Source organism: Pinus tabuliformis, chromosome 3_2 (assembly GCF_031772625.1).
Source record: "Pinus tabuliformis cultivar Carrire ecotype Pingquan chromosome 3_2, CPIR1, whole genome shotgun sequence".
Lineage (NCBI taxonomy): Eukaryota > Viridiplantae > Streptophyta > Pinopsida > Pinales > Pinaceae > Pinus > Pinus tabuliformis.
This window is the reverse complement of record NC_142302.1, coordinates 63,321,253-63,393,341: the sequence shown is the minus strand read 5'-3', so window position 1 is coordinate 63,393,341 and position 72,089 is coordinate 63,321,253. Positions and strand designations below refer to the sequence as shown.

At 37.0% G+C, this 72,089-nt stretch overlaps 3 protein-coding genes and 1 long non-coding RNA gene across 4 annotated transcripts; 3 read left to right on the top strand and 1 right to left on the bottom strand.

The window, feature by feature from the left end:
* Nucleotides 1-14,557: 14,557 nt before the first annotated feature.
* On the top strand, nt 14,558-18,753 carry LOC149179852 (uncharacterized). The gene is made up of 3 exons (XM_089415821.1): nt 14,558-15,656; nt 17,125-17,290; nt 18,006-18,753. Exons 1-3 carry the CDS (start codon nt 14,865-14,867, stop codon nt 18,461-18,463), a joined length of 1,416 nt encoding a protein of 471 aa, XP_089271947.1. The 5' UTR covers nt 14,558-14,864; the 3' UTR covers nt 18,464-18,753.
* Nucleotides 18,754-34,495: 15,742 nt separating this feature from the next.
* Nucleotides 34,496-36,343, top strand: LOC149179851 (uncharacterized). Its single transcript, XM_089413668.1, has one exon. The coding sequence runs from the start codon at nt 34,496-34,498 to the stop codon at nt 36,341-36,343; it is 1,848 nt and encodes a 615-aa protein (XP_089269794.1).
* Nucleotides 36,344-36,957: 614 nt separating this feature from the next.
* LOC149179849 (uncharacterized) lies at nt 36,958-58,174 on the bottom strand. The gene is made up of 2 exons (XR_016257411.1): nt 57,644-58,174; nt 36,958-37,357 (listed from the first exon to the last, which is right to left on the bottom strand). It is a non-coding gene; the product is annotated as an uncharacterized LOC149179849 (long non-coding RNA).
* Nucleotides 48,036-49,574, top strand: LOC149179850 (uncharacterized). Its single transcript, XM_089417951.1, has one exon. The coding sequence runs from the start codon at nt 48,513-48,515 to the stop codon at nt 49,572-49,574; it is 1,062 nt and encodes a 353-aa protein (XP_089274077.1). The 5' UTR covers nt 48,036-48,512.
* Nucleotides 58,175-72,089: the final 13,915 nt, after the last annotated feature.

Below are 72,089 nucleotides of genomic sequence, written 5' to 3'. Positions count from 1 at the left end.
TAGGACATTTTATAAAGATATCAGAGGTGACTCTGCAAGGTAAATATACCTCCTTCGCCCGCATATGTGTAGAAATGGACTTATCGGGAGCACTCTTGGATGAAGTCATCCTAGAAGTTTATGATGAGGAATGGGTACAGGCGGTCGACTATGAACACATCCCATTCAGATGTCGAAAATGTCATGAACATGGGCACCTCTTTAGATACTGCCCACTCAACAAAAGGGAGGACAACCTAAAAACCAACACAGGAAAAGACCCAGAAGGTTTTACCAAAGTGGGAAGCAGAGGGAAAGGAGGGGGAAAAAGTATCAAAAGAAACCTAGCGAGAACAAGCTACCAAGTCATGACAGTTTCGAGATTTTAGAAGAAGGGGGGGGAATGGAAAGAACAAGGAACTATAGGACAATCATAAAAAGAAGGAAAAAGAGGATAGCATGGAAATCATACATGAATACAATGAAAAAAAAGAGGACTTACCAAGCACGAGGGAACTTGGCAGGGACCATGAGATGACCCCAAGCGAAGGAGGTACAGAGGACCAAAACCTACAGGAGATTCTTGAGAGGGAGAACCTTGAACTAGAAAAGTTTCTAGAGCAGGGAACCAACAAAGGGATTGACTCTCTACCACAAGAGGAGTTTGACAGAGTACAACATCTATTCCTCCGAAGGTCTCAAACAAAGGTTGTAGGAGTCAAAAGGAACCACGACAGCCAAGAGAACAGAGGAGTTAAATCAATGGAGATAACATCAGGACACTCCACCAAAAACCCAAGCAAGAAAAGAGGAAGAAAGAGACAGAATGAACTTTTGTCAGAGTGTGGGAAACTCATGATTAATTCAGGTAAGATGAAAGATCTCACCAGTTACTCTTTCACAAACCCATCATTATGAAGCTTACAACCTGGAACATTAGAGGACTAGGAAGTAAAAGAAAACAAAGAAATCTCAATAACAGAATAAAAGAAGAAAAACCAGATATGGTGTTTATACAAGAAACAAAATGCTCAGTAGAAAAAATCAGAGAAATACATAGCAAATGGCTTATTAAATATGAGTACCTAGAAGTAAAAGCAAATAATACAACGGGGGGAATTCTAACTCTATGGAATCCTCAAAAATTTGGAATCCTAGATGCTGATGCATCCAGAAACCACCTTTCAATGGTTATACAACCTTTGGGGGACAAGGAATGTTACATGATAACAAATGTCTATGGTCCTCGACTTTTTGAAGACAAACCCAGGCTCCTCACCTCTCTGAAGGAGCTGAGAGAGAGACACCCAGTAATTCCCTGGATTCTGGGAGGGGACTTTAACATGATCAGATCTCTCACAGAGAAAAAAGGAGGGACCAGAACACTTGGACGAGACTCAATTGCCTTCCAGAACTTCCTAAAAAACATGAGACTAGTGGATATGGATACAATAAATGGTACCTTCACGTGGAATAACAAGAGAGGAGGAACTTCCCAAGTTGCCTCGAAACTAGATAGATTCATAATTTCAGAGGATCTCCTTCTCTCTAGTCGTATCATGACATATTTCATCCTTCCTTTCGAAGGCTCGGACCATTGGCCCATCTAGCTGGAAGCTTCATTTATTCGCACCCCGAGGAACAAACCTTTCAGGTTTGAAAATGTCTGGCTCACTCATCCCGACTTCATCACTAATATAGGTAAATGGTGGGCAGAAGACATGGCCACCCAAGGCACAAAAATGTTCCTCTTGCAATAGAGACTCAAACATATCAAGCTAAGGCTCAAAGAATGGAACAAAAATGAGTTTGGTAATATTTTTGAAGCCAAAAGAAAAGTGGAAAAAAAATTACAGGAAACTAATCAAATTCTCATTACAGAAGGCTTCATAGAGGAAAGGAAAATGCAAGCGAACTCTCTTCAACAAGAATGGGACAACAGATGCCAACAAGAAGGAATCTTCTGAAGATAGAAATCAAGAGTACAATGGATTAAAGAAGGGGAGAGAAATACTAGGTTCTTTCACAAGTCTACCATGGAACACAAGGCACATAATCAGATCACAAAACTCATAGATCCTCAAGGGAAAGAGCTAAATACTCACAAGGAAATGGAATCTATTCTAGTACAACATTTTCAAAGCATAGCAGAGGAGACCATTGCAGACAAATCTCAATTCACTAAGAGCTTCACTCATCATTTTCCAAAACTGGTAAGGAGGGAAGATAATCATAATCTCAACATGCCAGTGACAGAAGAAGAGGTCAATGAAGTAATCAAAGAGATGCACAATGGGAAAGCTCCAGGCCCGAATGGTTTTAATGTATACTTCTTCAAAACATGCTGGGAAACAGTCAAACATGACATTCTTGATGTGGTGGAGGACTCGAGAAAATCAAGAACAGTTTTAAGAGTGCTTAATGAATCCTTCATAGCCTTAATCCCTAAACAAGAAAAAGCCATGAAACCAAACAAATTCAGACCCATAGCTTTATGCAATGTGGTGTACAAAATCATTTCCAAAGTTATTGCTAACATACTCAAACCCCTTCTTCCAATGCTCGTGTTAGAGGAGCAGACTGGATATGTGGAAGGAAGACAAATTCTTAATAATATCATTCAAGCTCACGAAGTGGTTCATTCCCTCAGGACCAATAAGCAAGCAGGTATGATAATACAGCTGGACATAGCGAAAGCTTATGATAAGCTAAGTTGGTCTTACATCAGGGAAGTTCTTAAAGCATATGGCTTTGACCACAACTGGATAAAATGGATCATGGCACTGGTTACCACTGCCAGTTGTTCAATCCTTCATAATGGCTCTCCATCCAGAACCTTCAAACCATCGAGACGCCTCAGGCAAGGAGATCCTCTCTCACCATTCCTCTTCATTCTCATGATGGAAGGATTGGGCAAAGCGATCAATTCAGCCAAGGAGGAAGGAAGAATCCAGGGACTCAAACTTACTCAGAATAGGGATACTTTGACTCATCAACAATTTGTGGATGATACCATGCTGCAGGGCACACCCACAGTTAAGGAAGCCAAAGCTTTCAAACAAATCCTGCATGATTTCGTAATGGCGGCTGGCACAGAGGTAAGCCTCACAAAATCGAAAGTTTTCTTTTCCAATACTGATATTTCTATTCAAATAAGTCTCTCCAGAATTCTCAGCTTTCAAAGAGATTATCTTCCCTTCAAATATCTAGGAATGCCTCTCACTGATAAACCTCTGAGCAAGGAAGTCTGAGAGTCAGTAACAAATAAACTGAAGGACAAAGTCAGCAATTGGACTAGCAGATCTTTGAATTTAGAAGGAAGGCTAGTTCTTACAAAGGCTGTACTTCAAACCATTCCAATTTTCATGTTTTCATCCCTTCCTGTCCCAATAGGAGTTCTACAGCAAATCAGGAATATCCAAAGAGATTTTCTTTGGGGTAAAGGAGAAGAGAAAAAGAAATGGGCTCTGGTAGCTTGGGACAAGCTTTGCAAACCCAAAACCCATGGTGGTTTGGGTCTCCATGACCCGGAGACGCTTAGCAAAGTTTTGGGGGCAAAAATTTGGTGGAGATGCCTAAAGGAAATTAGAAACCCTTGGGCTAAGCTTTGGAAAAAGAAATATGGAATGGACTGGCAGGAAAGGGACCACATTCGAATGACAGGACACATCAAGGGTTCCCATATTTGGAACAAATATTGGGAGAACATAGCCTTAGTTCGGAAACATAGTTTTTGGGAGATCAAACATGGGAATCTAGCCTGGTTCTGGGAGGACAACTGGCAGCAAGAACAAAACCTATGTAGAGAAGGACTAGACATCATCAAAAATGATACCATTCATAAAGGATTGAAAAGGGTAAGTGACTTTTGGGATCAGTCAAGGGACACTGGTAAATGGAGAATTTGGAAGGTACCAAATTACAATGAAGAGACCCCTTTGAAGGCCCAAGCTAAAGTTCTTGAAGCGATTCTGGAAAAGAGACAAAGTTTGACTTCATCCTCGAATGATCTACCAAGATGGGGGAGAAATAATGAGGGCATCTTCAACCTCGAAAAAGCCAAAAGAATAGCCACTGGACTTAACTATCCAATCCCTGACAAGACTTGGAAAGACCTTTGGAACAACCCACACTAGATGAAGATCAAACTGTTCATGTGGCTGGTATAGCATAAAAAGATTCTGACTTGGGAAAATCTCAAAAAGAGAGGTTTTGCTGGTCCATCAAGATGCCAATTATGTGGTCTACAGGAGGAAACTATGGATCACCTTCTCAACCTCTGCTCTTGCACCTCCACCTTATGGAGTTGGGTGGCCTCTATCTTCAACCAAACAGTCAGGAACGAAAATGACATTACTGAAACTTTAAAGAATTGGAGGAAAGACTTCTCGAATAATGAGACAGTCAATTTAGCCTGGACTCTGATTCCAGTATTTTTGATCTGGGATGTTTGGAAAGAATGTAACAAAAGGATCTTCAAAGATAAATCTAGCTCAATAGAAAGCAGCATGGCTCACATCCTAAAACAGCTCAAAGAAACTGTTAATGCCCTTCTGACACAACCACCTGAGAAACCCCCTGGTCAACGGGATGCTCACACTCTCGAACTGTTGGGGCTCCAATCACATGTCCCTCAGGGCATAAAAAAGAAAGCAAGGCACATATCAGAAAGAAAGGCTTTTTGGCATCCCCCTCCCCATGGCTTTTTGAAATTCAATATGGATGGAGCCTCAAAAGGAAACCCTGGGGATGTTGGTTACGTAAGAGTCATAAGAGATGAAGAGGGAAATATAAAAGTCATCTTTCACAGTCATTTGGGGAGGGCCACTAACAATATGGTGGAACTCATGGCCATTGAGAAATGCTTAGAAATTTTGATTGATCACAATTTACATAATACAATCATAGAGGCAGACTCGGAATTAATAATTAATTCAGTCAAAAGGATAGGCACTAGCACTGCACCAGACAAAATTTCGAACCACTAGAGACTTTTGCAGGTCTATCACCGAATTCAATCTCACCTAAGAATACTAAGAACTCTTAGTTTTGTTCATGTGCGCAGAGATTCCAACAAAGTGGCGAACATGCTAGCTAATGAAGAGGTGCTATGTACAAGAGACAACAAGTGCTACTCATGGGAGTCGGTTCCTGCAAGACAACTGCATGAGGACTGCTACACTCTAGCTCGCGCAGACAGGGAGCATTATCAGTACATGAAGGGGAAATAGCCAGTTGAGATTTCAGCAGATAGATGATAAGGGTTTGACAAACAGACGACCCGAGAATTGGCATATTTGGGTCTCGCAGATGGATGGAAGACAGAGGAGAAAAAGCGCAAAACCAAATGGTGGCACCAAGAGCTTTGCTACAGTACAAGGTGGTTTTGCTACAGTTACAGTGGTTTTCAGGCGTCTGCATTACCATAAGTGGTTTAACATAAAATCTTCTGATGCCACTAACTATTCAACACGTGGCTCAAGGAGGAGAGAGAATATCACCTTCATCGGGCGGGTATTCCTTGCTCTTCTTTCCAGCCTGATATCCTTTTCAACCGTAGGATCCAGTGGTAGTAGATCTACGGCCGAGGTTTGTGGTGCAAGTTAGCGGGACTGGGATATCCACCTTGCACGTTTCTGTTTAGGAGCGGGATCGGGGAATTTCAGGTGGAACAACTACTCAATGGTTATCTACCTTGCGGACCCGAAATATTTTCACCGCGGTCTCTATTTCCTCATCGGGTCCGCTTAATGACTTCTTAATTTCACTTGTTTTTGTTCATTTTTAGATCCTAGACTATTAAACAAATTGAACGATTTAGGAGGTTGTTTTGTTTTGTGGGCCCTTAGCCAGGAACTCGAGTAGTTGGCTCAGGTCCCAAAGCACAGGGACCCAGTTAACTCTTTGGCATTCTTCTCCTCTGGGGGGGTTGTATTTTATGTAACCAATTTTTTAGCTTCAAATGAATAGAAGGTTTGATTCTTGATGCAGCAAAAAAAAAAAAGACCCCCTTAAGGGATCTTGGAATCCATCTGCATTGTTAAAATATAGTGAAATGTAACATTTTAGTATCAAAATTGCAATTTTCCATCTTCGGAGTGACAATTAAAAATGGCTAGCATAAATGATTAGTTCATAAACTTGGTGCACTTGTTAGTTGGTCATATTTTTATTCTTGGACTATAAAGCCTTTTATATTAATCATTTTTAATTTTGTCACTTATTTTCTAGTCATATATTTTAGTCCTAAACAAAATTAGTTATTTAAGTTAGTCGCTTTTAGTTGAGTCATGTATTATCTAGTCGTATATTTTATTCCTAGACTAAATTAGTCGTTTAAGTTAGTCATTTTTAGTTTGGTCACTTAAAATTGCTCAAATTTAGTAGTAATTCACTTGAAATAATTGTGGTGACTAACTTTTTTAGTTGCTTAGTCACTAATCTCTCATTTTGTACTAGTGTGAGTTCCCTTGTAAAATCATTGTATTCCTTGTGTTTTGATGGTTGCATGTTATTGCATGTGTTTTTATCATGTGTTTTCCTTTCTTCAAAATAGTAGAAGGAATTTATGTCTCTTGATTTCAATTCAATTTCATTAGCAATAACAAATTTCTTGCAATTTCTACACACTCAATTTTCTCTCCTAATTTCCAAGATGGGTATTTTTCTTTTTATTAAGGAAGTTTACTAGTATTCTAAATCATCTTCTATTTTAAAATATTTTTTTCCTATATCCTAATAGTGAAGCTTAATTTTATTTCTTTGATGAAGGAATTCTCCTTCACTTAATCATTTAACCTATTTTTGTTAACATGGTAACAATGGGATTTTTTCATTATAGTGATTGCACCCAAACCTTACAGTTAAGCATAACAAAATGGGAGGTAGACATAAGAGCCTTACCCCTAACATAAGTTCCATTAAAATAATGATAACAATTATTTTTCCAAAACCACCAAATGCAAAGCCACAAGTGTATTGTTTAACATGGTGTCCTAGTAAAAACATAATATTGTACTACATGGTAAAAAGAAGAAATAAATGCTAGAGAATAATTAAACCCAGAACAAGTGTTGACATTGAAATCCACCTGTTTTGTTGAATCTTTATGTTATGTTGAGACGTCAAGAAGGGTAACCAAATGGTCTAGTGAGGCTCCAACAGCTTGCATAAGATGGACAACAACATGGTTTGTAGAGGTATCAAGCAAGCCAACAAAAACAGAATCCACATAAGTTCTTGGTAGGCTAGAGGAGACAAAATGCATGAAGGCGTCCATGGCACTAGGTGGAAGAGATGACATAAGAGTGGGAGGAAGGTTAAGAACATTTTTATCTATGAAATATCGACATTTTTTCAAATGTTAATTTTTGAAGCGTATTTTAAAATTTGTGTATCTTTTCTTTTTTTCTTTTTTTCTAACATTGGTTTTTCAAATGCTTTTCAAATTTGTTTATGTTTTTTTTCTCCAAATTTTGATTTTTTTAAGTGCTTTTCAAGTTTGTTTGCCTCCTCTTTTCCTTTTGTCTTTTTTTGACATTTAAAATCTTCTTATCTATGAAATATCGACATTTTTTTCACACGTTAAATTTTTAAAATTTGTCTCTCTTTTCTTTACATTTTAAATCTTCTATGAAATATCAACATCTTTTCAAATGTTAATTTTTGAAGCATTTTTAAAAAATTCTCTCTTTTTTTTTCTTTTTTTAATATTGGTTTTTTAAACATTTTCCAAATTTGTCTACAATTTTTTCAAATTTTGATTTTTTCAAGCTTGTTTGTCTCCTCTTTTTCTTTTTCATTTTTTTCAAATGTTGGTTTTTTCAACATTTTTCAAATTTGTCTACCATTTTTTTCTCTCAAATGTTGGTTATTTAATTTTTTTTCAAGTTTATATAATTTTCATTTTATTTTCTTTCATTTTATGTGGGGTCAAAATTACAAATTAATTGACAATATTATCTTTGAAAATAAAAAACATAAAATCAACACTAAATCTAAAAATGATACTACATTAACTTTATTCATTAGTTGCTTCTTTTTTAATAATTAGCATTAGGGAAAAAAAGGAGGAAAAAAATGTAGATAGTCAATTAAAAAAAAAAACCACTGTTTTGTTCAAAAAAACACAATTAAAAAAATCCTAATTTTTTTCTTAAAATCTCAAAAAAAAGGAATTTAATAAATAAATTTCAAAATAAATATATAAAAAAAACATTCATTAATTAATTAAAATATGAAAAAATAATTTTAAAAACTAATAAAACTTGAAATTAGAAAAATAAAATTAAAACATTTAAAAAATAAATAAAATTATAATGTATAGACTAAAAAATACATTAATAATAATAATAATAATAATAAATGGGTGGCAGGAATGAGAGGTGTTATCTTTTGCCCCGACAAAAAAATCAAGATCCAATATGCTTGGGGTCTAAGCGTTGCAACCAATAACCAAGCTGAATTTCTAGCTCTCTGAAAAGGCTTAAAACTAGCCATTGCAAAGAAGATCCTGAAAATTATGGTATTTGGAGATTCACTAATTGTAATCTGGAGAGTATGGGAAGCAAAAGAATCACATAATAGTAGTCTCTCCCCCATATTGCAAAAGAATGTTATTCAACTTCAGCAATTTGAAAAAACTGAAATTTTTCTTGTTCTAAGGCACTTGAATCCTATAGCGGACGCATTGCATTGCCTAACAAAGGGACAAAACTGGACCAAGGGTCCTTAAAATTGAACAATAGACCTTTAATAATTTCCCAGTTTCCATGATATGGGCTACAAAGAAATATTAAATAAAGGCACTAAATGTTGTTCAAGTGAGATTAATTATGAGACGACAGATGTGTGGGTGTATCTTTGGAATGTCAAGGCTTCAACGCGTCTATCGACGATGGCACTCATGAACTGGCAATAGACAACTACTTGCCCACTTTTGGAAATCACCAATTTAGTACCCCTATCCAAATTGTAATCACAAATGGCATTCGTCTCCTACTCAACACATGCACAAGTGTCCAAAGCTCCTTTTGATTCACATTGGCAAGTGGAATCTTAAAGCGTCGAGAATAGTGATACGATACTTCATTCAAATTGTCTTATGTTGGCGCTAATCCCTCTCCCTCTCTGTATCAATCCATACCCTCTGCAAGAAAAATGAAGCAAATCTACAATGGACGAACCAGTGCTGCAATTAAATATTATGAGGATGAACAATGGTCAAGGAGGATATGAAAGGGTTGGCACTTAGCTCATCAAGGTTTATATAACGATGAGTAACCAACATTCTGCGTTGCAAAGGGCAACGAGAAAAGGAGGGTGTCAAGCCAACCGTGTCTTGGTTTTAAGCACCTGTATTTGTGTGCTAAGAAGAATGCTCCCACCTAGGTGCTAAGTCTTGTTGTCGTGTAGCCTCTCCATGGAGAATATAGGCTCTTTGTCCCATGAAAATGATCAAGTTGATACAAGCCATATTTTAGATAGGGTCCTAAAAGCTATGGAAGGTCTATTGTGCGCATTTAATCAAAGAAATGAGGCAAAGGAGAGGGTGTAGAAAGTTTTCTAGTTGGTCATAAACACCAAACTTGAGTTGATGCAGAGCAAAATTAAGAGGTTTCAAGGAGAAGTAAGGACAAAGATGGCAATCATGAACTGTAAATTGGTTGAGATGGAAGAAAATAATGCCAGTGGAGCACAGATTGTGCTAGCAAAGGTCAAAGTCAACAAAGGTTCAGCCAGGGAAAAAGGCAATAAAGTTCAAGGTTCAAAGCGGCAAGTCTGATTTCATGAACACATGCCCAAAGGAGAGCTTGGAGTGGCAAGCTAGTTAAGTGTCTATTAAACCTTATTTATTAGATTTTGTTTGATGTTATGTAATTTTATTTTTCTTTTGAGAGTCTTTAACAAAGAATATGATAAGCATCTTTTCATAAGTGTGGTAAAAAATGCCATAAATATAGGCTCTTAATTTTTTGGACACTTAAAAGTAAAATCATTGTGAAATTAAATGAAATATGTAAAAATTTCAACCCAAAAATAAGTCTCAATTTTTAATTAAAAAATCTTAACATCTCCTTTAAAAGCAAAAATAATAATATAAACAAAAAATTTAATAAATAAACCAATAGCTACAACAACCATTTAAAAAATGAAAAATAAAATTAAAATTAAAAATAATAATAATAAATCCAAAAAGAACGACGAGGGCCACGTCGAGCCCCTGTTTTTCTCTATTCGATTTTTTTAACATAATTTTTTTTTAATTTTAATTTTGTTTTTAAGTCGTTTTGGTTTAAAAAAAAAAACATTATTAATATTATTTGTTTTTATTGATTATTTATTTTAATTGTAACATTTTTTTAATAATATTATTTATTTTTATTAATTATTTATTTTGATGGCTATATATGTATATATAATTTTAGGTTTTTTTATTTTATTTTATTTAAGTTTTATTGTAATTACTTTTAAAATTGTGGTTTTGGTATTTTTTTATTTTTTCTATTTGAAAAGTGTGTTTTTTAAATAATTTAATTTTCAAATTTTTTTTTAAATAAAATAATAATAATAATAAGTGTTCCAAAAAAATGGTTTTTTTAAATTGTCTTTTTTGTTATTTTGTTTATATTAGTGATATTTCTTGACTATGGTGAATAAACTATGGAAATTTTAATATTATGTTGAAAAACAGGTAACTTATCTTAGACTAAGATTTCAAATAAGTTATAATTTTAACCTTAAAATAATAATAACAATGATAATAATTGCTCATGGTAAAAAAACTCTCTAATTTAGGTGTCAATTTTAAGGTTTATAGTCATGATATTTGGTTTTTAATGCTATGGTTAAAAATGTTGGAATCTTAAGCTTTTTTGTGCTGATAATATTTGGTTTTTAATGTCATGGTCGCAAATTGTGGAAATTCAATTGTTCTTGTCACCATGATTTTGGTTTTTGTCCCATGGTTGAATTTTTTTGGAAATTTAACCCTAAAAATAGGGTGATGTAGCATCACCACTTTTTGATTTGAGAGTACTTTTTGCACAAAAAATGGGCTTTTTGGGCTAGAGTTGTCGTTTTGAAGTTACAATTCACATTAAGTTGATAACATTTCTTAAAGTGGGACATTGAACATCCCTCCAAACACTACAAAGACACAATATTGTATGTCATTTCCAATTGTTCCCTTGATATACAAATAGAACAAGAATCTACTTCCCATTCTCTTAGACTTTGTATATCTTGCTTAATTCAACAACACAATGACTCCTGATCATATTATTTTCCTTCGACTAGCTCTTGAATTCTTCTTTCTAATGATTCCATTGTAGTGTCAAATAGGTCATTTTTCCAATTGTTTTACACCACATCCTTCTCACACTTCTTCAACACTTTCTATATGTCCTTCAATTCACAAAGGAGTCAATAATAATTGCAATAGTGATAATGTGCTATAGAGAGATGCACACATGACTAAAAAGGCCCTAGATCAATATGTGCAAAGTTGGATGAAATTCCAAACACTTTCATATGGGTAAACCATGCCCTTTAACCTCCATCATGCCTAATTTAATCTTCCAAACCACCAATTCATCCCAAACATGGGGACTATTTCCATCATTGTACCACTCATAATTTCGTTGGGAGGAGTAAACTACATAGTGTAGGAGGTGAGGCAATGTTGTGTGAAAATTTTCCTTCTCACCATCCACATGTTAGGCATGTGTTATATGATTGGTCTATATCTATAATGGCATTCATACTAGGGGATTTGTGATGTGAATTGAAATGCCCCTTGTCGACCCCCTAATGCCTCTCATTTACACATAGAACCCCTTCACCAAGAATGAATCCCTCTTTTGCTCGTTTATTTTCCTCTAAATTGAAGTTGTGTAGGACATGATAGAATGTGACTATGTTAAAATCCTTCTCTACAAAGACCATTATTTACAGAGTCTAGCAAGAGGTAGATTTAAAAGGAGTATCCAATAATATACAAAATTTATGATTATCATTGAATCATCAATCCTTATGACTTTGCTAATTACTTTGTATTTAATTGCAGTGAAGCCTCATAGTATAAAAAATGCCTCCATCTCATTGTTCATGGCAATACCAAGTTTCTAGACATATTCTAAATCTTTATTCCTTCAAGATCATACACAACCCCATATCTCATTCTCTATTTACTTTAAATTATAAAAATTTATAACATATTTAATTCAATTTTACATAATCCACGTCAACTCAAACCTTAAACAACATTGTGTTCTCCTCTATCTCCCTTAATCATTCTTAATTATATCATAAAATCACATTATCCTCGTCATTTTCCACTAAATCCAAATTCCTTTTGTTACCCACCTTAAACAAAAGCCCATGACAAAGTTTTGTTTCTTCCTCTATTTTCTATTCAATTTGCATACTTGAAAAGAATTATTTTATTATAAATCTAATGCATATACCAACACAATTTATAATTAATATTTTTATGTAATGTATACACCAACATGATTTATAATTAATACTTTTAGCAAATTGCATTGTTTATGATAAGTGATGCTGATTATTAACATGGTTAATAATTAATATTTTTAGTAAATTGCAATTTTATATATATGAGAGAGAAATGACTTGTTTTTTAAATTTAAAAATAAATTTAAGAGTCCGTAAAAAATTATTGTTAAAAAATAAATTTTTAATATATATTTTTTATATTATCAAAATATTTTAATCAGTTTCATTAATTTTTATTATTTAAAATATTTTATTATTATTTAAAAAACCTATAATATATATATTATATATTATAAAAGCTAACTATATATATATAATTTGGATGAGAAATGACTTGTTTTTTAAATTTGCAAATAAATTTAAGAGTCCCTAAAAATTTATCATAAAATATTGATAAAAAATAAATAAAATAAAAAATGAATTTTTAATATATATACTTTTTATATTATCAAATTATTTTACTTGGTTTCATTAATTTTTATTATTTAAAATATTTTATTATTATTTAAAATAACCATTGAATATTACACCCATAATTTTATTTTACTTAGTTTCATTAATTTTTATTATTTAAAATATTTTATTATTATTTAAACTAGCCATCGAATATTCCACCCATAATTTTTTTATTCATTTATTATTTATAATATTATTTAAAATTGGACCAATTGTATAATAATATTTAAAAATACGCATATTGTAGTGATTTTTTCCTTTTGTCTCATATACTTAATAATTTTCCTAATTAAATTAATTAAAAATACATCTTATCTCCTATGAAGATTGTCTTTCCCCTTTAAAATACGATGGCTTCTTATCGCTTCAAGCGTTCATAGTGCTAATCATTTTCTAGTGAGGGCAATACTCATCGCTTGCTTCAACGTGGACATGGTGTTAAGCATAACACCATGTGGATGCAAGCATTTTCCATTGGGACAAGTTAAACATTATTCAATAAGTCAATTATTTTATCATTATTTTCACCTTTTATAAAGCAGATGAGAATAAAATGATATTTAATAGATAGAGATAGAAAATTAATAAATCAATAGTGTATTTAAAACATATTGTTTAATATTTAAAATGTTTATGTAAGGGAGGTAGGAGATGAGAATAAAATGATATTTAATAGATAGAGATAGAAAATTAATAAATGAATAATGTATTTACAATATATTGTTTAATATTTACAATGTTTATGTAAGGGAAGTAGGAGTGGGGATGCTTTATTACTTGAAGGATTAATGGAAATACTTTTTTTTATGGGGCTTGGGAAACATTATGGACAATTAATCAGAAGTTTATGTCCTTTCTCTAGCTAATAAGAGAAGATTTAAGATCTCATTGTCATTTGTGATTCTGCCATTATTTTGTGTCACTTCATCAATGACTCTCTTCCATTTGAGATTAAACTCTTAACCTATTGTAAAAGGATCTATCATATACTAGGAAACATTTATTCCAAATCATTTATTCCTGTCCACAAGCACAACAACAACCAGACACACCTCGTTATGAATGAAGAGGTTCATCTAACAAAAAGCAAAGCAACCTTAAAGTGAATGAGGTTATGAGTCTAACCCTAATTCTCTAAACCTACCTACAAAACATGAACCTTAAAGTGGATGGGGTTTTGAGCCTAACCCTAATTCCCTAAGCCTACCTACAAACCTACCTACAAACCATGTTTTGTAGGTAAATGTAATTTTTTAATTGATTTTTTTAAAGCTGTACTAGTTAACATTTCTAGAACAATATAACAATCTATGCCTACTCCAAGACATAGTTTTGAATCACAGTTTAAAATTTTATTACTTATTTTTGAATCACAGTTTAGAATTTTATTGCTTATTACAGTGTTATTTGCTCTGGACCATCAAAAATATACTTGTAAATGTTGTATAGCTGCTCAGCAACATCGATTTTATAAAATGTAAATATATCAATATATCGAAAACAGATAGATAGATAAATATATATAAATAAACCATGACAAAAATAGTATGACATGAGATAAAGGATGCGTTGTCCATTCGCACCAATCGCACCCTGCATTTGATGGCATTATTTGGCCTCTTTCGGCCGCCCATAATCTCACGCCATCGTATATCATTGAAGTTGTGGCAAAATCCATAAATTCCACCATATTTATCAGATCCTCCCTTATATTCATACACATTTCACGGTGCATTCGATGCAGTTATTTGGCTTTTTTGGGCGCCCTTCTTCTCACGCCATCACATATAATTGAAGTTAGTAGCAAAATTCATAAGTTCCACCATGTTTATCAGATCCTCTGTACGATTCATATAGCACTGGACAAGAGTCGCCTTTGTGCAGACGATTGATTGATTCATTGAGTGGAAATGGATAATGGAGTTTCATCAGCTAAATGTCGTCCTCTGGGAACAACAGAAGCTAATTGGTGCAGAGCTCTGGATGGTGGGACAGGCACCTGCATTACAGGTATTCTCTTGGCCAAATCCATAGGAGTTGCGCCCATTCAAACATCTCTTTCACTAATTTTAGCTGCCCAACCACTTCTCAGAGCTCGAATCGTTGACAAACAAGGCCAGCTATGCTTTGATATCGATGATAATGTATTGCTGGATATTGAAATCATAAACCAGGAAACCCTGCAGCCTGTGGAAAACATAGATAGAAGGGCTCAAGAGCCATGGTTGCAAATAGTAGAAGACGAGATGAATACCACTTTTCCTCAGCAGACACCATTCAGAGTTATCGAAGCTCGTCTGTATCGTTTTCCCAATACAGACAATTTAATCATACTGAAACTGCACCCTGCTGCAGCAGACCATCTTTCTGCAGTGGGTATCTCTTCTCAGTTCATGAAACATTTACAGGACTTTGTTGTTGCCGAGGAAAATGGAGAAGATCTGCAGGAATTGATAGACAGAAGGAGTGTTGAGCTGGAAAAACGTTTGGAGATGGATGAGGAGGTTCCTCCATGTGTGGAAGATGCCATTCCTCCTGGAAAAGCCAGAAAACCATTCTGGGCTCATGGCCTCGACATTTTGGGATATGGGCTGTCTGCTTTCCGCCATGCTATTCTTCCGTTGGAGAATGTGGTCGATGACAGGAAGTCTCGTATCATTATTGCCGATTTCGGTGAATCTGCTACAAACAAAATACTTCAAGTAATTCCACAGACTAAATCGGTTTTTACTTTGGTAGTGTATGCCTGTCTGTTCTTCAAACAAACAGGCTAATGGTAGGCTATTCTATTTTAGGGATCTTGGATATGTTGGTCTGTGATTCTGGTTATGAATTTTTGTGATATGTTGAGATTCTTTAGTACTGGTAATGCTTGTTGTTGGAATAAATGTTTCTTTTAATTATTAAAAGAAGCGAAGTGAGGCACACAAATAAAAAAAACCGACAGCATTAGGCAGCCTCTATAAGCTAATAACCTCTGGAAACTTTAGACCGGGTTGGAAATGCTTCTTTTAACCATGTAATCTAAATGATTTATCTTGTGGCTCTTTTACGGGCATATTTTCCATTCAATTTTCAGTATTTTCCATTCAATTTTCCCTGAAAATGGCCAAAATTCATTGAAATTGCATATTTAAGTCGTTGAGTTATACAATCCTAGTGTCTCAAGGGTTTTTTCTTGAAAATGGCCAAAATTCATTGAAATTGCATATTTAAATAGTTGAGTCATACAATCCTAGTGTCTCAAGGGTTTTTCAAGACTCTGAATCCATTTATACATTCATAAATGCAATTTGAATAACAGGAAATTGCGATCTCAACATGAATTATTATTTATATCACTGAATTCCAGTAAATATAGCCAAGAACAGAGAACCTTTAGACTCTGTCTCTTTTAACTTTAAAATGAACAAAATAAAGCAGTTTATACCTTGAAAAAAAATTGCAGCATTAAGCAGCCTCTATAAGCTAATAGCTTCTAGAACCGTTAGACCTAGGTAGCTTATTGGCAAGTGCAAAAAAAACTTGAAAGTTTAAAAGAGAAGTACATCAAAAACAAAAAAAAACAAAGTCTAAGGTCAGCTGGCCTGCACAGTCCATCCATCAACAAAACATAACTTGTGCAGCAGCAGGAATCATGCCTCAGTGGTGGCTTATCTTTGTTCTTGGTGGGTAGTCCCATTCATCCACTGCAGGTTTTGGGCCAGTGCTGATGGTGATGTCTATCCAGTGTGAACACTTTCTGCTTGGAACCTTGCAGTGAACCTTGCGGTGACAGGTATTCTGCCTGGAACCTTGAAAACATCAAGGTTCCTACCTGCCTTATTCTAAAACCTTGAAAACCCTACCTGTTACTTCAAGGTTCCACGGCAGACAGTCTGCATGGTGGACAAACATTGCCAGTGAGGATGAGCTCCCACCTATCATTCCCCTGCTTGGGCTCAGGAGGTTTTTGGGCCTCTGAAATGGTTAGAGCAAGCTGCCAGCATTTGTTCTCCTGGGTTAGGTGTGGGATAGGCCAGCCATAGCATCTGTCTCCACTCTAGAACAGTTCGCTGGGACTAGCGAGAAAGGTATTAGGGGGCAGGAGAATTATCGGGTGGTTCCTATGTTTGCGTTGTTTCAAAGGTGCATTTCAGATACAATGTTTTAATGCTTTTTTCAATGCAGATGTGTGAAAGTAAATCATCAGATTTGAATGGGTTGCTGATTGCTGCATCATTGAGGGCGGTTGCAAAGTTCAAAGGTACAGGAAGCAGAGGAGAGCATTATGCATCAGTTATTCTACTCAACTGCAGATCCATGTTGGAGCCAGTGATACCAGATTCCACTGCAGGTATTCTTCCATCCAAGATTGTCTTGGAAACTGTTTTATATGTTTTTTCAACAACAATGACAAGACTTAACCCTATTTTTGTCTTTTTTTACCTTATATGTTTCTAAACTTTGGGATTTTGAGTTTGTTTTCCTTGGCCCTTTCAATCCATGCTCCTCTATCACAGACTCTGGATGACTATAGTAATATTTGGTTCATTGGCTTGTAACATGGTGCACTAGCCCCTCCTGAAAGTTCTACAGTATGATCCAAAATTTCTCTTATGAGCTTTCGTAGCACATTTTGATTATTGGTTTCAATCGACTGACGGATTATGTCACATTTGGCACACTTTTTAAGTGTCTCGTACATTCTCCAAAGCTGGGCACCTTAGCAGTGCTTTGCATGTCCATTCCACTCTTTTTGTGGTGATCTTGGATATATTAATCTCCCATTTCAATTTTCACCATGCTGGTTATTATTTTGCTAGAAGTCATCTTTTGCTTCCACATGATAACTCTATGCACGTGAGGTTGTGGGCCGTGGCACTAGACCTGGATTTACAAGGACAATTTTGTGTTATTTCTGTTGTTTCTATGGCTTCATGCATATTTTTCTACCCAGACATTATGTGCAAATCCAGGAACTGAAGCCTTCATAGCCTGGACCAACAAAATCAAGGTCTCGATTGATAATATCGATTGCATATTTACCTCGATTGATTGCTTGCCTGCAGGTTTCTACCATTCAGGCATTTTGAAAACATTCCATGCCACTGAAACAGAACCCTTATTGAAGCTTGCAACAAGGGTCACCAGCGATCTAAATGAAGCAGTGAAGAACAGGAAGCATTTCACAGATATGGGTGATTTAAACATGCTGATGGCTCAGGCCATGGGTCGCCCTGCTCTAACTCCTTCGGCATCAATGCGTACAGCACTCATAACTAATCTGCATGATGCTCCTTGTCATGCTGCAGATAAAGAATCAACCTCGCATCTAAATTTGATGGACTGGGTTACCTGTTCTTCTATAAATGGAGTTGGGCCTTGTCTTGCACTGTATCCTGACTTCAGATATGGCTGCCTCAGAGTTTCCTTCGTATACTGCAGTCCCCTTTTCTCTGCAGAAACCATGCATAAATTGGTGGACGACATATCATCCATGCTTAACAATCTGGACGACCAGTTGTAAAAGCAGAGGTTTTAAGTCTTTGGATAGGGATTTGGATTTACGTTTAATTACACAAGCATCGTTTTCTTTCTCGTCTTAAGAACAAAAGAGCTTTTGATATGTGGGAAATTGTATGAGAAGTCAGCGATTATCATTCCCTTTGAAGAGCAAAATTCACTAAGGTCTTCAAAGCAACATTATAGTTACAGGCCAACATGTGACTGGTACACCAAAGTGGAAAGAGTCAAACTTGACAACGGACATGTTTTAAAATATTTGAGAAAAATGAAGTAGAACTTTCAACTGGTTCATTCATTGCTGTTACTAGACAAAAGAAGAAAAACCAACACAGATACAAAAAAAATCACTACTACCTTGTATAAAAATGCTTCAAGCAAACAGAGACATTCTTTCATAACATCATTCCTGTTTCAATTCTACAAATCCATTTAGATAGTTAATCAATTGCCATAAAATGATAAATCCTTGCACACCGTTTAATCACCTAATTGTTTTTCTTACCTAAATGCCACCCTCCCTCTACAATCTCGTAGACCTGTAAAATGGCGGAAGACAAGGCATCAGTTGCTTTCTGGCCACTGACACTAACTCATAGACAAATATCTAAATTTTCAGTGAGTGGAGGCTTTAACAGTTTATGTAGTACTAACTTCTTTACCTGTGCCTCATTGTCCCAAAGTAGCATCCGATTCTTGTAAACTATCACACTATAACATATATTTTATGTACTTATCCCTCTTGGTTCTGAGAACCTATGCTTTAATTATGCTTGCAATCTGCTCTTTGCTTTTCTGTCTCCTGAGCTTTCTGACTTTTCACTGGTTCTAGCTGTGGTTGGATTTGGTCACTGAGATATGCATATAAACTCAACAATATTAAAAGCCTTTCGAAAATCAAGAACATAAGCATTATCTTTTCTTTAGAATTTTGCGATGCTTGTTTTCTGCATCTGGTTGCAGGTACGTGGTGTGTGTCATCACCAACCCAACATTAAAGTATTGTTCTTTCTTTCCACTAAGTTTTATTACCATGCCTCACTGATTGAAGCAATCATTATTTGGATTTCATTTTGAAGATCCTATGACATCATCTTTGCGTTCTCTTTTATATTCTGTACTACTATTCCCAGAGTAACTATATGCAAATATTGATTATGATAACAGCAAAGTCCTAATGCTTGAGATTACCCCTGACCACACTATGAAGCGAGTTATCCAGTATTCCACAAGATTCTGTCCCTTAAGGTGGGGGCACACTCCTAGCTATCCAGTTTTCCACGAGGATGTGTCCCTCAAGGTGGGGGGCACGCTCTGAGTTATCCAATATTCCACGAGGACGTGTCCCTCAAGGTGGGGGGCATGCTCCTGGGTTAGAGAACACTTAGGAAAATGTTTTTCATGTCCCTCTTTTGGGAAAACGCATGGGGAAACGTTTCTCCAATGTGGGAAACATGTTTCTCCAAAAGGGGTGCTTGTGGGCACCCTCCCTCAAAAAGGGGGGTTCTGGGCATCACTTCTCGGTGTCCCCCCTGAATTTTGCCTTGAAAACAATAATTTATGAGTGGGAAAACCTAATATTCAACTCTAGGGCCTACTAATGCTATGTAATTAATGGTAATGTTAAATTCTTAAAGTGAAAGGGGCATCATTTTACTTAAATTTTTAACATTACCATTAATTGTTTCAAGATGTTTGAGAGTGGTTCCAACCTCATTGGATTTCTTATGGAGTAAGTAGAATTTTAGATCCCACTCAAAATCCAACAGACTTAATAGTTTTCAGGATTTCGCATTTTCATTGGATTTCATCAATGTATGAGGGTATGGAACTAGCATTTAATCAAGAGCACCAAGCCCTCTATGTACCTCAATATCGGTATCATTGATTGTTGAACTCGTCTATCACGACCCTAGTAAAAATGTACCTATCACTCAAACAATATCTCAATTTGACATGTTAAGTTTTTTCTATCTTATTTTAATGCTTAGAGGGTGATATTGATGATAGGGTCCCAATATAGGTAATGATTTTGATGATATGTAACTATTTGTTGTAACATGATTTTTTTTTGGACAATAAAGGCCCTCTAGAGCCTCTTTGTTGATGTATTTTTACTTCAAAAATGATTGCACTTGATGCTATTTTGGTCATATGCAACCTTACTAATACTATATATATGAGAAACTTTGCACCTTTGTGTATAATGGTTTGGATTCATATGGATGCACATAAATATTTATGTATATTGTTCAAAATTTGAATGTTCATGTATTTTTGGGTGCACTAGTTTTTTGGTATGATTTTTCCCGATTCCTAGTTTTGGGGTTGACCAATTTGATGATCATTCCAGTTCTGATAACATTGGTTCATTGTCCATTGTTCATTTTCAGTTTTAACTTTTGAGTGTTGACTCTAGATACTGATGATCCCAAACTGAGTCTTTGACTAGTCACTCATTACTATTTTTGAGTTTAAATAATTTCAATTTACTATTCCATTGTTCAGACTTTAGTATCTACCATTTTGCTTAGTGTTGTTGCCGCTTAGCACACACATCTAAGTTAGTGAAAAAAAACCATGAACCCCAAAAGGTGTGGTTTGGTGGCAAAACTAAGAGATGGGGTTGTCACCTATTCCCAACTCTTTTCATTAAAGCCCTCTCCTAGGTAAGCTAACGGGGGTGGTCTCTAATGAGAAGTTATATGATATGAGTTTCTAGGAGATTAAGCTAAGTGGAGTGTTTGTCAAAAATAACTTGTTTTCAAGAATTAAGCAAACATATGAATAAATAAGCAAATTTCAAATAAATAACAATAGCTTGCCCAAAAAATGAAATCAAGATACAATGATAGATAATCCTGCAAATCAAATGTTAGACCAAGATGAGCATATAAACATCAATTGCAACTATAAAGGAAATAGTACTTGAAAGTAAATGCTCAAATGACAAGATAATGACATCAATTACTCATGAACAAAATGACCATCAAAGCAACAACTTGAAATATAGTTACACCAATGAAGGATATTCCAAGTACAAGAAAGCTAATTGTTACAAAAGTAAAAGATCTAAATATTTGCACTATAAAGCAAATGCCTCTTGAGAAACTGATAGTATTTTTAAATATCTAAGTCACCTGAGACGGGGATTTGGGATTCAACGGATAAGGGGATTCAAGTGTCGGATACGGACACGTTGACCCCCCGTAACAGGAAACGTTCGGATACGTTATATATATATATATATAATAAAAATTAGATATTTCTTTCACAAATTCTCATTCATGATACAAATTCATTGATTCAAACATAGATCTTCATCTAGATGTAAGTTTTACAAAGTAACATTATGCATACAAAATTTCAAATACAATTGTGACATAAATGACAAATTATAAATTTATAATACATATTCAATTCATCAATGATCCAATAGGAGAAAGACAAGATAGTAAGATAAAGATATTGTAGTTTTCTCATTAAGTCATCAAAATCAAAATGTGTTACTGTTTACATAGCTAGTGCAATGCCAATGACAAATAGAAATAGAAAATACAAAACAACTACAAGTATACAAGCCTCAAGGGAGTAGGTAGCTCATGACTCATGAGTCATCAATCTTCATAGTCATCATCAAAATCAGCATCATTGTCCTCATCATCATGGTCACCACTACTCTCCTCTGATGCATCCTCCTCCTTTGTATCCAAAGTCATCTCTGCATCTGCTAGTGTGGAGGATGACCCCTCTATAGTATCACCATCATAAAATCTGACAGGCTCTAGCACTTACCTGTTGCTTGAATCTCCTTGAAAATACTCCCACACCCTTTGCTCCTTGCTCACAAACACCCACAGCAAACCCACAACAAACTAGACAAGTGAATGTGCAAATAGAATGGGGAAATACACCTTTATAACGTCACGCGGGTTCTTGATTTCCGGATTCAAAGTGTCCTGATCGGGACACGTTCCGGATTTGAAGTGTCCCAATCAGACACAATGTGTCTCGATTTTCGAACACGAATTCGCCCAAATCATGTCCGATTCACCGAATTCGGGACACGTAGGGCTTGGGGGACGAATCCAGTTTCATAGGTAAATACAACTCAAATAAATTCAAGATAGCATATATAGGAGAGTTGTATTGCAAGTAAAATAAAATTGTGATGTAGAGATGCTCTTGGTTTATTTTATTAGTTGTATTCTAAAACAAAGTTTCAATTGAACTCTAGTCCCTAGACCTCATCCTCGCTTGAAAATCCGAATCTCACAATGAAGAGTCAATAGGGGTGGAGGGTCCATAAAGTCTATACAACCAACTTAAGTTGGAGGTTAATTTTAGAAATGTCAATTAGCAATAACTATGCTCAAGTGAGATGCATGTAAGTTACTTGCTCTCCAAATTTGAAATCTTGATGGCAATCTTCCATAAATGAGGAAATACTCAAAGTAAAATCGCACCAATGGCTTCAAAGTAAAAAAAAATGGTAGTTTGATGTGAGCAAGTGAATTAAAATGATGCAAGTTGCTTGAAAAATAAATTGTTTCAAGTAGACAATGATAATATAATGCTCCAAGGAAATATCAGTTATACTTGAAATTACAATGTAGCAAAAGTTGACAAAAATGAAGCATGTACTCAAGTAGTCATGAAACAATTTACCAAGCTTAATGGGAATGAATTAATAAACTAAATCAAACTTTGTCAAGAATATAAAGTGCTTGCATGTAAAGAAAGATTTGCTCAAAGTAAAACGTTAACTTGTAACTCAAAGCAACAATGAAATGAAAGATGCAAAGCTCAAGTAAAAATGTAGCAAACTTAACTTAGTAAATGAAATGGAGTTTTGAGGTTGTGTTAATTCCCAAATTTTACCATATGTGAATGAGTATTAGCAAATGGAAAGTGCATGAAAGAGAAACTAAATTGTGAAAGTTCATAATGCAAATCAATCCACCCACAAAAGTCCTCTTTCTAAAATGAGGAGGTGGGATACCATGGGATGAATCCCAAGCTTCGTCGAGCCCGAGAAGATTATTTTATTAGAGGTATTACAATGAGGAGAAGGCCTTAAAAGGCTACCCAAAAGATGAAGAAGAAACTTTTACACAATCAAAACTACAGAAGTTAGATTCTCCTTCTTGTACAATGTGAAAATTTGGCAACCAAAGTAGCTAATGAAACCTCCTTGAAATCTGAAAATTACAAGGGGAAAATCAACCTTAAGAGACCCACGGCCTAGCTTTATGTGCAACTCCCAAATGAACTCGGCTTTGCAGAAAACGAGGGACTCCACAAGCTCATGGCTTCCATGGGAAATGATCCAATCATGCACCAATGGGTCTTGAAAATGCTTGTTATGAGTTTGTACAAAATTTCCCTCAAAAATCTGCTCCAAATGAGTTATCAAATCCTCCAAATATGGGCTGCAAAACAAGAAAAATATTAATGGACAAAAATCAGTTAGATGAATTGTATATGTACAATTATAATTTACAAAGGACTAAGCTAAAGAGTGTGAGTAAACTCTCCTCTCTGATTAGCCATTTTAAGCTCTTAGATAGCAAATGAAAGTAACTGGAGCACAATGTTTAATAAAAGTGGTTTAAATTTAAAAGTACTTGGCTTGTGTACAAGTTATGTCCCAAAACCGTTGCAAAACCACTTTGTAAGATAAGACTCTGAAGGCTCAAAAAACAAATGAGAGCTCGTTTGAGAATGTATCAAGAGTGGGTTGGTCTCTCCAAAGGCTTTCCCTCGCACTTGATTCTTTGATCACAACAAGATGCTCCCTCTACAAAACTTCAATCAAGAATTAGTTCCATATAGATTTAGCAATAAACAATTATAAGAAACTCTAGAAATTTATTTGAAACCAACTGAAGCATTCTATACCTAAAGCATACTTCTAAATCAAATGTTAATGCAAAATAGCTCTACATTAACAAATCTACAAGAGCATATGGAAACAAATTAGATCAAAGCATAAATAAAAGGAATTATACCAATGATCAACAATTCATCACACTTAAAAAAGAGAAACACCTCAAGAATGAAACCCCAAAGTCTTTATTGATATTTCTAAAAGTGTACAAGGCAGCAGAGTTTCCACAAATACAATAGCTAGTAACAATAATTCTAAGTTGCACGAAACAGGGAAACGGGTACGAGTTTCCGAAACGGGAAGCGATACGAAACGCGACCTCCCCAAATTTTGGAAACGGGGAAACGCGAATATATATATATATATATATATATATATATATTGAAAATATTTAAATATATATATATGTGCAATCATAAAGCATAAATGATACATTATAATTTATTACACTTAAACATTAAGATTTAATTTACATCACATTTACTCATGAATGATCACATAATGAAAATAAAAATATCGGAATATCCAAAAGCAACCTTTATTATATATCCAAATCTCAAAATCAACCTTTATTTATATTAATATATGAGGTTGCAAGTACAATAAAGACTATAAGGCTACAAGAGAGAGATCCAAATCAGGATTTTCTGCATCCACATCCCATTCTTTAGAAGGACCATTGTTGTATTGGGAGTCTCCTCCTACATAGTCGAACGACCTTAGTGCTCTTGATTAAATACACGTTTCATACCCTAATACCCTACATGATCTTGATTATTGAGAGTTTCCCCTGCATAAAGGGCTTGGTTCTCTTGATTAAATACAAGTTCCATACCCTAGTACATGATAAAATCCAATGGAAACATTGCAATCCCTCCAATCCTGAAATCCTGAAAAACAAATAAGTCTGCTGGATTTTGAGTGAGATTTAAAATTCTACTTTCTCCATATGAAATCCAATGAGGGCGAAACCACTCTCAAACATCCTGAGTCATTTCATGGTAATGTTAAAAATTTAAGTAAAAGGATGAAAATGAAAAATAAAAGAGAATATCACTTTTACTTTAAGAATTTAACATTACCATGAACTGCATATCCCTCAAACTTCCTGATGAACTGCATATCAACACTAGGGCAAAAATTCACTTTTATAACTTTAGACACGCATCTAGAAGCAACAAGAAGTCACTAACATACCCTAAAAGTAAATTAAAAAAAACACAAGTTAATGAGGAAACGTGGGTCATACGGCCCTGAAACGCGTTTCCGGCCGTACTGGCCATGTTTCCGTTTCGGGAAACGTGGCAGTACAGCCGGAAACGCGTTTCACGGCCGTACCAAACGCGTTTCCGCGTTTCGTGTACGAAAATGGGCCTCTATACCACGTTTCCTGCAACATAGCAATAATTACATAGTCAAATCCCCTAACTCTGTTATATAAAAACTTGGGAGCCAATCCCAAGGCAAATGGTGACAATCCCAATGCTCCTTCATACAAATTTGAATTTCCCAAGTGGTAACTTGATTTCTTCCTTAGAGGCCCATGCAATCCTTGATGAGGGAGCTCGAATTAGATGAGAGGACATGTGGGAGAGTGAAGTGGAATGGTAGGAGACCACTCTCCATCTTACTCGAGTAAACTCTAATCCAATCTCAAGTCAACTCATGATATATCCTTGAAGCTCGAGTTAATTTCCTCAAATCATGGATCTTGTCACTGGAACTCGTTGTCTTCTCCACAAAAAATTTGGTTTGCTTGATTTGTGGTTTATGTGGAGTCCACATCGCTTGGTAACTCAACTTTGACCTTTGGATGAATTTCCACCTCATTTTCACATCATTTGAGCATGTGTGGATATTTATTTTTCTCCATTTATTTAATTGTTGGATTAATTTATTGCCACATGTTCCACAAAACTTAGGAAAAGTGGGTTTAGAGGGTCTAAAACGTATATTTTACCCCTCAAAGTGTGCCATAGTAGAAATTTGAGGGTGAGAGGTGTAATTTTGAGCACACATACCTCATACAACTTCTCTAGACATCACTTATTACATTTTACATTCATATTTTATTCAAATTTTTGCCCTGCGATCCATGAAATTTTACGGGTGATCTAGTATGGTAATATACAATGACTCTAGACATTAAGACTCACCCAAAGCCTTGTCATCAAGCCACACTCCGACTTTGTGGTTATGCTTGGAGGAAAAAACTCAATTAATTATTAAGTCCCCGTAAGCACCTAATAATTAACCAAGTGAAAAAAATCTCCCGAAGTAAACTCACTTGATGACAAAGTCCCAAATTAAATGACTCAACTCATCATACTAACATCACTTTACATCATCCTCGTAAGGTTTGTGGAATCTAAGTACAACAAAAGAAGATGAGAAGAAGAAGTAGAGTTGAAAAACTCTAATGATATAGTGAACTCTAATGGTACATGAAGCCTCTGATACATCCTCGGGCATGGAGTCTTCAAAAAAAATTGGGTACACTTCAGTGGTCAACATTTGACTCCACAAGGGGGTGCATGCTAAATAGGAAGTGATAGTATGCAAGAACCTAGAATCTGCATCCACCAACAAAAGACATATATCAATAGCGTCCGTTCAAAATATCATCATATAAAATCAAATAAAAAAATGAAGAAGTACATAAATAGAAATTTATTCTAAGAGCATAAATGACAATTTATTCAATAAATGAAACTACTAAACAAAAACGACAAAAAGTTAGAAATACAATACAAAGATGCCCTATGGCATCAGATGTCTTTAGTGAAATCCATCTTGAGAACTTGCCTACTCACACGCAGATCCATAGGTTCTTTCTTTGATGTGCCCTATCCAATTTTGACTATCTTAGGACTTTGACTTGCCCCAATATTAACCTATTTGTGGCCATCAGATATACAAAGCCTCTTCTTTTTTCCTTTTTGACCATTGATTTGTTGAGACTTGATCCTGCTCAAAAAAGGTGATTCATTTTTTATGCCTTTTTTTCTTGTTTTTCTTTTCTTCTTGGTTAGTTGCGATGGTGATGATGATGCAATTACAGCCAATCCCTATGCCTTGTCTTGAGAATGCTTTGATGGAAGATTCGAAGTACCCAAGATTTTTGTGTTATGCCTAAATTCTTCATTCTGAATCTATTTTTCCAAGGGTGGTAGAAAATTGGTAGAAAATTCATCAACACTGCATCATTTCTTGGCTTATATGACCCATAGATAATTTCATTGTCGGGTTTCCTTCAATCCTCTACATGATATCTTTGCTCTAACTCTCGATCAAGCCTCACAAAAGTATTATCTAGCATGGGGATGGTGGCATATGATAGGTCCATCTGAAGGCTACTACCTAAATCTGATGCCCATTTCCTTGATTGGAGCATTCCCCATGAATCAGGCACATCTATCACAACAATATCCATAGTCATTATTATGTCTAAGCATGCAGCTAGGAAAACCTGTAAATCTTTAATTATCCCACACACTTCAATTCTTTTGGAATCCATTGAACATATGTTGTGATAGGGCCTAAATACCCTTAAGTTCAATTGCTCCATGACTTTCTTGGTCATAACATTTGATGAAACCCTTGAATCTAGCATGTAGTTGTGTAAAAGACGATCATTCACTATCAAAGAGACAAAAAATGGTTGATGATCTTCATTCCCCACATAATAGTTCATACTTTTCAATATAATTTCTTCATCTTCTGGTTCATCATTAGGCTTTTCTTCCCTTTGAGTAACTTCAATGGCACTTAGTAACTTTTCCCTCTGAGATGGGATCTTCAAAAGCTCTATCACTGAGATAGAAACCTTTGCATTATTCATCCAATTTACCAAGTCAAACTTTAATTCTGAAGTAGGAGGAGAAAATTTTCTGTAATTATTCCGATTTTGAAAATCCCTTCTCTAACAAGTCATTCCTTTATGTTTTTCCATAGCAAGAATCTATACAGATGTAGGTTTTTCCCCAAAAATCTTAGTGACATTATCAAAATTTGCAATCATATATTCAACCCCAAGATTATTAGGCCTATGTTCAATCTCATGATTTCTTTCAATGATTTAAACTCGATCTTCCATGGAGAACATATTGATTTGACCACTTATTCCCACATGTTCATCTCCTACCATGCCACTCTCCATGATTCTCTTCACATATGGGCATGTGGCCTCTTCATGAAACTCATCACATGGCCTATAATAAGGGGGAACCTGGTCTACCATGTTTTTGGACTCCAATGGATTTGGGGGCCTATAATCTTGTGGAGGGCCCTTATTCTTTTGCCATCTATCATTGGGCCTAGGTTGGAATCTTTGCACTTGTGATCTTTCTATGGCCACCAACCTATTTTGCATGGCTTGCATTTCCTTTGCATGATTCATTTCCATGCTCTTGATTAATTAGGTTAACTCCTTGATGGGATCCTTATCATCTTCATTTGCTTCAACTTTCCCTTTATGTTCATGAGACTTCAATGGCCCTCTACTAAAACCAGGAATTTTTGACTTTCCTGATTCCTTTCTAGCCTTTTCCATCTTTGAGGCTTTAGTTTGAGCTTCACTTAGATTTGTAGGTTCCTTTCTCCTTAGCTCATAAGCAGTGTCACCACAAAAGGAATCCAAATAAGAGCATAAAAGAAACTTTTTAGGAGGTTTAACATTGTTAGACATACTTTTCACTAAGTCATTAAATCTCTTGTTAAATTCCTCCATAGTTTCATTCTCATTCTTCTTCATAAAGCTAATAGCATTGATCAAGTGCCTATTTTCTTTCGTCTCCAAACTTGTCCATAAAAGCAGTGATGATGGCTTGCAATGAGTTATAAGAGTTAGCATGTTGCTCAGTGAACCAACCAAGAACATCCTTTTCTAAAAAAAGGACAAAGAGCCTCATCTTCAAATCCTCATAATTAGAAGTGTTACACCACTTGAAAATGAAAGCATTGAAATTCTTGACTTGTGATGTAGCTAATGGCATTGTTACTTTGAAAGGAAGGCAACCTTTCAATGACCTTGCCAGGGATATCGTAAGGATATCCATTTATGTTAGCAAAATTACAAGGAGCAAAAAGATTATTCATGATGCTTGGCTCTAGTTGTTATTGAAAGAGCAAATGGATATCAGAAATAGCCTCGTGCCCAAGATTAGCAAGAAGTATAATGTGAGAGTCTATTTAACCTCTCTCTAAAAACCCTTTCAAGCTTAAGAGTGGGGCTAACCAGACCACTTGGATTTCTCCTAGTAGAAATTCTTGCAAAGTTTGATTCAAGTGGAGTCACCACTTGAGCAAGAATCTAACTGTAAAAATCCAATATGCAAAAACCAAAAGTTAGTCGATTTCCAGGTACAAGAGGACTTGTCCACGGAAACGGCGCCAAAAATGTTGATGCCACATAGCACACACATCCAGGTTAGTGAGAAAAAGCCCTGAACCCCAAAATGTGTGGTTTGGCAAAACTAGGAGATGGGGTTGTCACTTATTCCCAACTCTCCCCATTAAAGCTCTCTCCTAGGTAAGTTAAGGGGGGTGGTCCCTAATGAAAAGTTATATGATATGAGTTTCTAGTAGATTAAGTTAAGTGGGGTGTTTGTTAGAAATAACTTCTTTTCAATAATTAAGCAAACATATGAATAAATGAGCAAATTTCAATGATATATTCAAAGTATAAACCAGTGCCTTAAAGTAAATAACAATAGCTTGCCCAAAAAAAGAAATTAATATACGATGATAGACAACCTGCAAAATCAAATGTTAGACCAAGATGAGCATACAAACATCAATTGCAACTATAAAGGAGATAGTACTTGAAGTAAATGCTCAAATGACAAGATAATGACATCAATTACTCATGAGCAAAATGACCATCAAAGCAATAACTTGAAATAGAGTTACACCAATGAAGGATATTCCAAGTAGAAGAAAGCTAATTGTTACAAAAGTAAAAGATCTAAATATTTGCACTATAAAGAAAATGTCTCTTGAGAAACTAATAATATTTGTAAATATGACTCAAATAAATTCAAGATAGCATATATAAGAGAGATGTATTGCAAGTAAAGTAAAATTGTGATGTAGAGATGCTCTTGGTTTATTTTATCAGTTGTATTCTAAAAAAAGTTTCAATTGAACTTTAGTCTCCAGACCTCATCCTTGCTCGGAAATCTGCATCTCACAATGAGGACTCAATAGGGGTGGAGGCTCCATAAAGTCTATACAACCAACTTAAGTTGGAGGTTAATTTTAGAAATGTCAATTAGCAATAAACTGTGCCTAAGTGAGATGCATGTAAGTTACTTGCTTTCCAAATTTGAAATCTTAATGGCAATGCTTCCATAAATGAGGAAATACTCAAAGTAAAATGGCACCAATGACTTCAAAGTAAAAAAAATGGTAGTTTGATGTGAGCAGGTGAATTACAATTATGCAAGTAAGTTGCTTGAAAAATAAATTGTTTTGAGTAGACAATGATAATATAATGCTCCAAGGAAATATCAATAATACTTAAAGTAACAATGTAGTAAAAGTTGACAAAAAAGAAACATGTACTCAAGTAGTCATGAAACAATTTACCAAACTTAATGGAAATAAATTAATAAACTAAATCAAAGCTTGCCAAGAATATAAAGTGCTTGCATGTAAAGAAAGATTTGCTCAAAGTAAAACGTTAACTTATAACCCAAAGCAACAATGAAATGAAGGATGCAAAGCTCAAGTAAAAATGTAGCAAACTTAATTTAGAAAATGAAATGGAGTTTTGAGGTTGTATTAATTCCTATGTTGCATGGTAACCGTTCCTGAGAGCTAGGAAACCCGTTCTGGTGGTTCCCACACTCCCTGGAACTTTAGAGTTGCACAGGAACGTTCCTTTTTTTGTGGAAACGACAAAGGAAACTTCAGACGGTTTCCGGAACTGTTAAGGCTTAAATCGGCAACGTTCCAACGTTCCCATACGGAAATTGGAATTGGCAGCAATCTCTTTGCTATGACGGCTAGTTTGGAACGAAAGATTCCTGATATGGTTTCAGTGGAAAGTGGAAATTGTAATTGACGGCAGTCTCTTTGCTATGACGGCTAGTTTGGAACGAAAGATACCTGATATGGTTTCAATGGAAAGTGTCAGTGTGAGCAGACCCAGGTGCGCTTTGATCTGTTCGTATGAAAAGAGTAAGTTATGACAATTGGCTACTTGATTGAGTACATATACGAATTTAGTAATTTACCCTTTGAATTCAATTGTATTACTTCTTGATATTGAATAACTCTTGGTGGAAATTCCTTCTTCATGGCGATAGGTGAAAACGTTGTCAATTTGGTAGAGATTCGCTTATGCTAGATGTGGGTGACTCTCCCACGTCCAGACTTTGTTGTGTGAGCTATTCACCCACAAAATTGTATAGTCGGTTTTACCGACGAACAATATGGGAAGTCAAAAGATAAGGTAAGCCCCAAAGAAAGGGACCGGGGCAGAGAAAGACGCACTTGCTATTACACACTGTACGATCAGAGGGAAATACGCACTTGCAATTATTAGACGATGCACTATTTGTCTTTCCACCAATTTTTGTGGATAGGAATTGGCGAGAATGTTTTTGGCGCCAAAAAGAACCTCCAGTTCCTCCATAAATGCTGGTTGCTACGCCTCTTTTCACTGAGAGCTTTCATTGTTGTTGTTTGGTGTTGAGAGCCGAGAGCGAACTGTGTTGAGAGCGAACTGTGTTGAGAGTTGGAGTGAACAGTGGTTGCCCTTCAACAATAAACAGCTTCTTGTTTCACCTTCAGAGGTTCAAGTAAAAATCAAGATCAAGCATATTTTGTGTATATATTTGGGTTGTTTAGGAATGCAACATTTAACTTTAACTTTGTAAACCATTAATGCTCAAAGACTTTGCACGTGACTTAATGGTGTCATAGATATATAATTAAAGGTATGTACTTTTGTGGATGATTCAGGATTGATTCTCTTTTCTCCTCCTTATCTTCTCGATAACAAAATGAGAGTCGAGAGTGAAGTTGGCTTGGACAATACCTCGAAATCTAATGGGTGCCTAATGCTAAAAACAACATGCTGATATTCGTTGGCTGAACATTTCGGTTTCACTGTTAAAAGGAATTGTCGTCTCCTGGCTTGCCTTATTGCCAACGACAGAAATCCATATCAAGAATCTGCAAATCTCCAATTTACACTTTTGTTTTCGTGGGATTGGATATTAATCATATATTTAATATTAGTAATGGTGCAAAATTAACTTACATAGTGGTAAATTTCTTAACTCATCCTTTGACAGAAACTTTAACCTTTAGATAAATTTCTTCTCAAGCATTTTTAAAGGTTTGGAAGGCAGAACTGGAATAATATCCCCAATCTGTTCTTTTACATATAAAAGTGCTCTGTATAGGTTTTGGTTAAGCATTCTAGCTGCCTATATTTAAATGCAGGTAAGACTATCATGAACTGGTATACGGCGTTAACCCATCTATTTCTAATCTCTATAGATTAGATGGTTGTAACCCTAACTTTGATATGACCTCAACTTTGATGTTATCAGGTAATTTGATTTATTTATTTTTAACTTCAATAGCTATTTTTATTTAGATCATAGATTTTTAATAATAAAGAAAATTCAAGTATTTAACTCATTTTTATTTTCAATTTGATTTATTTATTTTTAACTTGGATAGCTATTTTTATTTAGATGGTAGATTTTTAATAATAAAGAAAATTCAAGTATTTAACTTCATTTTTATTTTCAATTTCGCTTCTATACATCAAATTTCAAAATAGTCTGCAATGTAATTAACTTATTAAGTTAAATATTAAAATACAAGAAGCAATTAAATTTGCAAATTGCAATTCCCTTAGGCTTTTTAACTTGGATAGCTATTTTTATTTAGATGGTAGATTTTTAATAATAAAGAAAATTCAAGTATTTAACTCATTTTTATTTTCAATTTGATTTATTTATTTTTAACTTGGATAGCTATTTTTATTTAGATGGCACATTTTTAATAATAAAGAAAATTCAAGTATTTAACTTCATTTTTATTTTCAATTTCGCTTCTATACATCAAATTTCAAAATAGTTTGCAATGTAATTAAGTTAAATATTAAAATACAAGAAGCCATTAAATTTGCAAATTGCAATTCCCTAAGGCCTTTGGTGATGTGCAAAAGAAAATGGGAGTAAAAATTGACAATATAGAACCTTGGCACAGTGACTCATGGGACCTCATATTGAAGATCTGCTAAAAAAAATGCTCAATCTATTTTTCTATTGTCTTGGACTTCTTCTCATCTCATTGATATGTTGTCATAGATATATTAGTAATGGTGCAAAATTAACTTACATAGTTGTTCCTAGTAAGTATGGAAAGAAATAAAAAGTACTTGGGTGTAAGCCCTTAACCACTTAAAAGTTAAGAGCAAAGATTAGTTTATGCTAATTTATTTCATTATTTTTTTATGTCAACACTTTTTTTTTATAACTAAATGCAAAACATCAAAGTTTTTCTATTTTGTTTTATTGGTATTATCCACATAGATAGTAGTTATTATCCACATAGGTAGATATGTAAACCTTAGTGTGTTTTTTTTGTTAAGCCTTATTGTTGGTTCAAATTTTGATTCATAGGCAGAACTTGATAGGTACATTTGTATTTTTGTATGTAAGTACAAGTTATTTTTTTATTTCTCATTGTACATTTTGTTTATAATGTGTTTTTCTGTCTCTTGTATTAATCAGGGAAATCATGGAGGGTGGTAGTTCAATACCAACAAGTGGATATGAAAATTCTTCTCTTCCTCCAATTCCAAGTGGTCAAGTCCAACAAAGCACAAACCCCAAGAAACCCTTGTTAAAGTTTGTGAAGAAAATTACTAAAAACAAGAAAAAGAATAGTGGTGGTTGTGAAGAATGGATGTGCACATTGTGTAACCATGTGTTTAAAGGAAGCTACACTAGGGTGTGGCATCATCTTCTATCCCTATCTGGTGATGGTGTAAAGGGTTGTACATGTACTATTTTGAAAATGATGGAGTTGACAAAGCTTCATATGGCTTCCCTAGGATCCAATGTAATGAACTTGGACAATGATTGTAATTTTAAAGTACCTAGATCTTCTTCCCATGATATGGAAGATTCAGTTAATCAAAATGCATCAAACCAATTTGAGTCTGTGGGGGGGTCTACTTCTGAGAGGAGTAAGAGGCCCACTAGTTTTGCTCAAGAACAAATTTCTAAAATCTACAATGTAGTACATAGGGATGAGGTTGATGATGTTATTGCTGATTTTTTTATGGAAAATGGAATTTCATTTAATGCTACCTATTCTCCACATTACAAAGAAATGGTGCGAAAAATCATAGCTGTTGGGCCAGGATATGCACCTCCAAATTACAACAAAATGAGGACATCATTGTTAGATAAAGGGGTGACAAGAATGCAGGGGCTTATGGGCCCCCTTAAACAATCTTGGATTTATTCAGGATGTTCAATAGTTATGGATGGTTGGACAAACATTCAACAAAGGCCATTGTTGAATATTATTGTTACATCTCCAGCTGGGCCCTATTTTTTAAGAGCAGTTGATTGTAGTGGGAAACTAAAGGATGCTACCTTCATGTTTGAAGTATTGAAAGAAGCAATTGATGAGCTTGGTCCTTCAAATGTAGTACATGTAATCACAGATGCAGCGCCTGTTTGCAAAGCAACGGGTTTGATGGTTCAAAGTCAATATAGGCATATCTTTTGGACTCCTTGTTGTGTACATGCCTTGAATAATGTCCTCAAAGACATTGGCAAAATATCTTGGATTGCAAAACTAATTTTAGATGCAAGAGATGCACAAATGTACATTTGCAACCACCATGCCTCTTTAGCAATCTATAAGATGTACTCAAGGAAGAGGTTTTTGAAACCTGCAGAAACAAGATATGCTACATACTTCATTCTTCTTCAACGTATGGTTGAGGTGCATGCATCCTTACAAGCCACTGTTGTTTCCCAAGAGTGGAATGCATGGTCTAAATCTAAATCAATGCAGGCAAAGAAGATAAGAGAGCAGCTTCTCAATGATGATTGGTGGTCTGATTGTAAATATGTTGTTTCTTTCACAGCTCCAATTGTGGAGTTGATTAGGTATGCAGATTCTGATTCCCCCACCCTTGGAGAAGTTTATGAATGTATTGATAGCATGGTAGGCAAGATAAGGCACGTCATTTGGGATAGAAACCACTCCTTGGAGTTCTTCAATGAAATTCATAAGATAATAGGGAAGAGATGGATCAAACTCAATACCTCTCTTCACATGGTTGCTTATGCCCTTAATCCAAAGTGGTATATGGAGAGACCAAACAGAGTTCTACCCATTGATGATGAAGAAGTGAAACAAGGCTTTCTTGATGCCATATGCAAAATCTATACACCTAATGAAGCAACTGTAATGCGGGAACAATTTATTGATTTTTCTACCTTAAACCCTTCCAAATTCTCTCAAGATGCAAGGGTGGACATCAACATTTATGCACAAAGGAATCCCATTGGATGGTGGAGAATGTATGGGGGGAAAGCCCAAGATCTTCGAAATCTTGCCTCACGCTTGCTATCTCAGGTTTCTAGTTCATCGGTAGCTGAAAGGAATTGGTCTACTTATAGTTTCATTCACTCTGTTAAGAGGAATAGGCTTACCTCTAAGAGAGCAGAGAAATTGGTTTATATGCATAGTAGTCTTCGACTTTGCTCAAGGAAGCTACCTGAGTATTTAGATGGCCCTGCAGCAAGATGGGATGTTGATGCTGAGGAGGCTTCTCAGATTGATGATGATGAGGATAATCCTTCACCAGATGCAGGTTTAGTTGGCATACCTTTGGGTAGCATTGCAAGTGATCTTGATATTGATGATGGTGATGATGAAATTGGAGTGCCTAGCGAGGCTCAAGGTTATATGGATAGTCTTGATGTTGAAGATTGCACTTTATGATCATCTTCAACTTTAGTCTTTAATGTTATGTTTTGGCCTTTGAGCATTTTTGGACCATGTATTACTTTGCCACTTTGGGCATTTGTCATTTTTTTTACTATGTACTACATTGGGCATGCTAGCAATATGAATATTAATATGATGAGTTCTTTGATTTTCACTATGTTTCTTAAATTCAAAAGTGTCTCTTGAATCATTTACATTTTCAAATTTTCATTTTTGAATTTGATATTCATATAATGAATTAAAATTTTAAATTGATTTTAATATTTGAAATATTTTGATTATTATATAAATTATATAATTAAAAAATATATATATTTTTTTTATTATTATATAATATTACCGCTCCCAATTAGTCATTTCCTGGAAATTTTGGGGAAACTTCTAGCCGTACTAGACACCCGTACCCAAGTTCCCAATGTTCCCAAGTTCCAGAAACTCGTGCAACATAGGTTAATTCCCAAAATTTACCATGTGTGAATGAGTATTAGGAAATGGAAAGTGTGTGCAAGAGAAAACTAAATTGTGAAAGTTAAGAATGAAAATCAATCCACCCACAAGAGTACTCCTTTTAAATGAGGAGGTGGGAAACCATGGGTTGAATCCCAAGCTCCCTCAAGCCCAAGAAGATTATTTTATTAGAGGTATTACAATGAGGATAAGGCCTTAAAAGGCTGCCCAAAAGATGAAAGAGCAATCGGAACTATAGGAGCTAAATTCTCCTTCTTGTACAATGTTAAAATTCGACAACCAAAGTAGCTAATGAGGCCTCCTCGAAATCTGAAAATTACAAGGGGAAAATCAGCCTTAAGAGGCCCACGACCTAGCTTTATGTACAACTTTCAAATGAACTCGGCCTTGCAGAGAATGAGGGACTCCAAATGCTCATGACCTCCTTGGGAAATGATCCAATCATGCGCCAATGGGTCCTGCAAACACTTGTTATGAGTTTGTAGAAAATGTCCCTCAAAAATCTGCTCCAAATGAGTTATCAAATCCTCCAAATATGGGCTGCAAAACAAGAAAAATATTAGTGGACAAAAATCAGCTAGATGAAGTGTATATGTACAATTATAATTTACAAAGGACTAAGCTAAAGAGTGTGAGTAAACTCTCCTCTCTGATTAGCCATTTTAAGCTCTTAGATAGCAAATGAAAGCAATTGGAGTACAATGTTTAATAAAAATTATTTAAATTTAAAAGTTCTTGACTTGTGTACAAGCTATGTCCCGAAACCCCTACAAAACCGCTTTGTAAAATAAAATTATGAAGTCTCAAAGAACAAATGAGAGCTCCTTGAGAATGTATCAAGAGTGAGTTGGTCTCTCCAAAGACTTTCCCTCACGTTTGATTCTTTGATCCCAACAAGATGTTCCCTCTACAAAACTTCAATCAAGAATTAGTTCGATATAGATTTAGCAATAAACAATGATAAGAAACTCTAGATATTTATTTGAAACCAATTAGAGCATTCTATACCTAGGTCATACTTCTAAATCAAATGTTAATGAAAGATAGCTCTACATTAACAAATCTACAAGAGCATATAGAAACAAATTAGATCAAAGCATGAGTAAAAAGAATTATACTAATACCAATGATCAATAATTCATCACACTCCAAAAGGAAGAACGCCTCATGAATGAAACTCCAAAGTCTTATTGATATTTCTAAAAATGTACAAGGCAAAATCGTTTCCGCAAGCACAATAGCTAGCAACAATCATTACATAGTGAGAGCCCATAGCTCTATTATATAGAAACTTGGGATCCAATCCCAAGGCAGATGATGACAATCCCAATGCTCCCCTTCATGCAAATTCGAATTTCCCAAATGGCAATTTGATTTCTTCCTTAGAGGCCCACGCAATCCTTGATGAGGGAGCTCGAATTAGATGAGAGGACATGTGGGAGAATAAAGTGGAGTGGTAGGAAACCACTCTCCACCTTACTCAAGTAAACTCTAATCTGATCTCAAGTCAACTCATGATATCTCCTTGAAGCTCAAGTTAATTTCCTCAAATCGTGGATCTTGTCACTGGAACTCGTTGTCTTCTCCACAAAAAAATCAATTTGTTTGAATTGTGGCTTATGTGGAGTCCACGTCACTTGGTAACTCAACTTTGACTTTTAGATGAATTTCCACCTCCTTTCCACATCATTTGAGCATGTGGATATTTATTTTTCTCCATTTATTTAATTGTTGGGCTAAATTATTGCCACATTTTCCACAAAACTTAGGAAAAGTGGGTTTAGAGGGTCTAAAACTTATCTTTTACCCCTCGATGTGTCATAGTAAAAATTTGTCAGTGAGAGTTGTAATTTTGAGCACACATACCCCATACAACTTCTCTAAACATCACTTCTTACATTTTACATTCATACTTTATTCAAATTTCCGCCTTGCGAGAAATTTAAAATAAAATTAAAATTTAAAAAAAAAACCCTAGACCTAATCAAATTCCATGAAATTTTACGAGTGATTTAGTATGGTAATACGCAATGACACTAGACACTAGAATTCACCCAAGGCCTCGTCATCAAGCCGCACTCTGGCTTTAGGGTTATGCTTGGAGCATAAAAACTCAATTAATTATTAAGTCTCCATAAGCACCTAATAATTAATCAAGTGAAAAAAACCTCCCAGAGTAAACTCACTTGATGACAAAGTCTCAAGTTACCTAGGCATGTTACATGACTCAACTCATCATACTAGCATCACTTTACATCATCCCCATAGGGCTTGTGGAATCTGAGTACAACAGAAGAAGATGAAAAGAAGTAGAGTTGAAAAACTCTAATAATATAGTGAACTTTGATGGTACATGAAGCCTCTAATACATCCTCGAGCATGGAGTCTTAAAAAAAAAATTGGGTACACTTTAGTGGTCAACACTTAGTACTAATCATATTCTTGAATAATGAATCATGAATTTAAATCTACGTGGATTTTAAAATAATGAATGATGAACTTAAATCAATGTATACAATATTTTACTATTTCTATTTCATTGAATCATTTATGATGTATGAATCAATGTATTTCATTATTGACTTTGAATTTGAATTTTATATATATATGATTCCAAAAACCCCTTAATTTCCCTAAATGTAATGTTCCCAAGTAATTAATCGCTTAAGGGATGAACTAGCTTATCGATCCCCACAAGCTATAGTCCTCCATAAAGGGGAAAAACCCCAAATTTCCCTCTGTTGGGCAAGTTTTGGGGCAGTTGGGCGAAAAAACCCAAAGTTGGGGCTTGGAGTAAAGTTTACTCAATCAATTAAGAAAAGAGAGTCCCTCAAAGAAATCTATAAATTCAAAAAGATTGGATTCATTTGAAGCATCATTGGATTGGATCATATATCTCTGGTTTTTTTCTTGAGCCTAAGGCTTTGAGGGTTTTAAGACCCCTTCCCCTCTATCAATTTCGGTGGTGAAATATTCCACCCTAGTTGGTAAAATCTTTTCTCTTCTAATTTTACTTATTCTGGGGAGGAAACTATCTTTTGAATGAAATTGAATAACACAGCTGAAGTCTGAAGGCAAGAACTAGGTCAATTTAAGACAATAGATTGCTTGTGAGCAAAGATCGAAGGGTCTCTACAATTTTTAGATGAAGTACCGAGGATTATCTCTAAGGCAGGCCTAGTGCGAGGATTTTTCTTGAAACATATCAGTGTCATTACTAAGACATCCGAAGATAGCATATCAAAGAGTCCTGGAGGTCAAACCATCATGCGATTTTACCTTAAGAATGTGAAAATTTTATCACTACAGCAATTGATTTACTTTTCCTACTTATTTCACCATAAGTTATTCATGAAATTACTTCAATAAACATTAGAATAAATACTGTTGCAAATATCACACCGTAATACAAAAATAAACATATGCACAAGAATCAACACATTGACACAGTTAATTTGGACTAATGTCCACACAAAAACCCAATGTGGGAAAACCAGTGCAGCAAGGGAGGATTTTATTATTCAGAAATTTTCTAGTACAACAAGGTGCTAAACTGGCTTATCCACACATAGACAAATTTTCCAACACTTCTTATGAACCCAATGTCAGCCCTACTGACCTCTACGTGACCTGAAACCCTCTGCGTCAGCCTGTTGAGACTCTGCGCAGCCTCTCTGGCCTTCTGCATCACTCATGCAGCCTCTGCATGGATGACGCATGCCCTGTTGGCTCTGCACAGTCTCTTTTGCCTTTGCGTGGCTTCCTCTGGCCCTGTGTCTACCTTTTCTGCCTCTGTGCTGATCTCACGTCTCTCTGTTCTATACTTGTTGCCTCCTTACTGCTCTCCAGACCACTGGTTCAATTTTTCAGCTAACCCCGCTTTAGAAATTGAACTGACTGGTCTCCCTCGGTGTATTCTCCAAGTGACCCTCAAGCCTCCTCTTATACTTTTCTTGTTGACGAATCAACGGCTGAGATTAAGTCCCTAATCAATGGCTAAGATTAGATCTAGCTTGATCCATGACTTTTGAACCATTAATACACATGAATATTTTATTTTCCCTAAGTATAGACTTAGGGACTCCATTAAAAATATTAATTACTTTAATACCTCGCAAATTTTTTAGAATCTGCCCAAACCCTTTTTGGGTATTGGAGATCTCATGTGCTTTAGCCTCTCCACCAATTTTCGTGGCTAGAGCACATCCGATGCTACCCCAAATCAACACTCCCTCTTAGCAAGGACTGTGCTCTAGTAATACTCCTCACTGAGTATCACCCTGATCATCCGGCATCGGTCCCTATGCTAATGCTAAGCCTCCCTGCCCAACATCCTTTGCACTGTTGCATCCTATACTGCTGCCCATGACTCTGCTATTACCACTATTGCATCTGTACAACAACTCCCTCTGCATCCGTGTTGTTGCTGGTCCTTTCTCCCAACACTGCATCCACACTGCAACTCCCTCTGCATCTGTGTTGTTGCTGGTCCTTTCTCCCAACACTGCATCTGCACTGCAACTCCCTCTTCATTCGTGCTGCTAACACACTCATTTCTACTTCTGAAAGGGGTTCTTTACCATCCCCATCTTTTCCCTGAAGTAGTCAAATTATGACTTTCCAAGGGCCTTGGTGAGGATATCTGCCACCTGTTCTCCTGTAGGAGTGTAGCTCAACTGTACAGCTCCTCATTGGACACAGTCTCCGACAAAGTGACACCGGATATCAATATGCTTCGACCTATCATGAAACACTGGATTCTCAGAGAGTTTGATGCAACTCTAGTTATCACACATGATCCTGGTTGCCTCCATATTTCTTCTGAATAGGTTCACCAGCAGTTTTCTAAGCCATATGGCCTCACACGAAACTGTGCTTGCTGCAATATATTCTGCCTCAGATGAGCTCAGAGCCACGAACTTCTATTTCCTACTGCACCAAGAGGTCATTCTTGATCCAATGTTGAAACAGTACCTAGAGGTACTTTTCCGATCCACTGAACTTCCTGCCCAATCTGCATCAGTAAATCCACTCAACCTAATATCCTTCCCCTTGGTGTATAAGAGCCCATAATCAATTGTTCCCTGTAAATACCTGAGAACGTGTTTGGATGTTGCCCAGTGTGCCCTCTTTGGTTCCACCATGCACTGATTGAGGGTGTTGACAACATAGCAAATATCTGGCCTGGTATTAACCAGATACATCAGGGACCCTATGAGCAGCCAATATAGGGTGGGATCAATATCCTTGTCTTTTGATGCATCAATCTTCTTCCAGTTGGTGATCATTGGCGTAGCCATAGGTCTACAGTCTGCCATCCCGAACCTTTTCAAGATTTCTGTAGCATACCTCCCTTGTCCAAGGAAGATTTCTCCTTTATGTTGCCAAACTTCCAACCCTAGGAAGTAGTGCATTCGTCCCAAATCCTTCATATCGAACTCTGTGGCTAGATTCTTCTTGCAATCCTCAATGAGTCTGGATGATCCTGTCAGAAAAAAATCATCGACATATAATACTAAGATAAGTGGCTCGTTCTCTACGACCAGATAGTAGAGATTCGAATCCGCATCACTCTTGACAAACCTCATCTTCTGCAAGTAGCCATCTATTTGACCATACCACGCTCTCAGTGCCTGCTTCAGCCCATATAAAGCTTTCTTCAATCTGCATACATGGGACTTCTTCTCATGAGTTTCAAAGCCCTCTGTTTGTTCAATGTATACATCTTCTTCTATTACCCCGTTCAGAAATGTCGTCTTGACATCCATATAATGGATCTCCTATCCCATCTGGGCTGCAAGAGATATCATTGTCCTAATAGATGTATACCTGGCTACCGAGGCGAAGCTTTCCTCGTAGTCAATCCCTTCCTTTTGAGCATACCCCTTAGCCACAAACCTGGCCTTGTATTTCTCAACACTGCCATCCGTAGCATATTTGATCTTGTAGATCCATCTTGAACCTACCACAGATCTGTCTTGAGGCCTTGACACCACCTCCCAAACATCGTTCACCATTATGGAGTTATACTCCTCTACCATCGCATCTAGCCAACCCTGATGCTGAGCTGCCTCCTTGAAACTGGCAAGCTCTCCATCCTGAGCTACTAACCCATGATATCTGTCTGGCTGTTTTCACTCCCTCTTACTGTTCCTTGGCTCATCGATGAAGTTCTTTGCATCACGCAGAATCTGACGAAGTTCCCTACTAGTTCTTCCTCTGCCAGCAGGTGCTTCTGTTCGCTCCTCATCCTGAGAATCTTCCTGACCTGAGGAAGAATTCTTCACTTCCGTTGGTTGAAGAGGCATGACCAACGAATCCTCTTTCGACTGCTCCTCGGAAGGCATTTAGCGAGATCTTCTGAAAGCTCTATCCTCGATGAACTTTACATCTCATCGTATTATTACCTTCCTGCTCCATAGAAGATAGATTTTGTATGCCTTAACATTCTTGCTATATCCCACCTGATATCCCTTTCCTGCAGTCTAATCCAGCTTCTTCCTCTTTTCTTCGGGTATGCGGCAATATGCTAAACTCCCAAATATCCTGAAATGACTGACTTCAAGCATCTTCCCAGTGAAGACTTTCTCTGGAGTAATCTTGCCCAATGCCCGATGAGGAGTCTTGTTCTAAACGTAGACAACTGTGTTGCATGCTTTCGCCCACAGGAATTTTGGCATATCCTGATCATACAACATGGCCCTAGTTACTTCTACAATAGTCCTATTTTTCCTTTCTGCCACCCCATTCTACTCCAAATTGTAGGGAGTTGTCCACTCTCTTCTAATGCCCTCCTTAGCGCAATAATCAGTGAAGTCCTTATCGACATACTCTCCACCATTACCTGAACACAAGACTTTTATCTTCTTCCCAGTCAGATTCTCCACCAGAGCCTTGAACTCCTTGAATCGACAGAAAACCTCATCCTTGGTTTTCAGAAAATAGATCCAAGTTTTCCTCGAGTGGTCATCAATGAAGGTAAGGAAATACTCGGCACCGCTGAGAGCTTTGACGGACATAGGTCCGCAGATATCTGAGTGTATCAATCCTAGTACACTCTTGGCCCTGTGTTTGCTCCTAGGAAATGTCGCCTTGGCATACTTTCCTAGAGCACATCCCCTGCATACATCATCTCGTTCCGTACTCAGATCCGAAACTCCTGTTACAGTGCTCTTGAGAATTCTCAGAGCTCCATGGTGCAAGTGACCCATCCTTCTGTGCCATAGTTCGTTCAAGTCCTTGTCCCCATGACTGCCTATTAGTGCCATTGGTGATTCTAGTTGTAATCTATACAACCGATTACTTTTGATCTCAATCTGCACTTTATTTTTCCAGCTTGGGTGTTTGACGTATACCTTTTCCTTGATGAAGTAGACGTCATAGCCCTTGCCTTGTAGTTGTGACACGGAAAGTAAGTTCATCCCCAATCCTGGTACATGCAGCACATTTGTGGCACGGAACCGCTCTCCCGATTCTGTCTGAAAAACTATGGTACCCTTTCCTACTAGAGTACACTTTGCCTTGTTCCCAATGGTGATCTGAAAGTTCATTTTCTCTTCTCAATATTTTGAGAAACACTCCCTGATTCCCGTCATATGCCACGAGGCTCCATTGTCTATATACCATACGTTTGATGATGCAGCACTAGTCATGCACGCCACTCCTTCTTCCAGCCTAGAAGCCAACATAGAGAAATCGAAATCTCTTTCTCTTGTGCAATCTTCTCAAAATATATGTGAGTCCCTTGAGGTGGATGCCTCTGCATCATGGTTTCGACCCATAACTGATTTTCCCTTTCTGTCTCTGATTACTTGCTCTAATACCATGTGAAAATTCTATCACTGCAGCAACTGATTTACTTTTCCTACTTATTTCACCATAAGTTATTCATGAAATTACTTCAATAAACATTAAAATAAATATTGTTGCAGATATCACATCGTAATACAGAAACAAACATATGCACAAGAATCAACACATTGACACAATTATTTTGGACTAATGTCCCCAGAAAAACCCAATGTGGGAAAACCAATGCAGCAAGGGAGGATTTTATTATTCAACAATTTTCTAGTACAACAGGGTGCCAAACTAGCTTACCCACAGATAGACAAATTTTCTAGCACTTCTTCTGAACCCAGCATCAACCCTACTGACCTCTGCGTGACCTGAAACCCTCTGCGTCAACTTGTTGAGACTTTGCGCAACCTCTTTGGCCTTCTGCGTCACTCCTGCAGCCTCTGCGTGGATGACGCAGTCTATGCTGCCTCTGCTTGGCTTCCTCTGGCCCTATGTCTGCCTTTTCTGCGTCTGTGCTGATCTCTCGTCTCTTTGTTTCGTACTTGCTACCTCCTAACGCTCTCCAAACCACTAGTTCAATTTCTCAGCTAACCCCACTCCAGAAATTGAACTGACTGGTCTCCCTCGATGTATTCTCGAAGTGACTCTCAAGCATCCTCTTATACTTTTCTCGTTAACGAATCAATGGCCGAGATTAAGTCCATAATCAACGGCTAAGATTAGATCTGGTTTGATCCATGACTTTTGGACCATTAATACACATTAATATTTTATTTTCCCTAAGTTTAGACTTAGGGACTCCATTAAAAATATTAATTATTTTAATATCTCCCAAACTGTTTAGAATATGCCCAAACCCTTTTTGGGTATTGGAGATCTCAAGTGCTTTAGCCTCTCCACCAATTTTCGTGGCTAGAGCACATCCGACGCTACCCCAAATCAACAAAGAAAAGGACAAATCATTTGTAGTAGGACGAGACAATTCCTGAGGTTGGTCGTCACCCAATTTGTATTAAATACAGAGGGTTCGACTAAGGTAGTCGAGACCACCTATAGCTGCAAATTGCAGTGTGAGGCATCCCAAGTTAATTTGAGGTCAACATACGACTCCATCTAAAGCTCGTGATTTGAAAACCTCTAAGGCACAAAGAAAAGAACATAGTTTACTACAATAGCCGGGATCTTCCGTTGTTGTGAAACAAAGTCTGACTCCGACGAAGGCAGGTAGCCGAATCCACTGACACGAGAAACATATATTCAAGGGTTGATCTTGTGGAATTCTGAAGCAGATCGGGACATTTTCTGAAGGTGACCAATAGCAGTCGTTACTCTTGTGAAAAATACAAAGAAATTGAGGTCTGACGTTGTGAATAAATAAATTGGCTCTAGTATCAAAACATGGGAATTACCTAAGTAAATACGAGGTCAAAAGTGGCAATTAACCCAAAGGAGTTTCCAAAGACAGTTTGAGGGTGGAAACGAGTGCATCTGGGCTTTCTTCCAGAAGTCGCATAGGATCTACAAATATGCAGAATAACCTAGAGTAATTTCAAATTTGTGGTTAGGATTTCTTGCACTATCGGATTTGCTATGATTAATTTGGAATTATAATATTTGAATTTAGATTAATTGTTTATGGATCTGTTGGTTTGTTAAATTATAATGTTTGGTCTTATTAAGTTGTTGAGAAAATCAATATTTTTTATTGAAGGTTATGATATTTGTGTTGAATAAATGGTGGTACCAGAAGAAATTTTATTGAAAACCCTAGTTGCCTAAAGAAAACCTAGGGGAAAATTACCCTAGCATGTTACAGCCCTGTTTTATTACAGTGGTATCATAGCCACAGTTATTTTAGTTGTAGAAACTAGGTAGGGCATCCAGTTCTGTTGCTCAGGAATCTATACATGAGTATCGGGATAATTTTTGTCTCACAAAGCTGAAATTTTATATTATTGATTACACAGTGTTCATTATATCATTCAAAGGCGACTTGACTATTCAAAGAATATATTGAATTTGAGCACTGTATTGAAACAAAACAAAAAAAATCTGTAAACCCTAGACCAAATTGCCCTAGTCTACTACAGTGGTATAAGAGCAGAAGTTCTGCCAGCCTGGATGCTATTTGAAAAATTGAAAAATGGAACCACTGGAAGCAAATTTTTGGGAGAATTATGCAGAGTTTTCGGGGAAGCAAGCAAAATCTTGAAGGACATTGGAAAACAACGCGAAGAAACTATGAAGAAATTGCAATACTGGAACAACGTGGCTTTTACAAAATTAGAGGAGTTGGACACACAACAGAAAGCAGATTTAAGGAAATGGAACAACTTTTGGAAAGGCAAAACTAATGATAAGCCCAAGAATGTAAAACAGAGTATTAAAACCTCCTCTGATAACATGATGACAAATCCTCCATCTACTGGGTTTCACCTTGAACACAACCCAACGACAAGGGAATGCTCCCATGTTTGGTCATGGCTCTACAAGAAGAAGACAAGTGGTCACAATGATCTAGTAAAAGAAAAAGGAAAGCATGATGATGATTTGCAAACACTTGCTTCAAACACTGAATATGGAGAAGGTACAGGACATGGTCAGCAAGCCTCTAGTCTACCTGCTGGAGATGGTGGCATGGCTTTTTCAGTGCCTGCATACAATCATCAACTAACGCATATGCAAAGCATTTGCTGGAACTCTCCCAGCAGGCTTGAGAACACTGGAAAATTTATGGAATTAAATGAAGAAAAACTAGAAAAAGAGGAGAAAGAATGCCCAGTGTCTACTTTCACTGGCCTTGAAGGACAGGCTTGTGAATTGTTAACTGAAGCTGGAAAAAGAGAAATAAAAGACAACGCATCAGGAAATAAAGAATATCTTCCTGAGACTACTCAGTTGGATGGCAACTTACAGGAAGCCATGCACACTCACGATAAGCATGGTATGGTGCATTGTGTTAACAATCTCTCACTAGATCTATTTCAAGAAAAAGGGAGAAAACACTTTCAAGAGAATATTCACTTAGACTTCATGAGTGGAGCTTGTTCAAGAAGAAGAAAACAAGGCAGTGTGGAAAACCTCCAACAAGGCGGTTCAGGGAGGCCTAGTAGAAGTATCAACCTTAGATGGCCAATAAGCCCGTGTATAGCAGTGGACATTGGCAAGGAACATGGGAAAGCTCCTTCTCTTCTAGAGCTATCCATTCGAAAAATCTGCGGGAGTATTGGCAGATATGACTCTTTTAATATGCTTCCTAGAGATGTGAGTCAGAATATTTTTAATGAGTTGGTTCGTACTCAAGTTCTCACAAGAACTTCACTCCAAGCATTTCAAGACTGTAATCTTCAGGATGTTTTTTTTGGAAGAATACCCTGGTGTGGAAGATAGTTGGCTTGAAATTCTTGCAACACAGGGATTGTCTCTCCTGGCGGTTGATATTTCTAGTTCAGACATGTGATAGATTTAGGACTTTCACTATTGCAAAATTGTCTAAATTTGCAGCATCTGAATCTTAACTATTGTCAACGTATTTTTGATGTTGAACTAGAACATGTCACAGGGACTCATGGTGGATTGGTGCCTCTAGAAGGACTTACAAAATTCGAAGCATTGAACATGGGATGGTGCAATTGTATAAAGAACTCAGATATCAAGTCTCTGGTTGGGTTTACAAACTTGAAGGAGCTGCAAATTTCTCGAAGTACAGTCGCTGATTCAGGCATCGTTTCCTTGAAAGGTTTAAAAAATATTTCTTTACTCAACATGGATTGTTGTCCAATGACTGTGGCATGCATGGATAAAATTTCAAGTTTTGTTGCTTTGATGTATCTCAAGTTTCAACATAAAGTCATGCCAAAAGCTTGAAGGACTTCTGAATTTAAAGTTTGTGAACATGGCCTATAACAATATTACACATGTTGGCCCAGTACATCGTAAAGGCTTGACAAACTTGGAATACTTAAATTTGGATTCCTGTAGAGTTAGAAACAAGGGAGTGGAATATTTGAGAAGGCTTACTTCTCTGATGAACTTGGATTTGTCAGGTTCTGAAGTTGGCAACAATGGACTCGAGCATTCAGTAGGCTTACGAAATTTGGGAAGTTTGAACCTGTCATTCACCGCAGTAACTGATATTGGCTTGCGAAAGCTATATGGGTTGACAACACTTAAACCTCTGAATCTGGACACACGACAAGTTACAGGCAGGGGATTGTATGCTCGTACAAGTATAGTTGGCTTGACACATCTGGATTTTTTTGAAGCCCATATTACATATTATGGCACAAATTGCTTAAGATACTCCAAGAAGCTTCAGTCATTGGAGCTGTGTGGTGGAAGTATTATAGATGCAAGGGTCAAGAATACCAAAAATCTCACTTCGATGACATCATTAAATTTATCACAAAATTTCCAACTCACTGATGGTGCCTTAGAATTTATCTCAGTAATGACTGCTCTTGTCTCATTGAATGTTTCAAATACTCATCTACAGCATGTCAGGCCATTGAAAAATTTGACCTCTTTATCTTTGCAAGCTTGCAAGATTACTTGGCCTGAGATTAAGAAGCTGCAAACAGACCTTCCGAATCTGACTGTTGTGGAAGTTTACAGTCCTCTTGAAGCAATAGTTAACAGTCCAGTTAGAGAAAGGAGGTTGTTAAATTATAGTCAAATTGGGAAGATTCTAGACCATGCTGCCACCCTAGATGAAACAGTGAATTTAAGTGTTCCTACTCTATTTGGGTTGAGTATATATAAGTTTGTTGTACAAGTCCTCATGGCAGAAATGATTCTCAAAGCTAACAGGACTCCTGATGTAGGTGGTTGCAGACCAAGGACTATTGTGATTGCATGCATTGGGTGCTTTTATGAACTTGAAAGCCAAGAATGGCAGAAAGCAATTTTTACAGTAGGTGGGGATGAAGTTAAAAAATGGTTTGTGCAGTTGCGGTGATTTTCCCTTGATAGTATCTCAGCAAGTGGCAGTGGTAGTACACTTCAGCAGCAGGAAATCAATATGATCCAAGATAGGGCTTTGACTTCTCCCAAACCATCATCTGCACCTTACAGTCCACATTCAAAGTCATCTAGTTGCTTGAGAGGCAACCTTGAGCAAGCAGACACAAGAAAGTAGACAAGACATTCCCAAGAGTACTTTCCAGTGGGTACAGTACATCGATCTAGTGGACTTGTCATTGCTTGAGGACAAGCAATGTCGGGAAGGGGGGACTGTAATGTTCCCAAGTAATTAATCACTTAAGGGACAACTAGCCTATCGATACTCGTAGGTTATAGCCCTCCATAAAGGGAAAAACCCCAATTTTGAATTTTCTCTGTTGGGCAAGTTTTCAGGCAGCTGGGTGAAGAAACCCAAAGTTGGGGCTTGGAGTACGGTTTACTCAATCAAGGAAAGAGAGCCCCTCAAAGAAATCTATAAATTCAAACGGATTGGATTCATTTGAAGCATCATTGGATTGGACCATATATCTCTATTTTTTTTCTTGGGCTTGAAGCTCTAAGGGTTTTAAGACCCCTTCCCCTCTATCAATTTCAGTGGTGAAAGATTCCACCCTAGTTGGTAAAATATTTTCTCTTCTATTTTTACTTGTTTTGTGTTGAATTTCCACGACCTTGGGTCTAGGTTAGAGTCTTAAAATCACTGACGCTGCCAAACCAAGGATCTCAACCATAAATTACTTTGCACAATGGAAATATAAAGCAGTAAATCATATATGCACAAATATACACATTTTTAAACAAAATTGTAAAATCCCAATCTTCGTTATATCAAACCAAATTTGAATAATACAACAGTCTATGGTATACAAGATACAATGACAAACTTTGTTGCACTTTCTATGTCGTATCTTGTCCTGTCGGTCCTTCGCTCCCGTACTGCTCACTCGCTGCCTCTTAGTCCTTCAAATGACAACACATCAAGACTCCAGGAGGGCTACCACCTAACAATGTTGCATGTCACTTCTGTTGCAAGTACACGGGCTCATAAATCTGCTCTCTGGGTAGGCCTAATTCCCGAGCTCCAATCTGCCTTCTAGTAGCCTCTTTCGTCCATTAAAGAGCTACTCATTAGGCTGCAAACTTCACCCAATCACACACCAAACAATGTCCTTCGTGTATGCTGCTCTAGCGCTACTTTGGGTAGCCAACACACTGCTCTCCAATCAAATCAATGGCACCCAATCCAATCACTGTCGATTCTGCTCCTAGGAAGACTCTTCACCTCCTTGGAAAGTCCTCCACACGGCACCAACAAGCTACTAGAAAAACTGCTCCAAAAGAAGTCCAATCTTTGACTCAATGCAAGACACAAATGTTGCTCCAAGTCTGTAGTACTGTTGTCCCTGGTTAGGGCATTGGCACATTGCAACAACCCTTACTTCTCCACCCAAACAACCCTTAATTAACTGCGACCTAGTCAAGGGAGTATGCCCTGATTTCGTGTTGTTGTTTTGGGCTTATACCACCCTCAAACAGTCCAGCGTAGGCACCTTTCTGAGTTGGTATGGCCTGCGACCTACCACAGCTATCCTCTTGTACTAAGGTAAGGCCCACACAAAAACAGAGCTACCACACCTTAAAGTTGCCCCACAGACCTGCGTTGACTTCTGTTGAAACTCGGCCCTCAAGCCAGCTCCTCGGCCCTCTAACACCAGCTCGAATACCCTTCAACGAGCCCTAAAACAGTCCCCAACTACCTCATTGTCCTTGCCTCTTTGCTGCGTCCTCAAAGAACCCTCTGCCTCCTTGACCGAGTTCTTCTTCACCTTCAACGAGTTATTGTATTGCACTTTTGGATGCCTAAATGACATTTCTTCACCCTTTATTTATATCCAATAAAGGGGTTCCAACAAATAGATGAAGAGACACATCTATTGGTTAATTTTTACATCAAGCCTACATGACTTGAAAACCAATAATTAATTTGTCAACTTCAAAAATTCATTTCTCCACTTCTACAACTCGAAATTCGACGATTCTCGAAGCGTTGGATTCTCCTTTCTGCCCTCTATCATCTCATGCCATCACATGTAGAAATGTGCCTCCGGAATTGCCCCAAACACAATTGGGTGCAAAACCCCATACTTGGGTTCCAAGCCCACAAGTGACCCTTGTGGTGCTTTTCCCTCCAAACCCTGAACCCTAGGGCTTGGAGTACCTCCCAAGCTACACAAATCAACACTCCCTCTTAGCGAGGGAGGTACTTCCAAGACTAGGAAGTAACTCGTCATCGTCATCACTACTCGCAACACTTGCCCAACTCCTGGCGCTCACAATCGCAGCAATCCCTATACGGTGAACTACGCCCTTCTCGGAAGTGTCGTTGTCACTATTGGAAGCACCCTGCTTCTTCTTATCCTGTAACATCTTCCACTCTCTCCAAGATTACTTCTTGGCAGTTGTAGGAGCACCCTTGCTCCCCACTAACCACACACTCTTCTTGGACTGCAGAGTCTCCCTCTGAATGTGCAAGCTCTCTCTCAAACTAGACTCCTTCTTAGTCTCTAGAACCTGGGCCTTCTCGGGAAGGTGTACCTTCTTCTCGGGAACTTGCACCTGCTCCTCTAAAGCTTGCACCTGCACCTGCTCCTACTTCTCTGGAACTTGCCCCTGCCCCTGCTCCACCTGCTTCTTTCCATGATCCACAGTCTTGCCCATCAACTTGTAGAGACCATGCTCTCTAACTCCAAGTACAATCCCATCGGACTTGAAGCCTCTGAACCTGAGTCTTGCCTACCCATCCTAGAACAAGACCTCAAACCCCTTCCTCTCGATCATCGAGATGGAAATCAGGCTATACTGAGTCCTAGTACAAATAGTACAACCTGGACCCTCATCACACGTCCAATCTCCATCTTGAATGGCACAACTCCCAATCCTCGAATCTCCAACTGACTCTTGTCGCCCAACACCATGTGCAACTTTGAGTCCCATTCAGCTAGTCTCAAAAACTTCATATGACCCTATCATATGCTTTGTCGCACCACTGTCCACGTACCATCCATCCTCATTGATAGTAGTAAGTACCTTGCAAGAAGTGAGAAATCATAGCAAAGTCCTCCTCTTCCAATCTCCTGGAGAGATCATCTATCTCAGCTGAAGTGGCAACACTAGTGGCCTGCTTTCCTTTCCTCTTCTTATCATATCCATTCTTTTTCATCGGACATCTCGACAAGTAATGACCCATCTCGCCACAATTGAAACACTTGACTTTACTCAAGTCCTTCTTTTGCTTACCCTTCATTCGCGCTACAATTGCCATGTCATCATCTAAAGACTTCTTCTTTGGATGAAGATCCTCGTCTCGCAACTCTTCCTGAATGAAGTCATCCCACAGCCTATCCCAATCTGGTAGCTTCTCCATGGCAACGATCCCTTTGATGAAGCGGTTCCAATCCTCAGTGAACCCTTTCAAGGCAATCCTTACCATATCTCCATCTGAGGTAGACACACCGATGGCAACAAGCTCATCTTTGACCTGAGACAATCTCGTCAGATACGAGGTCACGCTTTCACCCTTTATCATCTTGGTGGACTTCAACTTATCCTCCAATACCAGTACCCAATTCTCATTCTTATTCTGGAACAAATTCTGAAGAGCCATCCACATCTCATGTGCATTGTTCTTCCCATACAAATGAGGTATTAAGGCATCCTTCACACCATCTAGGATGATCAATCTCGTCCTCGCATCCAAATCTTCATATATTTCCAGCTCCTTAGGGTCGGTTGGCTTCTTGATCTCTTTCTCGGCGAACTCCCAGAGCCTATTGACCTGTAAGACCAACTTGATCCTTTCCTTCCAAGGACTATAGTTGGACAACCCTTCAACTTGTCGTCATACCGAAGACCTGCCCACAACTTCAACATTGTAGTGAGCCCTTCACTTACAATGTGACCAACTCCCTCTCACGTTGTACTTTGTTGTGCACAACTCTGATTTACTTACTTCCAAAGTAGCTCAGACACGCTTTGATACCATGTTGAATTTCCACGACCTTGGGTCTAGGTTAGAATCTTAAAATCACTGACGCTACCAAACCAAGAATCTCAACCATAAACTACTTTGCACAGTGGAAATATAAAGCAGTAAATCATATATGCACAAATATACACATTTTTTAACAAATTGTACAATATTGTACAATCCCAATCTTCGTTATATTAAACCAAATCTGAATAATACAACAGTCTATGGTATACAAGATACAATGACAAACTTCGCTGCAACTTCTATGTCGTATCTTGTCCTGTCGGTCCTTCACTACCGTACTACTCACTGGCTACCCCTTAGTCCTTCAAAGGAAAACACATTGAGACTCCAGGAGGGTTGCCACCTAACAATCTTGCATGTCACTTTTGCTTCAAGCACACAGGCTCATAAATCTGCTCTCTGGGTAGGCCTAATTCCCGAGCTCCAATCTGCCTTCTAGTAGCCTCTTTCGTCCATCAAAGAGCTACTCATTAGGCTGCAAACTTCACCCAATCACGCACCAAACAATGTCCTTCTTGTATGCTGCTCTAGGGCTACTTTGGGTAGCCAACACACTGCCCTCCAATCAGATCAATGGCACCCAATCCAATCACTGTCAATTTTGCTCCTAGGAAGACTCTTCACCTCCTCGGAAAGTCCTCCACATGGCACCAATAGGCTGCTAGAAAAACTGATCCAAAACAAGTCAAATCTTTGACTCAATACAAGACACAAATGCTGCTCCAAGTCTGTAAACTGTTGTCCCTGGTTAGGGCATTGGCACACTGCAATAGCCCTTACTTCTCCAACCAAACAACCCTTAATTAGCAGCGGCCTAGTGAATGGAGTATGCCCTGATTTCGAGTTGTTGTTCTGGGCTTATACCACCCTCAAACAGTCCAGCGTAGGCACCCTTCTGAGTTGGTATGGCTTGCGGCCTACTACAGTTATCCTCCTGTACCTACGACCCACACAAAAACAAAGATACCACACCTTAAAGTTGCCCCACAAACCTGCGTTGACTTCTGTTGAAACTCAGCCCTCAAGCCAGCTCCTCGACCCTCTAACAGCAGCTTGGATACCCTTCAATGAGCCCTAAAACAGTCCCCAACTGCCTCTTTGTTGTGTCCTCAACAGAACCTTCTGCTCCCTTGACCGAGTTCTTCTTCACCTTCAACGAGCTCTTGTATTTCACTTTTGGATGCCTAAATGACATGTCTTCACCCTTTATTTATATCCAATGAAGGGGCTCCAATGAATAAATGAAGAGACACATCTATTGGTTAATTTTTACATCAAGCCTACATAACTTGAAAACTAATAATTAATTTTTCAACTTCAAAAATTCATTTCTCCACTTCTACAACTCGGAATTCAACGATTCTCGAATCGTTGGATTCTCCTTTCCTCCCTCTATCGTCTCATGCCATTCACATGTAGAAATGTGCCTCCGGAATTGTCCCAAACATGATTGGGTGCAAAACACCATACCTGGGTTCCAAGCCCACAAGTGACTCTTGTGGTGCTTTGCCCTCCAAACCTGAACCCTAGGGCTTGAGTACCTCCCAAGCTACACAAATCAACATTTTGGGCAGTAAACTATCTTCTGAAGGAAATCGAATAACACAGCTGAAGACTGAAGGTAAGAACCAGGCCAATTTAAGACAACAGATTGCTTGTGAGCAAAGATCGAAAGGGTTTCTACAATTTTTAGATGATGTAGCGAGGATTACCTCTGAGGCAGGCCCAATGTGAGGATTTTTCCTGAAACGTATCAGTGTCATTACTAAGACATTTGAAGGTAGCAGATCAAAGAGTCCTAGAGGTCAAACCATCATGTGATTTTATTTTAAGAAAATGGCAAATCATCTATAGTAGGCCGAGACAATTCCAAAGGTTGGACATCACCCAATCCGTATGAAATATGGAGGGTTCGAATGAGGCAGCTGATACCACCTATAGTTGCAGATTGTAGTCTGAGGCATCCCAAGTTCATTTGAGGTCAAAATCCGATTCCATCTGAAGCTCATGATTCGAAAACCTCTGAGGCGGAAAGAAAAGAACAAAGTTTACTACAATAGCCGAGATCTTTAGTTGTCGTCAAACAAAGTCTAAGCCCATCAGAGGCAAGTAGCCGAATCCACTGACGAGGGAAAGAAATATTCAGAGGTTGTTCTTGTGGAATTCTGAAGGGGATCGGGACATTTTCTGAACGTGAACAAGAGTGGTCCTTACTCTTGTGAAAAATACGAAGAAATTGAGGTCCAATGTTTTGAATAAATAAATTGGCTTCAATAACAGAACAAAGGAATTACCTAAGAAAATACAAGGTCAAAAGTGGCAACTAACCCAAAGGAGTTTCCGAGGACAGTTTGAGGGTGGAAACGAGTGCATCTGGGCATTCTTCCAGAACTCACATAGGATCTACAAATCTGCAGAATAACCTAGAGTAATTTTGGATTTGTGGTTAGGATTTCTTGCACTATTGGATTTGCTCTGATCTATTTGGAATTATAATATTTGAATCTGGATCAATTGTTTATAGATCTGTTGGTTGGTTAAATTATAATGTTTGGTCTTATTAAGTTGTTGAGAAAATCAGTATTGTTTATTGAAGCTTATGATAATTGTATTGAATAAATGGAGAAATTTTATTGAAAACCCTAGTTGCCTAAAGAAAACCTAGGGAAAAATTACCCTAGCATGTTATAGCCCTGGTTTATTACAGTGGTATCATAGCCACTGTTATTTTAGTTGTAGAAACCAGGTAGGGCATCCAGTTATGTTGCTCGGGAATCTATTCATGAGTATCTGGACCATTTCTCTCTTGCGAAGCTGAAATTTTATGTTATTGATTACACAGTGTTCGTTATATCATTGGAAGGCAATTTGATTGTTCAAAGAATATATTGAATTTGATCACTGTACTGAAAATAAAATAAAAAATCTGTAAACCCTAGAGCAAAGTGCCCTAGTCTACTACACTAAACTAAAATTTGAGAGTGCTCCTATATGTCCCCCTGTGCATCTCCCCGTTCCCACATCCCCCTGGAAACTTGATGGAGCATTGGAGTTTCCAAAAACCTGGAGTCATCCAAATACCTATCTACCAATTTAATCTACCAATGTGTTTGTGAATAGCGGCAGAATTAAAGTGTGACTTAGTCCTCAACCTTTTCCATAGAGTGTGAAAAAGGTGGCTCATAAATTCAGTGTCTCTATTACATGTTTTCGTTCTTGGCAATCCATGCAGTTTATCTGACTATTGCTAATATAGCAGCAAGTTATTCACAATTAATTGTTGAACATATAATGTGAACCATCTTTCTAACCATAAAAATGGAATCCAAACTTCACTGACTGCTCTGAAAATCCAAGTACAAAGTTCATGCTACTGTGCTCCCATATATCGTGTACCCCTATGCAGGACCTCGGCCAGCGGGTTATTGAAAGTCAAATTTTATTTCTTGCACCCGATCTGGACTACACAGTAACAGCTGACTGGCTCTTTACCATTACAAATTATTTACTATTTGCGCCTATATGGGAAATTTAAATACAGAAATATAAATCTCTATATGGGAAATTTAAATACAGAAACATAAATCTTATGCGCAGAGTAGGAACAATTATAAATCCACTAAATTTATTTATGGACAGAATGCATAAACGGAATATGAACAGTGACTTCCATTTCCAACTAGTAGCATACTCAATTTTCGTACAACCTCTCATCTCAATACACCAAATTTATTTAAAACAAGTTCAACGAATTAAATAACAGTAATGCAAAACAGAAAGAAGTTGCTTTTCTATTCAAAAAAACTTATTCTATCCAAAAAAAAAAAAAATCCATATCAACTCACTACATGGATGCAATTTACCACTTAGCCATTCGCACCAAGGGCAAACAGCCCCTGAGCCAGGGTCTGAGGTGGGGCGAAGGAACTGCCTACAAGTATCTATATTTCATCAGAACGCACCCACAATTTCGCAAGGTTCAGCCAAGATGAACAACCACCGTAACTCACCTTGTTGCAGATTCTCGCAGATTCCTCAACCAGCCCCTGAACCCCTTCTTTAGTAGCCAATGCAGCCTTGGGCAATGCCTTCTGCCAATATGCTTCCTCTAAATTCCTTCATTTCCCAGGCTAATTCTGGCAAGAATTGTCTAGGCTACTAGTCTTTCTGCTGGGAGATCTAAGACAATAGTGCAGCGGCGCAGCCTACCGAACCTATCAACCAGGGAATGCACCGGCAAGTTCTGACAATACTTGCTTTCAAAGTAAAAAAACCAACACAAACTTATAACAAGCGAATGCTTCTTTCCCCAACCTCCAAGCTCACTACAGCTACTTTGTTCTGTATCAGCACTCTAATAGTATGGCTAAATTGGTTCAACCGATAGCCGAGCCCCGACCCAAAAGACCAGAAGGGTGAAGAACATACCAAGATCAATTGTAAAATCAAGGCTTATATACCAATGATTAGCCTGCGTTTCATAGTAAAATCTAGAAGACGCTGGTAGTAAATCTAGAAGACGCTGGTGATCCGGGGAGAGAGATTATATTATCCGAAGCTTCTGTAATTTTGTATTTTTTAAATTCAGGCGGTGATTTATATTACATTAAAAGGAGTCTTTTTTATTAGAAACTACATATGAGAAAATTTTGTATCTTAAAGAAATTTAATTTTAAGATCTTAAATTTTTTACAAGAAAATAATTCCTAGGAAAAGGCCAAAATGTCTATTAATTAGATTATATGGTTAATTTTATAAAAATAATACTATATAGTTTAATTGTTTTACATTTTGGTCTTCTCCCTAATATATTTTTTGGTCAATTTTGTTTCAAATTATATAGGGATTAGTGGAAATTGTATGTTTGAGTTGTGTCTACACAATCCAAGTGTCCTCAAAAAAATTTAAGGTCCTAAATTTATTTATACATTCAAAAATACAATTTAAATAATGAAAATTTTCAATCTCAACAAAAATTATATCATCAGATTTTAGTATAAACAAAATTGAAACATAGAATGGTTAGATTGTGCCATGCTATAATGATCATGGAAGATGATGATTGATTTGTTCTTACACCAAGTCAAGTACAAAAATATTATATTTTTCTTGAAACTGTAAGATTTTTTATATGTATTAATTGTGATTTTATGTTTTATCTCAATGGTCAAAGTGGCTTCATCAATCCATTTTGACCTTTATTTGTTGAGGATTTTAGGAAAAAAAGAAAAAACAATTTATTACAAGACCCTTGACGCATAGAGGGTGTTGATGGTAGTGTGATGCATGGAGGGCATTGACAATGGTGTCACAATTGATGGTTTTAGTGGTATATCAAGCCTCTTAATGCCATCTTGCAGTTGGTCCCTTTGTATAATGATATATCCATCTCCTTTTTCAAATTCTCTACTCTCATGTCTAATTTCTTATTCTTCTCTAGAGCTCTATGAAAGTGTTGAGCTTGGGTTATTCCTTGAATTAGCTCGGTATTGTCAAAATTTTATTGACATTAGTGACCTTCTTGGTCTCATAGCTCATTCTGGTGAACTTTCATAACATCACAAAATCTAACACCACTTTCTTTCTTGATCTTTGGTAGCAAACTAAGATTATTTCCCATTCATATTGATATCTTAGATGAAACAAAGATATTAGGGTTGATAAGGGTTTTAGTGAGGTGATGCATATGAGTTTTTAAAGGTGGATGAAGTTTTGTGGGTTGTCGTTTGCATGTGTCTTTCTACTCTCTAGGATGGTCATTGATAGTGAGATATTTTTTGCATAGTAAGCCTTTCATATTGCAAAATTCATAGAATGAATATGCAGTTTCCTTGTTGAGTCTTGAAGAAGAATTAACCTTGTTTAATGTTATGTGGTTGTAATATTCAACATTGGTTATAGTATTCAAGTAAGGGTTGTGCCTTAGTTTGTCTTGCATGGTAGTTTTGTGAATGCCATTGTCTGATCTTTGACATGGATAAATTTTCTTGGGATTGAGAGGGGAAATGCTTACTAGTTATTTGAATTTGTTGTTTTGTTATTGAGTTTAGCTCAAGCAAAGTTATATACTTACCCTATTCCACAAAGGGTGAAATAAATGTGCATGTTTCCCTTGGAAATGGTTAAGCGTTGCTTAAATTCACAAATGCCTTTCACCCATTGATTTGGACTAGATTTCATACCTAGTTGTGCTTAAAATATTGTTGCATGGCTATCTCCAAGTGGAAAAGACATTTTGTTTTCTTTCCAATGTGTCTTAGTTTTTCTTCCTTAATTTTTTTTCTTGCTTGATTCTATTGGTTTTCAATTCGACTTATTTTGATAGATTCTAATTACTTGAAATTTAAGCTTTCAAGTCTTGTTGACACTTAAAGAAAAGGATAGATATTGTGTTTTGGTTGTTCAATTTATAAGGAGATTGGTTTCTTTTGTTTTTCCTCTAGAAATAATTGAGTGTTGCTTGAATTAGTGAATGCCTTTGCCCCATTTGTCGTTTTTGCTTACAATATTTTTTTAATATTTTTTGCATGTTGCAAAGACTTGTTTAGTTTGGATTTCTAATGCACCTTGGTGTCCTTTTGTTAGGGTTCTACTCTAAACCTTCTACTTACGAGAACATAGGTTGTTGGGAGTTGGTTGATCAATGTATAATGGCCATCATCTTTGGATAAGGCCCATTAAGTAGTCAGCATGTTGTTGATTAATGTAAAGGGCCATCATTATTGAATAAGGCCTAAGTAGTTGGTACTTGATAATGAATGTGGGATGGTCATTGAGGTAGAGGGCACCAATGGTTAGGGTTTGAGGTAGACGAAAAATATTTATAAAGATAAAGAGTTATGTAATTTTTTTGTTAAGGACATAATTGTATTAGAGCTCTATGTATTCGGAAGTTGCCCCTTCAAAGAGACACATGAATATTGCTCACATCTTGGAATAATATTAAAGGGTTAATTACATTATAGGTTCAATTTTCTTGCTCTATTCATGTACTTTATGCAGTTTCAATCTCCTCAAAGATTGCTTTTCTTTTTTTGTTTCTACTCTATAAGTACATTACACATGGTATCAAAGCACTTTCCTATTCCAACACATGTTCAAATTTCAAAGAATATTTTTTTAGGATAGAGACATGATCTAGCATCTATAAACATAGAGAATTGTCATTTAATGGGTAGCATTATGGCTAGGAAGCATACATGTGGGGAATACAAATGGAGTCACCTAATTTGATGCACTTGTACACCTATGTTGATACTCAATGAGTAATACTTCATTAGATAGAATTTGTTCACGGATTTAATCTTTTGTGTACCCTAAGGTATATCGAAATCCCCCTAAACATACTTGGGACCATGTCTAAAAAATAATTTTAGTGGTTTGTCATTATAGTACAATAAGCACCATACTTGGAGAAATCATTCTCGCATAACTGGGAATCAAGTAATATAGATAAGGTTATAGTTGATCCTCCTTAGTTGGCATTGTGAAAGACCATGTGAGTATTATTGTTGGAAATCCCAATATATATTAGATATATAGAACACCTAACATTCCCTTGATATATAAAACACCTCTCTTTGTCTTGTTTTTAAACATTTTTAAGTGAAGCAATGGGCATAGGCAATTAAGCAAAACAAAAATAAAGCAATGGCATATGCATATAATGCATAGAGATGTACCCTCAAAACTCTTAACCTTAAAAAGAGAAGCAACAAAACTTAGAGTCAAACTTCCATCTTCATCATTGTATTAACTTTATCATTCATAATACAATATTTAGGTATTGCACAATGTCCAAAACTATAATATTTTAACCCAAATTAAAGTGCACTCTAATACCTTAATTAGCATTAGATTAAAATGGTAAAAAAACATTAACTAAAAAAACATGAAATAGACCAAAAATATAGCCCAAAATATCCTTCGTGAGGTCCACCCATGAACCCCTAATGGGGAGTTTGTTGACCCCTTAGACCCCCCAGACACCCTTATGTTGGGATGAGACTAAGCATACTTGCAAAGAATACAACACATATTTAACTCGTATGCCCGTGTTGAATCTCTATTGAACATAGGGTGATCCAAATTGGATAATTATATTATTTATCATCTATCTTGATGCTTTCAAGTGGAAAAATTTGGAGGAATCAACTTGCAGGGTCATTTTAACGACATGTTGCAATTTGGAGAATTGGGGATTGAAATATTCCAAATCCATTTTGAGGCATCCAATGGATTTTTTTTGTCAAAACTTTCTTGCTTGCACACAAAGCCCTTGATGTTGATCTACACTCAAATAACTTTCCAACAATGCAAGAATTGTGTCAATTGGAGCTCGTATGCAAAATATATGCTTCCTGCAAATTAACCTACCTTGTTGAACACCATGGTATAAGAGGATGCCACGTCAGTGTCATTGCTCATGCATATGGGGCTAGCCATGTGTGGAATTTCAAGAATATTCTAGAATTCTAAAAACATAACTCTAGTTGAGGGTTGATGAAGTCAAATCTTACCCCTAGATGGCTATCAAGCAATGTTAAATATCGGGTCAATAGGAGGAAAAGGGGTTCCATTCTGTGTTATTATATTTGTGCCATAGTTGAGGTAATAAGCTAGGAGTAAGAATTTAGAGAGTAGAATAGAATGGGATAAGATTATGTTGTAGCCTTACAAGCCACAGGTATCAGGTAACTCCATATAGAGTACATCTTTCCTCGTCTTTGCATATTTCCATACTAGTGAAAATAGAGCAGAGTGGGCTCAACTTATAGCTATGTTTCTCCCATAAGGGTTTCCCAAGGTAAAAAATTTTGTTTATTTATGGATGGTGTGCTTGTGTATTTTTATATTCTCTATTTTTCACATTTCAACTATTTCATACATTTAAGGGGAAAAACAATAATTAAAGAGTCTGAGATTGAAAGGAAATTAACCTTCATAGTAAATATTTTAGTATTTTCATCAAATCCATCATGAAGAATTGTTCTAGTGGAATATCCATGACAGTTTATGGATCATATAGACTAAAATTTTCTACAAGACTTGGAATATCCAAAATTTAAAAATTTTGTCAATATAATATTTCAACATTGGAAAAAATGGAAGTGGCCATGGACCTACTTGGAGCATTGTGGGTGACCTATCTCAAAACAATATGATGATTTTTGTATCTTTAGAGGTACTCCCACCCCCTAGGATAAAGGGTTTGGGAGAAGGTGGACCCACGTGGGATTTGTGGGCAAGTGTACCCAAGCAATGGGTTTTGCACCCAATGTTGTGGGCACGAAACCAAGATGGTTTGATTATTGTTGCAAGTGGAGCGCCCTTAAAGGAACCAAGGGGTCCTAAGGCAGCCATGGGAGCATTGATCAAATAAGAGAAAATATTTTTTATTTATATGAGATGGGTTAATGATGAATTGTTCAAGTCGGTTAGGCTTGAAAGGTGACCTTTGGAGGGTTAATCTTTACACCAAGGAGCATATAAATAAGAGTGAGGGAAACTCATTTGATCACACATAACAAGTGAAAACACATCAAAGGAGAAGGACTTATGTGGTAGTTACAGCCTCTAAAGGAGTCACGTTGTAAGTGAAGAAGGGCAAGTTTGTGCCTCTTTTCTATGTCTTGTGTTGGCCAAGATAAGATTGTTGGACCCAAGGGAAGGTAGATTTTTGTGCATGTTTGTGGGCTAATTCTTCTGTGAAAAAGCCGCAAATTTCTCACTATATTGTAGGAGTTTGTGACCTAGTTTGGGAGAATATCTAAGGTCATTTTACCTTGGATTGGACTTGTAGCAAAGGTTCGAGTAGTCTTGAAGGACACCACAAGATGAAGGGCTTTTAAGAGGAGGAATAGCGTGGGTATTGGAAGTCTAATCTAACCATTTAGGAGAGTCTTGTAGCTAGTACAGGAACCCATAACAAAGGGTCAAAACCTCAGAAGTAAGTGTGCACAGGGCTGAGTTATTGAAGGCAGATTGACGTCCTTCAAAGGTATGTTGTGTTGTCCTTCCAAGTTGTTGTTTTGCTAGGTGATGTAGGTCCAAATTGGAAAATGTACAAGAAAATTATGTACAATGGTGGAGGGTTGTTATAAAGTTGTTTGAAGTGCCCTAAGTATAGTCCCTTGTGAAGGACAAAAGGGTTGTTAGTGGGTAGGTGGTTTGGGCCCTACTTCATTAATCTCAAGGGTGGAGGATTAATGAGAAGAGGTTTGGTAACTGTGCCCTAGTTCATTGAGTTGCAGAGAGGTAAACTTCAGTGATAAGAGGGAATCTCCAAGCCCTAAGACCTGTCATCTTTGAAGCAGTAGAGAGGCAAGTAGTGGGTAGTGTTGAAGTCCCTATGTGTTGGTGTCTTTGAAGGAGTAAAGATCAGATAGTGGTAGATTGCTTGGGCCAAAGTTTAGTGACACAAAAGGAGTTGTGATCAGTGATAGTGGTAGATTGTTGAGTTGTAGATGCATGCTATCTAAGGGAGCAGAAGTTGTGTGATCAACAAAAGAGGTGGCAAAGAACCTGCAAATGCATTCAAGGTATGTGGACTGAAAGGGTTGTGGAAGCGCTACATCAGCAAGTAGGTCAAGTGTACTTTGTTCATGATAGATTGGTCATCATAATTGTTGATGCAAAGCCCTAGTTTTTGTCTTGTATCGGGGATGATTCTAAGGGCCATGGTCATTGGTACGAAAGCCCTAAGATTGTTGTATTAAAGATTTGTAATATAAAAAGTGTTGGGTTAAATTTTTGTATTATGTACTAGTTGATTCACTAATGTATGTTATTTCACTATGAAAAGTGCTTGTGTTGAGGTATTTCAATGTGTTTATAATCGTGATTTTAGACATAACCTCGTAGGTGAAGTGTCGTGGAAAAATCAACATGGTATTAGAGGTACTTTGAAAGGCAGTGAATCAAAGTTTGCACAACGTACAACTTAAGAAGGAGTTGGTTCCATTGTTATTAAAGCCCTAATAGCAATGGTGAAGTTGTTGGTTGGTCGAGGATATGAGGACATGTTGGATGGGTTGTCTAACTATAGTCTATGGAAGGAAAGGATCAAGTTGGTCTTGATGGTGAACAATATCTATGATTTTTGTCGATAAGGAGATCAAGAAACCAACTGAACCTAAGGAGTTGGAAGTGTACCAGGAGTTGGATACAAAGGTGAATTTGATCATCCTATATGATGTCAAAGATCATTTGATACCTCATCTGTCGGGGAAGAGCTCTGCCCATGAGATGTGGAAATCTCTTTAGGATTTGTTCTAGAATAAGAATGAGAACTGATTGTTGGTATTGAAGGATAATTTGAAGAGCACCAAGATTTCGGATGATGAAGTAGTGACCTTGTATCTGACAAGACTGTCTCAGGTTTGTGATGAGATTACTTCCATTGGTGAGACTGTTACAGATTCCGAGATGGTGAGGATTGCTTTGAAAGTGTTTATCGAGGAGTGGAAGCCCTTCATCAAAGGGATCGTCACTCGAGAGAAGCCACTAGACTGGAACAAGTTGTGGGATGACTTCATTCACTAGGAACTGTGAGATGAGGACCTTCATAAGAAGAAGACTTCTAATGATAACATGGATCTTGCAGGGATAATGAAGGGCAAGGCTAAGAAGGACTTGAGCAAGCTTAAGTGTTTTAGTTGTGGTGAATATGGTCATTATTCGATGAAGTTTCTGAAGAAGAAGAAGGTAGATAATGAGAAGAAGAAGGGGAAGGAGATAGCAAGTGCCACTACTACTTTTGAAATGGATAACCTCTCGAGAAGGTTGGAGGACGAATATTTTGCTTTGGTGTCTCATTTCTCCGAGAGTACCATCAATGAGATTGCATGGTACGTGGATAGTGGTGTGTCAAAGCATATGACAAGTTCGTGTGATGTGTTTGAGACTCTAATTGAGTAGAACTAGAAGTTGCACATGGTGGTTGGCGACAAGAGTAAAAAGGAGATTAGACGATCAAGTGTCGTGCCATTCAGGATGGAGTCGGGACAGTTACTGTGAGTTCAGGATTTATATTTTGTGCCATATCTTAGATAAAACGTTTTGTATGTCCCGGAGATCAAGAAGAAGGGGTCTGACATGATTTTCCAAGATGGGAAAGCGAGACTCAGGCCTAAAGGCTCTGACTCTGCTAGATTTGTCATCGAAGTTAGGTAGCATGGTCAATATGGGCTGATGGGAAAGCCTGTAGATCATGAGAAGAAGCAATGCAAGTTCAAGAGGCTCAGAGGGAGCCAAGTTCAAGTGGGAGCATGTAGCTTCAGAGGGAGAATATGCAACCCAAGAAGAGTGTGTAGTCAGTGGGGAGTAAGGGGGCTTCTATAGCTGGAAAGAAGGAACCATGGGATGGCATGAAGGCTTATCAAGAAAGGAATAAGTGGGAAGCCTCGCGTGGCAGAGACACTATCGAGAAGAGTGTGGTTCATTCTACATGTTATCTTGCAGTGGTGAATGCCAAGAGTTGGGCTAGTGTTTCCAATAGTGATGATGATGATGAGGTATTTACATGTGGTGGAAGTACCTCCCTTACTAAGAGGGAGTGTTGATTTTTGTAGCTTGGGAGGTACTCCCATACCCTAGGGTACAAGGTTTGGGAGAAGGTTGACCCACATGGGATTTGTGGGCAAGTCTACCCAAGCAGTGGGTTTTGCACCCAAAATTTTGGGTGTGAAACCAAGAGGGTTTTTTATGGTTTAACCATTGTTGCAAGTGGAGCACCCTTAAGGGAACCAAGGGGTCCTAAGGCAGCCATGGGAGCATTAATCAAATGACAGAAAATAATTTTTATTTATATGAGATGGGTTAATGATGAATTTTTCAAGTCCTCTAGGGTTGAAGGTGTCATTTGGAGGGTAGATCATTACACCAAGGAGCATATAAATGAGAGTGAGGGAAACTCATTTGATCACACATCACAAGTGCAAACACATCAAAGGAGAAGGACTTATGTGGTAGCTACAACCTCTAAAGGAGTCACACTGGAAGTGAAGAAGGGCAAGTTTGTGCCTATTTTCTATGTCTTGTGTTGGCCAAGTTAGAAGGATAGTTGGACGCAAGGACGATTTTTGTGCATGTTTGTGAACTAATTCTTCTATGAATAGGCCATAGATTTATCTGTGTATTGTAGGATGTTGTGACCTAGTTTGGGAGAAGATCTGAGGTCTTTTTAACTTGGATCGGACATGTAACAAAGGGTCGAGTAGTCTTGAAGAACAACATAGGAGGAAGGGCTTGTAAGAGGAGAAATAACACAATTATTGGAGGTATGATCTGGCCATTTAGGAGAGTCTTGTAGCTGGTACAAGAAGCCCTAATAGAGGGTCGAAACCTCATAAGGAAGTGTGCACAAGGTTGATTTCTTGAAGGCAGATTGACATCCTTAAAATTTATGTTGTGTTGTCCTTCCAAGTTGTTGTTTTTCTAGTGATATAGGTCCATATTGGATAGTGTAGGAGACACTTATGTACAGTGGTGAAGGGTTGTTAGAAAGTTTCTTGAAGTTCCCTAAGTATAGTCCCTTGTGAAGGACAAAAGGGTTGTTAGTGGGCAAGTGGTTTGGGCCTTAGTTCATTGACCACAAGGGTGGATTATTGAAGAAGAGGGCTAGTAATTGTTCCCTATCTCATTGAATTGCAGAGAGGTCAAATTCAATGATAAGAAGGTAGTCTCCAAGCCCTATGACCTATCATATTTGGAGCAACAAAGAGGCAAGTAGTGGGTAGTGTTGAAGTCCCTGTGTGCTAGTGTCTTTGAAGGAGTGAAGAGTAGCTGTGGGAAGATTGCTTGGGCCAAGTTCAGTGAAACAAAAGGAGTTTTGATCAGTGATAGTGGTATATTTTTTAGATTTTAGGGATCAGAAGTTGCGCGATCAAAAGAAGAAGTGGCAAAGGACCTGTAGATGTGTTCAAGGTACGTGGACTGAAAGGGTTGTGGAAGCGATACATCAACAAGTAGGTCAAGTGTACTTTGTTCAAAGTAGATTGGACATCATAGTTATTGATGCCAATCCCTAGTTGTTGTCTTATATCAAGGCTGGTTGTAAGGGCCATTATCCCTAGTACAAGAGCCCTAAGATTGTTGTATTAAATATTTGTAATAAGTGTTAGGTTAAAATTGTCTCTTGTGTACTAGTTAATGCATTGATGTATGTTATTCCGTTACGTAAAGTGCTTGTGTTGAGGTATTTCAGTGTGTTTATGATCGTGATTTTAGACATAGACCTATAGTTGAAGTGTTGTGCAATTGCTTTTGTTGGCATAGTGCATTAGTCCTTTTGGTGGATCCATGTGATGATCCCATGATAGCCACTAAACATGATTATGGATACAACAATCACCCATATAAACATTAAGATTTCTATAATATCCTAAAAGGTACAAATCATCCTTGACTCAACTGTGCAACTTTAGAACAACGTGTTCGCATTACAAGCCAACATCAACAACTAATTGGACATCTAGAATAATTGGACTCAAGTGTGTTCGTATATTGCCAAACTAGCATAATGGAAGAATATATTGTTTCTTTCAAACAATTGGTGATTGAAAAAAAATATTTAGATGGTGTATTCTTAAGGATTATTTTATTAATGGTCATAAGGAGGAGATAAAAGAACAAGTTGAGATGTATTATTTGACTACTTGGTTAAAGGCCCCTAGATGACCTCATTGCACATATATTGTGGCAATTGAAAAATCCACTTGCCCCAATTTTGTTCAAAAATCACACACTAAATGTTAGCTACCTCCAGATGCCAATGTGCCCCTTAAGGCCCATAAATTAACTATGCATGTAGAAATGATAAAATGACAACTTCAATCCATAATGGGCTATAATTGTGATGAAAATATTTCTCTAAGGGTATTAACGTAAGGAACAAAAAATATTTTCTATTGATATGGTCCCATTTTGTAATTCTTAGGCAAATTCAGATAATGATGCAACTAAGCTAGATCCTATGGATAATACACCCCCTACTGATGAAGATCCCACTCAAGAGCATCCATGGGAGGAACCTCAAATCTGAAATCATTCTTTCGTGAGCATTTCTTTGATGTTAATGTTGGAAATATATATCAAACATACGAAGGTGATTGTCTTAATAAAGAGTGGTAATACCCACAATTTGAGTTTTTTTCAAGTATTAAAAGAAACACACTATGATGACCGTGCCATTTACAATTTTAAAATCATGATAGGCAACAGGGGCACTTTGAAACACAATAGTAGGTGTGAAAATGTGAAACTCCAAATGGGTGACTATCCCCTAAAATCTAACTTGTTTTCGATAAAAATAGAAGGGCATGGAATGGTTGCAAACATTGGGCCTTATTAGCATGGATGTCAAGGATTTATAAATGAGCTTCAATAAGGAGAGACATTGATAGAATCTAAAAGGTATCTAAACAGGGTCCCCAAAATCATTATCTCTCATTGTATCGAATAATTTTTTAAGAAGGATTGTTGGAATTATTGCACAACTCAATATTGTCAAAATTATGAATGACTCCCCACATGCAAAACATCTCAATTTGTAGTTGGTTTTGAACAAACAACACTAGGTCTTTGAACCATCCTAAGGACTACAACCCTTTCATGGTGATCATGATAGCATCCCACTAATTTCATAAAGTCAACCGTTGAATGTGTGTCCTTATAGAATAATTTTGCACAAAAAAAATGAAAATGAAAAGTATTGTTCATGAATTGTTAGAAGCATGAGTGATGAGTCCTAGTACAAGCCCCTAATCCTTTATTTCCATCATGGTTTTGAAGAAAGAAGGTACCTTGTGTCCTAAATTTCACATTCTTAACAAGTTTATAATCAAAGATAAATTTCCAATTCCAATCATTAATGATCTCTTGGATGAGCTTCATGACATAATTCTTACATATGATTCTTCACTAATCTTTATCTCTATCTTGATTAATGTTAAAAATTAACACAAGCAAGACTGTACAAGCAAATGGAGGAAAAAGATTTAAGCCATATTCTTCACATTGTATTGATCTCATGATATCAATTGATCATACATGAAATTGACCACTTCTAGATCTAGATCTCATTGGTGACTAGTCAATAAGATCTAGACCTATTAGTGTTCAATTTCATGTATTATCAATTTATATCATGAGACTAATACAATTTGAAGAATAAGGCTTAAAGCCCTTTTCGTTTTTTTCTTGTCTAATCTTTCTCATCTCAATTCTTAACATGGCATCAAATTTCCTTTAGTCTTAGGGTCTTTATGTCTCCATAATAGTTTCCATGAAAAGTTAGGAATTCAAACTACTCCATGGTAGCAATCCTCGAGAGAATAGTGATGCTACAAATATCAACAAAAATCCATATGTACATTCATTTGAAAACAAGTTGATTTGATTGATTTCAGGAGATCAGTTGCTATGTTGAAATAATTACACTCCTACTGATGAAGATCCTACTCAAGAGCATCCTTGTGAGGAACCTCAAATATAAATTCAATCTTTAGAGAGCATTTCCTTGATGTTAAAGTTGGAAATATATCTCAAACATAAGAAGGTGGTTGTCTTAATAAAGAGTGGTAATACCCACAATTTGAGTCGTTATCAAGTAGTAAACGAAACACACTATGATGACCATTCCATTTACAATTTTAAAATCATGATAGACAACAGGGGCACTATGAAACATAATAGTAGGTGTGAGAATGTGAAACTCCGAAAGGGTGACTATCCCCTAAAATCTAACTTGTTTTCCATAGAAATGGAAGGGCATGGTGCGTTTTTGGTCATGGAATGGTTGCAAACATTGGGCCTTATTAGCATGGATTTCAAGGATTTATAAATAAGCATAAATAAGGAGAGACATTGATAGACTCTAAAAGGTATCTAAAAAGAGTCCCCAAAATCATCAACTCTCATTGTATGGAATAATTTCTGAAGAAGGGTCATTGGAATTACTGCACAACCCAATGTTGTCAAAGATATGAATGACTCCCCACATGAAATACATCTCAATTTGTAGTTGGTTTTGCACAGACAACATTATGTATTTAAACCACCCTAAGGACTACAACCCTTTCATGGTGAGCATGATAGCATCCCAGTGGTTTCAGAAAGTCAACCATTGAATCTGTGTTCAGGATCTTTTTGCACAAAAAAATGAAAATGAAAAGTATTGTCCATGACTTGTTAGAAGCATGAGTGTTGACTCCTAGTACAAGACCTTAATCCTCTATTGTTATCATGGTTTTGAAGAAAGAAGGTACCTTGTGTCCTAAATTTCACACTCTTAGCAAGTTTACAATCAAAGATAAATTTAAAATTCCAATCATTGATGAACTCTTAGATTAGCTTCATAACACATAATTCTTACATCTGATTCTTCACTAAATTTTATCTTTATCTTGATTATTTTTAAGAATTAACACAAGCAAATGGAGGAAAATTATTTAAGCCATATTTGTCACATTGTATTGATCTCGTGATATTGATTATTAATACATGAAATTGACCACTTCTAGATCTAGATCTCATTGATGACCCATTAATGAGATCTAGATATAGAAGTGGTCAATTTCATGTATTATCAATCGATATCATGAGATCACTACAATGTGATGAATAAGGATTAAATCATTTTCCATTTTTTTTCTTGTCTAATCTTTCTCGTATTAATTCTTAACATGGCATCAAAGATCCTTTAGTCTTAAGGGCTTGATGTCTCCATTATAGTTTTTCATGAAAAGTGAGGAATTCAAGCTGCTCCATGGTAGTAATCCATGAGGGAATAGTTATGTTGCGTATATCAACAAAATTCCATATCTACATTCATTTGAAAAATAGTTGATTTTATTAGCATCCCAATAGTTGATTTGATTGATTTGAGGAGATCAGTTTCTATGTTGAAATTATTACACACCTACTAATGAAGATCCCACTCAAGAACATCCTTATGATGAACCTCAAATCTCAATTCACTCTTTAGTGAGCATTTCCTTGATGTTAAAGCTGGAAATATATATCAAACATAAGAAGGTGATTGTCTTAATAAAAAATGGTAATACCCACAATTTGAGTTGTTGTCAATTAGTAAAAGAAACACACTATGATGACCATTCCATTTATAATTGTAAAATCATGATAGACAACAAGGGCACTATGAAACTAAATAGTAAGCGTGAGAATGTGAAACTCCAAATGGGTGACTATCCCCTAAAATCTAACTTGTTTTCCATATAAATGGAAGGGCATGGTGTGTTTTTGGGCATGGAATGGTTGCAAACATTGGGCCTTATTAGCTTGGATTTTAATGATTTATAAATGATCTTTAATTAGGAGAGACATTAATAGACTCTAAAAGGTCTCTAAACAGGGTCCCCAAAATCATCAACTCTCATTGCATGGAATAATTTCTGAAGAAGGGTCATTGGAATTATTGCACAACTCAATGTTGTC

What these genes read in the sequence shown, in the direction of transcription:
- LOC149179851 (XM_089413668.1), top strand. Translation starts at nt 34,496, where the DNA reads ATGGAAGATTCAGTTAATCAAAATGCATCAAACCAATTTGAGTCTGTG.
- LOC149179850 (XM_089417951.1), top strand. Translation starts at nt 48,513, where the DNA reads ATGGCCTATAACAATATTACACATGTTGGCCCAGTACATCGTAAAGGC.
- LOC149179852 (XM_089415821.1), top strand. Translation starts at nt 14,865, where the DNA reads ATGGATAATGGAGTTTCATCAGCTAAATGTCGTCCTCTGGGAACAACA. An exon ending in CTACAAACAAAATACTTCAA is followed by an intron (nt 15,657 to 17,124) that starts GTAATTCCACAG and finishes TTTTCAATGCAG; the next exon opens with ATGTGTGAAAGTAAATCATC. An exon ending in GATACCAGATTCCACTGCAG is followed by an intron (nt 17,291 to 18,005) that starts GTATTCTTCCAT and finishes GCTTGCCTGCAG; the next exon opens with GTTTCTACCATTCAGGCATT.